This window comes from Microtus oregoni, unplaced genomic scaffold (assembly GCF_018167655.1).
Source record: "Microtus oregoni isolate MIOR12 unplaced genomic scaffold, Mior012 000351F_ref0000020, whole genome shotgun sequence".
NCBI lineage: Eukaryota > Metazoa > Chordata > Mammalia > Rodentia > Cricetidae > Microtus > Microtus oregoni.
This window is the reverse complement of record NW_024544985.1, coordinates 1-55,410: the sequence shown is the minus strand read 5'-3', so window position 1 is coordinate 55,410 and position 55,410 is coordinate 1. Positions and strand designations below refer to the sequence as shown.

Sequence of the window (55,410 nt, the reverse complement as noted above, 5' to 3'; positions counted from 1 at the left end):
GGCCTCACATTCGCAGGGGCAGAACTCCCCCTGCAGCTCTGGCTAAGAGACTTCCTAGTCCTCACTAGGGTCTGATCCTGAGAAGTGAGCCATACCAGGTCTCATGACAGGAGGCTACCCGGGTCGCTCCCGCTCCCACCGGCCCCTCCCACCCAGGCCAGTCGCTCCTGCCACCCCCCCCCATCAGTCACTCTGTTCCCCGCTATTCGCCCCTGCCCACCCACTCCCTCAGGACGTGAGTCCCCATCCCCGCCATCCCGCTCCCCACTCCCGCCACCGCCCCCTCTTCTGGTGTTGCGCCCTTTGGGGGGGGGGCTCCCCCCCCCCCCCCCCCCCCCCCCCGCCCCCGCCAGCCCTGCCCCCCAATACTCCCTCCCCTCGCAGGAAACGCGCCGCCAGCAGCCCCCACCCCTGCTTTGGTGCCTCCAGTCCCCGTGCCTCACCAGCCAGCCCCGCCCCCGCTCACCCCCCCATAGCAGCGATTGGCTTCGGTCTCTCCAGCCCCGCCCCCGTGCCTTACCAGCCAGCCCCGCTCCCGCTCCCCCCTCCCCTTGCAGCAATCCAGCTTCAGTCCCTCCAGCCCCGCCCCCCGCTTGCCCCAGTCTTGCAGAGCTCAGCTCCCTCCAGCCACCCCCCCCCTTGCAGTCCCTGGCGGCCCTTGCAGCCCACGCACTCAACCCTAACTCTAACCCTGCTGCTTTGCCACCAGCCAGTCCAGCCCCCTCCCTCCAATGCCTGTGCCCTTGCCCCCTCATCCGCTGTAGTTGGCCCGCCCTAAGTCGACCACGCCCCGCTCGGTCAGGGTCCCCTCCGCCACTATTGGACCCTGCCCTGTCCCCACTTGGGTCCGCCAACTGATTCCCACCCCATCTCCAGTGCAGTCCCGTTGGTCCCCTCCCATTCCCGCCAGCATCTGCCACTCAATGTCCCCAGGCTTCCGCAGCTTCCTATTGGCTGCAAAGCCAGGGGTTCTTTCAGGCTCCTCCCCCAACCCACCCACGGGCCTGTTTTTTGAAAAAATTAACACAATAGCTTCCCATTGGCTGAGCAGGCAGGGATTCTCTCAGGCTCCTCCCCCCAACCAGCCCGACCGGCCTGCCTAGTATTGGTGGAAAATTCTAGAAATAGCTTCCCATTGGCTGAGCAGCCAGAGGCTCTCTCAGGCTCCTCCCCCCAACCCACCCAATGGCCTGCCTAGTATTAGTGGAAAATTCTAGAAACACAATAGCTTCCCATTGGCTGAGCAGACAGGGGCTCTCTCAGGCTCCTCCCCCCAATCCACCCAATGGCCTGCCCAAGTTTTGTGGAAAATTCTAGAAACAGAATTGGCACTCTTCTAATTCTAGAAACTTCCAATGAGACTTCTTCGACCCCTCCTTCTTTTCCCCACCTGCTAGGCCACTGGTTTACTGTCCATGATCCTCAAACATCTCCCCTCAGCTCACCAACAATCCCATACCCACTTGGACACCTCCAAGTGGGTGTGCGGCCATAACACTATGTGCAGACAGAGCTGCGCCATTTCTTCCACAGCATAAAAACTCTCTATGCCGCTGTTGTCCCACCTGTCCCAGACCCGACCTCCTACCTCCTGAACCGGCCACCATGGCACCTGTTTGGAGCCAGAACTGCCCTCTTCCCACTACTCACTTGTCCCACTTGTCCCTCCATCCTCCCACCCCGAGACCTTCTCAAACCCCCTCAGAGGTTTCAGTCGAGGTCTCCGCACCCCAGCCACACCGCCATGCTGGTAACAGCTTTAAGGGGAGGGGGGACCGGAGGACCTTTCTGGCAGTGCCAGGGATGGTACTCAGCTACATTCCCGCCCACTCGACCCCTCTGCCCTTTTTCTGGGGGAAAAAGGGTCTAAGGGAACTTCAGTTCCATAGTTCCCGTGTTCACACACAGAAGCCGAGGTGAACAGTCGCGGTGGCGCTTTTAACAACATCCACCACACTAAATGAAGCCGCTGCCCCACCTAGGCCGCCTTCTCCGTACCTGCTCCGGCGGTGTCTGGCTCCGGCTCCGGCTCCAGCAGTGTCTGGCTCCGGCTCCAGCGGTGTCTGGCTCCAGCGGTGTCTGGCTCCGACTCCGGCTCCGGCTCCCGGTGTCTGGCGCACCACACAGCAGACCCTCAAAGGAATGGTCCGGTCCTGATGAAATGGCCGCCAGCACTGACACAGCCACCACCAATGGCTCCTGCGCACGTCACAGCCACAACCAATGGCTCCAGCGCACGTCACAGCCACCAATGGCTCCGGAGCACGTCACAGCCCCCACCAACGGCTCCGGAGGCGCTCCCGCGCGCCGGAGTGGGTTTGAAACGGCTGCCAGGCACAGTGCCTCTTATAAGGGACAACCCTCCCCCCACAGGAACTGACGTTTTCCCGCCTTCCTGTGCCCACCTATCACAGCTCATCATAGAGCAAATTTGCATGTTACTATGGAATCGGGCGTACCAGCTTCCAGAATGGAATCCCGTACTGCCGAGATAGCGCCTGTGACCAAGATATAGCACTTGTGACCAAGTAGCACTTGTCCATCCATTTTGATGAGCACCATCCATTTTGGAACAATTCTCACTGCCCCCGTTTTTTTTTTGCCCCTATTTTGTTTTTGCGATTTGATCTATGTAGTACGGGCTAGAGTAATGAAATTACAGATATATAGCTACCATGCCTGGCTTCTAATAGCTTTCTGAGTGCTAAGAAAAACCAAACAATTCTTTAAAAAGTGAGAATTTGAAGGCTAGTTCTACTTACCTTGCTTAAATTGCCAAAAAAAATATTTTTTTTTGGTTGTTTGAGACAAGGTTTCTCTGTATAGTCCCACCTGTACCCGAACTCGCTGCCCTCTAACTCATTGCCTCCGCCTCCCGAATGCTGGGATTAAATGCGCCACCACTACCGGGTTGCCCAAATCTTTTAAACGTTTATCTACCTGGTTGGTCTTCCAACTACTCTGAGCGCTGGCTGGCAGAAAGGACCATCTAGTCCCCTCAATAAAAGTAAGAGGGAGCAACGCAAAACAAAAACATCTAGCAACAGAGATCTGTGGTGCTGGCATCCAGAATTGTCAGACCCTGGAGAAAAAAAAATGGAGTACGGTTACTTTAAGCTTTTCAGTACCCATTCAAAACGCAACAAGAAAAACAAGTGCTCCAAAGCTACACAGAGAAATCCTATCTTGAAAATAAAATAAATAAAGCAAACAACAAACAAAAAAAAATCAAACAAAAAAAATCAAACACGAAGGGGCCAGGTACAGTGGTGCACACCTTTAATCCCAGCCCAAGGGAAGCAGAGGCAGTCAGATCTCTGTTGAGTTCAAAGACAGCCTGGTCTACAGAGTGAGATCCAGAACAGCCATATAGTGATACCATGTCCTGAAAAGGGCTGGAGAGATGGTTGCTTCGGTGGTTAAGAGCACTATTCTTGCAGAGGATCTGGGTTTAATTCCTAGCACCAGTACAGCGGCTCACAACCACCCATTAACTCCAATTCCAGAGAATTTAAGGCTCTCTTCTGACCTCCTCAGGCACCAGTGCACACATAGTGCACTGACATACAGGCAAGCAAAACCTCATACATGTAAAAGAAATTATAAATATAAAAAATTAAAATCTAAAAAAAATGTGTACATAAGCCTCCTAGACACTGGCATGCCACACCCTCGTCGCAGCTACTCAGGAAGTGAGACCGAAGAACACTTTGGGGAACCCATGAGCGTACCTAAACAACAAAAGGAAACTATTGTCTCTAAATAATTAAAAATTCAACGTTAGGGTCCAGGAAGATGGTCCAGTAAGCAAAATGCATGCTGGATCAGCATGAACATAGAGTACAGGTGTCTCTTTAATCTCAGGGCTGGAGATAGGGCCAGGTAAGTAAGGGATGGAAGATGGAAATAGTGAACTAGAAATAAGATGGAGCATCCCAGAGAGAGAAACAACTGACATCCATACAGAAACAAACATATATTACACACCCAAATTTTTAAAAATAAAAATATGGGGCTGGAGAGGTGGCTTAACTGTTAAGAGCACTGGCTGCTCTTCCAGAGGACCCAGGTTCAATTCCCAGCACTGGCATGGCGGCATGCAATCATCTGTAACTCCAATTCCAGGAGATTCAACACCCTCTTCTGGGCTCTGTCACCTCACGAACATACAAGCAAAGTACCCATACAAGACCTAAAAAGAAATATTAAAATGCAATGTTAACACTCTCATTTTAAGAGGCTAAACAACTAGAAAGTGGCATAGCTAGAACGCAATTGTAATAGCTCTAGTTAGTTCCAAAGTGCACGATAGATAGATAGATAGATAGATAGATAGATAGATAGATAGATACTAGGTAGATGAGTAAATGAATACAAACAAGCAGGCTCCTTGAACGGAAAAACAGTAAGAATAATAGTAACTCTCCTCCACAAAAATGAAGATTGCTTAACGATGTGGATTAGAAGTATAGGTCAAGAATCTAAATGGTAGGTATAAGAAACATAAGCCAAGAGTGTCTATATACGCTATACTCCCAGCACTTGAGAAGGGGAGGAGAGGTTCAAGGCCAGCCTGAGAAATGTTGTGAAATTACCTCAACAACAAAAAGCTTCAAATAAAAGTTAGAATTCAAATTAAACCTTCAAACAGTTCAGCCAAAGACAAAGACACATACCTGTAATTCCAGATCAGGAAGCTGAGGCAAAAGGATAAATGTGAAGACAAATTTGAAGCCAGTCAGTACTTAGTGATATCTTGTCAAATACAAAATACCAGTAGGATAAGAAGGCACATGCTTATAATCTCTTTAACATCAGCACCCGGGAAGCAAAAGCAGTAAAACCTGAAGTTCAAGGCTAGCCTTGGCTACAGAAAATCCTCTCTAAAACTGCAAAAGAAGTTAAAATTCAGGCTGTTCAGCAATTACACAAATTTATTTAGTCTGTTCAAGGAATTTAGACTGAATGCAGGAGCCACCGAAGGAGATAAATGAAACAATCTTAACAATGAGGGTGAAAGACAGACTTACGACTAGTTGACTTCATCCCACACTACAGAGTGGTGAGGCCAACCTTTTTCCCATACCATCTTTTTTGTTTGAGACAGGGCTTCACTAGATAGCCTGGGATGCCCTTGAATCTCTAGTGCCTACCAATTCTGTCTCAGCCTACCAGTGCTAGGATTTACAGCTCTGAGTCAGAACACACACTCTAATACTATTAATCATTATGACCCAAAGTATCCAGATTCCAACAAACATAAGTCTCATTAGGGCTTTGGAGGTACAATAAGATTGTTAATTATATGAAAATTTACTTAATATTATTTGAACAGTTAAAGTATCTTATGTGTACGGGTTTTGCCTGCATGTATGTCTATGCACCATGTTAATATATATATATATATATATATATATATATATATATATATATATATATATTTAATTTTTAAGTGTTTTGCCTGTATGTATATCCATCTGTGCACCACATGCATACCTGGTACCCAAGAAGGCCAAAAGAGGATATCGGATCCCCTGGAACAGAGAGTTACAGATTACCAAGTAGGTGTTGGGAATCGAACCTGAAGCCTCTGGAAAGTGCACCCAAAATTCTCAACTACTGAGACATCTCCAACCCCAAACATTTCCCTTTTATCTCTGAAAAAACTGGAAGCCAAACTTGTGACTGAGTTCAACCATTGTCCAGAGAGAAGGGGAAAAAAAACTGTAAGTACCATATTAAAAAATGAGATTATATGGGCTGTACCTGTAGCTCAGTATTTATGTACTTGACATGCATAGGGCACTCTGCTTAGTCCCCAGAATGGAATGTAAACAAAGAATGACCCACACACAAAAGTGTATACAGGTATTTGGGGCTCTGCTGATCCCTTAAAGTATTATTTAGTATCTCCAATCCTCCCATCAGACTTGGCAAAGAAAACAAAGTTATTTTTTTTTAAAAAAAAAAGATTTATTTATTTATTTATTTATTATGTATACAACATTCTACCTCCATATATGCCCGCATGCCAGAAGAGGGCACCAGATCTCATTACAGATGGTTGTGAGCCACCATGTGGTTGCTGGGAATTGAACTCAGGACCTTTGGAAGAGCTGCCAGTGCTCTTAACCACTGAGCTATCTCTCCAGCCCACAAAGTTAATTCTTAACATCACACCTAAAGTAAGGAAACACTTCCTGGTCATGCTGTTTTGAGCTATTCAAGCATAGGTTTCGCCAGTAATACTTAACATAATGAGACAAAATACATCAAGCCACATTAAGGGGAAATCATCCATTTATTGTTTAAAGATTGCAAGACAACATCTGAATTTCTGGAGCACAATTTAAGTGCTTTACTTTTTCAATAAAGCAGAGTATAATAGAAAAAAACAAATTAGTTTCCAGTAATATCTATAACTCTATCAGAATTAAGTCTTCCACAGACATGTTACCTGGAAAGAAAAGCCTGTTACAATATGCAAAGCTTCAACCAGAGCGGCTACTTTTTGTGCCAGGAAAAAGTTCATCCCTATAGGAGGAATGATGTGCTATGTAAAATGGCCACAGATCACAACTTCAGCGGCCCTGGACATCTATCATCCAATCCCACATTTAGCAGTTCAGTGGTTTTTCAAAGTCAGTTTACCTGTAACCATGCTGGCAACCTTTAACTGAGATTTATTCAGTTAAAAAATAAATTAAGAAATCCCTTAACTGTTTTCCTTGATTTACATTACTAAAGGTACACAGTTCATTACAATGTAATTCTGCTTCAGAATTACACGCGAGACTCCTTGCTTAGGTTTTAACTAGCAGTAAAAAAAAATCACAAATTCAAGTTCTTTATTATCAACAACTTGTCAGCTAAGGTACATTCAGGCAACAGCTGCAACTACAGAATAGATGCACTGCCTAGGTGCTTTGGAAAGACGTAATCTAGAGCGCTAACAGACAAAACTGGTCAGTGGCTGGAGTCTGAGTGCTATGTCCTATGGCCGCCTGTTTAAGCCTCAAGCCCTCTACCCTTTTATTGAAATGCAACTGTCCTTCATCACCAAGAACTCGAGCTCCAGGAGGGCAAATGAATGTCTAACTTGTCCTCTAAACCAAGTAGTGACACAAATTCACTACTATCAAGGCTGAATCCACAAACTTAGAGACTAAGTCAAGAAGATACACACTAACACAGTCTGAAAAATAACTGCTTGTATAGAGATGGTCCTTTCAGAGCTTTTACGTCAAAATCTGTCAGTGAACAGTATTTAATATACAGAAATAACTGCAACTTACTAATCAAATATTTGAATACTTATACTTACCTGGAATTTCATTTCTGCTGAAAGAAATAGGAAGAACAGGACTCACTTTAAAAAACAAACAAACTTTAGAAAGGAAAGTAAAAATCTCATCACACACTAACACTTTTGGAAGCAGCATAGGAGGGGCAGTCAAGGGCTTAAACACTGGTGAAATAGCTAAAAATCAGGCAAAAAAAAATCTACATTATTATCAATAACAGTACCACAACTGTGCCCTTCATGATTAATATTCACTCCTTAAGAATTTTCATTTGGCACCAGATGGCGTGCTTAAGAGAAACACTCTGGGATGTTTGAAACAAGACTTAGTTTTGTTAGCACTCACAGGAGAATTTAAAGGAAGTGGGGGAAAAGAAATGGGAAAGAGGCTGAAAAAATCCTAAGTCACTGTCTAAATCAACAAAGCACTGACAGTATCAAGCATTAGGTCAGACACTAACTAAAACGACTGATATAGGCTCAAATGGTTTATAAAACCTATAAAAAGACTACACCAGCACGGTCCCTGTCACCCTGTCAGAGTTCAGACACTAAAACAGGAAGCAACATTTTAGTTTAAAACCTTATCTCAGAAGAATCAAGATCACTTCACGTAAGTAAAAATACCTGAAAGCAAACATTTTTAAAAGCTCCAATACCCAAAATATAAAGGAAAAAAGGATCAGAAGACTCAATCTATCCATGGAATCACGAAATGGCTGGTCAATCTCTATCTCCCTCCACATTAAGCATCCCATGGAAGACCAAGGGAGACCAGACCTTCCAGACCTCTGCACCACCTGCTTACTGCAAAACTCTACAGAGATTCCTTGTGGAGTAGCAGTTTCTTATCTCTTGTATCTCCCTATCATGCAGGAAGCAAGTCTGGCTGTGCTATTCTATTATCGTTATATATCATCCATCTGCAACAAGGTACTGTACAGATAAGTACAAAGCATGTTATCTAGTTCCCTTTCCCCCAGAAGGTTGAGGCTCAGGTATAGGGGTAATTCTCCCGTGCGCAGTCTTTTATTCAGGCTGACTCAGTGACTTCAACAGGCTTAATCATGTGGTCAGGTTTGTTGCCGGCTGCATAATGCTCCCACATCTGCAGATAGAGCCGCTCTAATTCCATTGTGTACTGTTTGGTGTTGAACAGAGGACTAGATATTCTCTGTTTCCAGACTTTGCCACGAATTTTCTTCAGGCTAGGTAATAAAAACAAAGAGAACCTATTTTACAAATCAGAACAAAAACTCAGAACTAGATTCTATAGTCATTTTTGTGGCATAATAATATAAAAAAATTTTTTTCTGCTTGGCCTAGCAACTTGACACACATATCTGGGAAGAGGGAACCTCAAGTATTCATAAGAATGGTCTATGGGCATGTCTGTAGGTCATTTTCTTGATTCTTGATTAATGACCCAGGCCAATATGGCCAGTACCACCTCTAGCAAACTAGGGGGATCAAGCCAACTAGCAGTGTTCCTCCATTTCTGCACTTCAATTCTTGCTTCCAGGTTCTTGTCATGGCATCCATTCATGATGAACTGTGATATGGATATGTAAGGCAAATAAACCCTTTCCTCTCCAAGTTGATTTCTGTCATGGATTTTAACATATCATCAGAAATATACTGAGCTGGGTGGTGGCACACGCCTTTAATCCCCGAACTTGGGAGGCAGAGGCAGGTGGATTTCTGTGAGTTTGAGGCCAGTCTGCTCTACAAGAGCTAGTTCCAGGACAGCTAGAGCTGTCACAAAAAACAAAAAGCAAATAAACAAACAAAAAAAGGAAATATATTGAAAGTGAAAGTTGGCTGTCCATTGATTAGGCTCTACTCAAATGTATTCATAGTACTATCAATGCTTCCTTTCAAAAAAACAAAACAAAAAGACCCTATGGACTATGTGTATTTGGGTATATATGCTTGTGTTTGTGTGTGCATGTAAAGCCCAGAGGACAACAGCTGGCCTTGAACTCAGATCGCCTGTCTCTTCCTCCCAAGTGTTAGGACTAAAGGCATGCACCTATACCACACAGAAAAAAAAATTAATGCTTTAAACAAACACCATAAAACAAAGGGACAAATTAGAAACACTATTTCATTGAATGGGCGAAGCTCCATTTACCTTAGCATGATCCCTCTAATTTCCACTCATTTTCAGTCAACTAAGCTTTTTTTGTGATTTTTGTTGTTGGTGGTGGTTTTTTAAAATACTATGAAGAAATGGATACTAGGCTAAAACATCTGATGCTTTGAAAGTTCTTTATTAAAGTCTAGTGATTACTTGAGAGTTTAGATTATGTCCCCTTCTATCCATAGAGCATACAACTTAATTCATCTATTTTATATCATCCTTAATTTATGACTTTATTTTGTCACATTTTCACATATAGTTTGTTCCTGGCAGTTTACTTACTATTCTAGATCAGTTCCTAGTTTCACAGCTATGTCTTCATATTCTTGTCTGCTTTTAGCAATGAGCTCAAGACATCCTAGGCAAGTGAGCTGAGAAGCCGCAACTCGAGAGGCGAGAGTCTCTCCTAGAAGGTAAAAATACTAATTGCTCATCTTAGAACTATAGGTCACATAGTCATCATTGGTAATTGCATTTAAGTATCTACACAGTACAAGACGAGGAGGATGGTGTCAAGTATTCAGGCTTGAGTAAGTCCCATTTTCTATTATTCTGCCTTAATTACTTCTAATACATATAATTTCACCTTCAAAAAAAAATTTCACCTTCAAGTACCCCTCGACCCAAAAGAAAAATGTTAACGTATAAAGAAGGATTCAGTGATTTGTCAGCCACTTACCTGGCATAGTCACCATGGGTGTTCCTGCCCAGAGAACATCCATTCCTGTGGTGTGTCCATTACATAAGGGAGTGTCCAGACAGACATCAGCCAGCTGACCTCTTCTGACATGCTCCTCTTTCGGAGCCACAGGTGAAAAAATGATACGATTCTGGGGAAGACCCATATTTTGTGCATATTGTTGAATATTGGGTTCTCCTACTGCTGGAAAACGCAACAGCCAAAGCACGCTATTAGGTACACGTTTCAGAATCTAAAAAAAAAAAAGAAAAGGAAAAAGAAAAGATTAATAGCACATCTGCCCTTTCCCAAAACCACTCAGAAAGTGTGACTGACCCCCAACACCACCTAATCTGGGCATTGTGGCACATACCTATGATCCTGGCAGAACTGAAGCAGGAGGTTTCTAAGGTTTCTAAATTCAAGAAGACTCTGCCATAAACAAGTGAAGAAGCCTGTTTGGGACCTAGGTCTTTTCTTTAAAAAGATGAATTAAATCATCTGAGTTACTTCTTTTCTCTTAGCTGTCCCCAGAGAGTTTGAGGACAGAGAAAAGAATTAGAAGACAAAAGTCAAGTTACTAACGGGTACAATCTGAGGCAGGAACTAATATAGGAAGTGGTCTTTGTTAAAGATGGGAATGTGGGTGTCTTTATGTTTGCTTTTTTAACTTACATTTCTTAAAAAAAATCTTTTGACAATTCCATTATATATTTTTGGAAAGAGTCATTTCCACCCTCCACTATTCACCCCTTCCATTTTTACTGAACCCCTCTTACCTTCACCTTTACCGTTGTTATTTTGTGTTTATGATCCACTGAAATTAGTTGGGATTGCTTGCATGAAAATGGGTGAGGTGAGTTACTGGAGGATGGGCAAATGCCCACCACAGAAAAGAACTCTCCCTCTGCAAGTAGCCACCAGGGAGCGCTGAGGCTCTGTAAGCCTCTACTCCTATTTTTGTTTTTAAGGAACAGGGTCTCATTAAGTTTTCCAGGCTGGCCACAAACTCATAGACTCTAGCAACTCTCATATCTCAGCCTCCAGAGTAGCTTGAAGTACCGGCACATTTTACCATACACAGTACTTCAAATTTTAAATCCCCCACCTCACCACATTACAAGAGTAACTTGAAAATTTGCCCAAATTGCCTAATGTCAACCAGAAGGCAGCATAAACTTCTATAAATGACCAGGGAGAAAATAGTACTGGCTTTTTAGTCACTGCCTGTTTTGTAGCTTGAAAGCAGCCATAGATAGTAAGTGTATAAACACATGTATGTGGCCATGTGTCAAAGTTTTATTTATAAAAATAAGCAATGAGCCGGGCGGTGGTGGCGCACGCCTTTAATCCCAGCACTCGGGAGGCAGAGGCAGGCGGATCTCTGTGAGTTCGAGGCCAGCCTGGTCTACAAGAGCTAGTTCCAGGACAGGAACCAAAAGCTACGGAGAAACCCTGTCTCGAAAAATCAAAAAAAAAAAAAAAATAAGCAATGAGAGGCTGGGAATGTACCTCAACGGTAGAGTACTTGCCTAGCATGTGCAAGGACCTGGGTTCCACCCCAGCATCAAAAAGTACCAAGCAACGAGCCAAGCAGTGGATTTGGCCTCCAGACCAGTTTACCTACTCCTGATTCAGAAGTGCATTTATTCAACATATCACAGAACTTCACACTTCCTTCTCTGAAAAATTTGAGAATAGACAAATTTCCAAATTCAGACTATTTCACATTTTTAAACATACAATGTACATACATTTATCTAACACTCTTGGAAGCAACTCCTTGTTTTTTTTAAACACTTTAGTATCTCTATATTGAGATGCAGGAATATTCATAAGCAGAATTTTTTAAAAAGTAAAACTAGCCTACTGTTAGGTAAGTTTTGGCTAAAGCGAGGATTCAGGGAAAATAGAGGCTTACTCATCCACTTCCTCTCTTTCTACATTACCCTTCCCTTTCAAACAAATAGAACAGATATGGGGAGGGGGGGATCAAGCAAGGAATGATTTCTTTCTAACAACATTAAGGTAAAATATAGCATTTCAGTTATACAAACTCAGGGCCAGCTGGCCGCATACACTCAGTATTGCACTTCTACAAACCAGGCTCATGAGCTGATTGCAAAATAGGGCTATTGACCAATTCTTTCCTGGTTAATGTCATAGAATTGCAAGGATGTTAAATATGGATGTCCACACAGCAAGTTTTGCTATCAGTTCAGGCCAGGGGTTAGGAAACTATGGCCTGAAAACCAAGTATGGCATACAGCCAGTGTTTAGAAATAAAATTTGATATGCTAAGCCATGGGTTAATTTATATAATATCTAAGTGTTTTCATTATATATATACTATAAATAAAAAGGAGAGATGACTAGATTACTTATTAAAAAACTGAAAATTTCATTTACTAACTCTTTAAGAAGAAAAAGTTCGATGACATCAGGTTTGGACAAAACACTTTGAATAAACAAATAAATGTTTATTGCATGAAATTTTTAAAAAAAACACAAGACTGAAACCAGGCTTGGTGGTACACAACTTTAAACCTAGAACTCAAGAGGCAGAGCAGGTGATCTAAGTTTGAAGCCAGCCTGGACTACATAGTGAGTTCTAGAACATTCAGGGCTATATAGAGACACTGTCTTCAAAAATGAAAATAAATACACCAAAAGACTGGGGATACAGCTCACTGGTACAGAGCTTGCCTACTGTGTATCACACCCTGACCTTGATCCCCACACACTGGAGGAAAATACAACAACAGTAGGTAAAATCAAAACTGAAGATGACTGTGGACATAGCTCAGCTGGTAGAGTTATTTGTCTAGCATGAAGGCAGCCCTGGATTACTTTCTAGCACCACATAACCAGATGTGGTGGCAAACCTGTGTTATCCCCGTACTTGGGAAGTACAAGAATGAACAGAAGTTCAGTATTATTCTCTGCTATGTAACAAGGCCAGCCTGGGATACATTGAGACCTCATCTCAAAAACAATACAAGTAGCATTATACAGAATGAGTGGATTTCATTTATATATTTAGGAATACACATGAATACACACACCATTAACAATTACTACTACTAAAAAAGAAGCACTGGGCGGTGGTGGTGCACGCCTTTAATCCCAGCACTCAGAAGGCAGAGGCAGGTGGATCTCTTGAGTTCGAGGCCAGTCTGGTCTACAAGAACTAGTTTCAGCAATGAGGACTACTGAGAACTCAAGAACAATGGCAATAGGTTTTTGATCCTACTGCACGTACTGGCTTTGTGGGAGTCTAGGAAGTTGGGATGCTCACCTTACTAGACCTGGATGGAGGTGGGTGGTCCTTGGACTTCCCACAGGTCAGGGAACCCTGATTGCTCTTTGGGCTGACAAGGGAGGGGGACTTGATTGGGGGAGGGGGAGGGAAATGGGAGGCGGTGGCGGGGAGGAGGCAGAAATCTTTAATAAATAAATAAATTTAAAAAAAAACAATAAATAAAAAAAAAGAACTAGTTCCAGGACAGTTAGGGCTGCTACAGAGAAACCTCTCGAAAGAAAGAAAGAAAGAAAGAAAGAGAAACAAACAAGCAAGCAAACAACAACTAAGGAAAAGAAAGCTGTGAATTTGAAAAAGAGAAAAGGGACTGGACCTGGGGAACATGGGAGAGAAGAAAGGGGGGGGGATATTATATTGGTTATATTATAATCTCAAAAAATAAAAATGATTTAAAACAGCTGAAAATGTCACAACTTTTGGAGCTAAGAAATGAGCATAATAGTCCATAAATGAAAGAAGCTTCAGCAAGGTAGCCCAAATACATAATCTTTACTCATCAATACGCATTAATTAATAACAAATCTACACATACTCACATTTGCCCACATCTGCAGGGTAGAAGGGTCAATTTTATATAACTGATTAAAGTTACAGTACACAATGGCATCTTCTGGTAGCCCGTACTGGGAACGGGTGGTTACAATAATGGTACGGGGAACCTCCTCTCCAGTTGCAGCTTTATTATTGATCTAGAATAACAAAAAGAACATGATTAAATTTAGAGTTAGCACTGGCCAAAGGGAATTGCAGATGTGGTTCAGCTGGTCAAGATGTAAGAAGCCCTGGTTTTGATTCAAGTGTTGCATAAACCAAGGCACAGCAGTACCCAATTATAATTCTAGTACTCAGGAGATGGGGGAAGAAGGCTCAGAGATCAAGATTTGAGGCTAGCCTGGGCTATATGAAAGCCCTACCCCAACAAGCCAAGAAATGGGAGTATATCTACATGGCAGAGTGTTTATCTGGAATGCACAAGGTCCTGGGGTTTCATCCAACACACACACACGTCCAGGAAGGCCTCACACTATGTACAGGCTTCAGTCAACAGTAAGACTTCCCAAATGCTAAGATTAGAGTGTTGTGTGTGTCCCTATGCCTGGCCTGTTTTTTTGTTTTTGTTTGCTTGTTTGTTTAAGACAGGGTCTCACTATGTAGCTTTGGCTAACCTGGAACTTGCTATGTAGACCAGGCTGGCATCAAATTTGTAGGCAGACAGATTTCTTATGACTCTGAGGACAGCCTGGTTTAACATAATTCATGGCTAGCCAGGGCAACATAGTAAGAGACAGATGCAGAGAGAGAGAATAAAAAGAGTGCCATGAGTCAGTGAGCTAGCTAGAGATGGCTCAGTTCTGTAAGAACACTAGCTGTTCTTCCAGAAGACCTAGGTTAGAGCTTCAGCACCCATATGGTGGGCAGCTCGCAAGCATCTATAATTCTAGTTCCAGAAGACCTGATGCTGTCTTCTGGCCTCCCTAGGCACAAGGCACGCACATAGTACAGACATATGTTCAGGCAATATCGATACACATAAAATATTTTTTTAGAAAAAGAATCAATTCAAAATATATAAAATGGTATAAAGATTTTAACTTCTGTCCCTGAACTGTAATGAGAAAATATTTTTATATAGTTTACTTTTTTAAAAAAAGATTTATTTATTTATTTATTTACTTACTTATTGTGTATACAGTATTCTGCCTACATGTATGCCTGCAGACCAGAAGGGGGCACCAGATTTCATTACAGATGATTGTAAGCCATTATGTTGTTGCTGGGAATTGAACTTAGGACCTTTAGACAAGTAGGCGGTGCTCTTAACCACTGAGCCATCTCTCCAGCCCTATAGTTTACTTTTAAGACATAAAAAGTTACACCATTACTTTGACTTAAGAGTAACTGCCCTATGAAAAGAGGCCAGGCCGGGCAGTGGTGGAGCACACCTTTAATCCCAGCACTCAGGAAGCAGAGCAGGCAGATCTCTGTGAGTTCGAGGCCAGCCTGGTCTACACAAGCTAGTTCTAGGACAGGCTCCAAAAACTATGCAGAAACCCTGTCTTGAAAAACCAAAAAAAAGGGGGGGGGGCGCTGCCAAGTTTGAGAACAGCCTGGGTTACATAGCCAGATCCTGTTTCATGGCTAGTGGTGGTAGCCTTTAATGCCAGCACTTAGAAGGCAGAGGCAGGTAAATTTCTCAGCCCAGGGTCAGTTTATTCTATAGAGTTCCAGGACAGCCAGGGCTCCAAAGAAAAACTCTTGTCTCATAAAACAACAACAACAACAACAACAAGTACTAAAAACCCCATAACCAACAGTAAAGCTTCTGCTTTTTTTTACTCTGTTCTTCATGGATGAAATAAATGCTCTTCTCCAAATCATATCCTCTCTCCAAGGCAAATTTCAATTACTCCTCCCCAAAGGGTCTCTTCTCCCCAAGACTCAAGACTCCCCCTTACACTGATGGTCAAGTCCTTCAACTACAGTTTTATTTGCAAATCCCATACTTGTCGAAGACTGCCTTATGCTGTTACATGAGTATGGACATCTCAATAATGTTGTCAGCACCTAAGAAGTCTAAGATTCCTGCCCTATGTATTTGCCTCTTCCAGTATGCATCTCTCTCTCTCTCTCTCTCTCTCTCTCTCTCTCTGAATGCATACTATATTATTGGGGCTAAGACATGAGTTCTAAAGTAATTCCATTTGCTGAAGGATACAAATACAAACATTACACTGCACTATGCTGAATGTAACAATATACCCCAAAACAACAGAAGCACAGGAGACAAGTACCAATGAGTATGGAAAGAGAGGCAAAAGATCAGTTCAGTAACTGGTTCCCATAAGAACTATCTGAACTGAAAGGCGAGGCAGGATTTGGCCAGGAAAAGGGTGAGTTTACAGAAGCAAGCAACCATATGGTGCCTAGAGGTAAGAGAATAAAGGCACAGACAGGCAAAAACAAGCATTAGCACAGTAGGCACTCACTAAGGAGCCTGATGGTTGAAGCCGAATGACTTTCAAGACCAGACACAGCTACAAGAGCAAGTTTCCAAGAAGCTTATTTCCTCCTCTGTAGAATAGAGTGGTTATAAGGCTTCAAGGAAATGATGTATGGATGGTGGCACATAGTTAAGGTCTTTCCCACCTGTGTAGTTGCCAGTCCATTGCTAATACTGAATCCATTAATTGTTATCTGAATCTGTCCTCTGTTAATCATTTCAATAACTGCTTCTGCAATTGTATTCATGGGAATGACAGGCATATTAAGAGCTGTGTTACTGCTGTCTACATTGTCACCTCCATCAGGACATTTCATCTGAAAACAAAATCCAAACAGAAATGCATTATAAGAAAAAATTAACAAATTTAGTTCATTTCAGTAACAAATGCCGACTGGGTTCTGACCTTGACAATCTTCACATCTGGTAGACTATCAAGAAATGCTTTGAGATCGATGCCATTCAGAACTATCCGATTGTCGTAAATGTGCCCATTGGATTTAAAATCGATGACTACTTTTTTCTAATGGAAGAAAAGTTGACATGCCTGTCAGGGTGCATATGGACAATCCAAGGGGAAAAATGAATTAACCCCATAGCATTATTTTCTGCCTACCTTCAGGTGAGGGAACATATTAGCATGATCACCAATAAAAAAAGTATGAGGCATGTAAGCCAGTTTCTCAGAATACTGTTCTGCAACTTCAGCTGGGGAAGTTTCCTGATCAGTGATGATATAATCCATAAACAGTGCACCACTAGTCCCAGGGTATCCCAGCCACATTGCCTAAAAAACAATCAGACCGAAAACTAAGAACTTTTATCCATCTGTAAACCTACCAAATTATTCCAGTTTTTCAAAAGAGGATCTTCATCTAAAGGCTCCCAAATCACTTATGTACATATATAAAGGAGGCTGACTTCTTTGGCCAAGAGCAATCCAGCAGCTTTTCAGACTAACCCTGTAAGTGGTAAGGTGTTCTTCAAATATATTAGACAAAGGAGCTATTTATTATAAAACCATGAAATGCTAGTCTCCATTGACATTTTACCTGTGGGCACTGGGTCTACACCCAAAAAACTATCCTAGTACATACAAGAACACTCAAGAATGTCTATCCTGTTGTTTTCAAGGGTAGTTAGCCAGATGGAAGAAAACCAAAAACCACTGTCTTTTTAGTACAATAAACATTGTGAATGATTATTCTCTTACCTGAATAGGAGCTGGCCTGAGAGCAAAGAGCTCATTTCGAGCCCCCTTGGTATACCCATTCATATTTACAAGGATGTGAATTCCATCTTGGTGAATGCGGTCAGCTGCTTTTCCATTGCATGGAATCTACAGGATAAACAGTAAGAACTATGTAGAATCTCAAGATTAATTCGATTGGTTTTAATAGGATTAAACAGAATTCAGACCTAGATGCAAAAGAGGTGAATAAACTGGGTATAGTGGCTCACTCTCATAATCCCAGCACTTGGGAGGTAGAAGTAGAAAGATCAGTTAAACAACAACATCAGCTACATGAGACCCTGTCTCAACAATAAAGGAAGCAGACTTTCCTTCTAAATTGGATGGATTAGTAACAGGGTTACAGAAGGGAGCGAGTATTTTAAATGGGCCTTCAAAGATGAACAAGAGGCTAAGCATATTTGTTACAAGACTTGAAGGCAAGGATTCAGGAAACCTGAGACAAAATCATGAGTTTCCACTAGCCAGAGCTAAACAGATTCTGTCTCAAATCAATCACAACAATTACTAGATGTTTGATACTCTATAATCTCAATGAGAAACAGTATAAATAAGATGAGAGATGACTCAGTGAGTAAGAGGACCTAAGTCTGGATTCCAGCACCCACATAAAAAGCCACATATGACCACACATGTGCACCTGGAACCTCAGCTCAGGTCTGTGGGGGTTGGAGACAGGAAGATGAGTCAGTTTCAGTCTTGAGAAAATAAGGCCAAGAGTGGAGGAGCAAGATCTCCACAGTTGGCTGGGTAGGAAGGCACACACCTTTAATCCCACAATCTGGGAGGCAGAGAGAGCTTACTTGGAGGCCAATCTACACAGTGAGTTTAGCTGACCTTCAGAACAGCCAGCCAGGGCTATGAAGATACCCTGTCTCAGAAAAAAAGAAGAAGAAGAAGATGAGGAGGAGGAGGAGGAGGAGGAGGAGGAGGAGGAGGAGGAGGAGGAAAGAAAGAAAGAAAGAAAGAAAGAAAGAAAGAAAGAAAGAGAAAAGAAGCCAAAGATATCCAACATCCTACTCTGAGCAACATATGAACCTGCAAGTACACCTACATGTACACTAATCACAATACACATACACACATGCCAAAAATGGAAAAAAATACAGCGACAGGTGCCTATAATCCTAGCATCTGAAGACTAGATTGACTACCTAGTGAGACCCTATAGCAAAAAAGGGGTACAGGGCTAGAGAGATGGCTTAGTGCTCAAGAGCACTGAAGGACTGACTACATGTAGAACTCAGCACCTACATGGTTAACAACCATTTGTAACTCCAGGGCATCCAACTCCTTTTGACCTCCAAAAGCACCAGGCACAAACATAATGTACATATATGGTGCACATATAAACAAACATAACACACATAAAGATAAATCTATCAAAAACATTCAAAGCCAGGTCGTGGTGGCTCACTCCTTTAATCCCAAGGATCTCTGTAAATTCCAGGACAGTTTCAGAGGTCTACACAGATAGTCCCAAACGAACCAGGAACACATAGTGAGCCTGCCAAATCAATCAATAGATGGCTAGATAGATAGATAGATAGATAGGCAGGCAGATAGATGAGGGAAGAGTCGTTCAAGATATCTCTCATTTGCAATTCTAGCACTAAGAAGGCTGAGTTCAAGGCTAGCCTAGGCTACACTGGGAGTTTACAGGCAGTTCTGATCACATAGTTAAAGTTTTGCCTCAGAAAAATAAAAATCAAAGCTGGAAATGCAGCTCACTGGGTAGAATACTGCCCTAGTTAGTATGTACCAGAAGTGTATGAGACTGCTCACAGTAAGAAGGCCAGCCTGGGGTACCGTGAGACTCTGTCTCAAAAATCAAAAGCAGACCAGACATATTTTTGAAGTAGTAACCATGCTACAAAAGATACTGGTATGCAAACTTTATTAAATGAGATAACTCTCCCAACCCATCTAAGAAAATGTCTATTATTTACTCATTCAGTTAGTTATTTATTGGTTATTTGAAACAGGGTCTCCCTATGTAGCTCTGCCTGGCCCGGAACTGCTAAGTATATCAGGCTGGCCTCAAACTCAGATCTACCTGCTAGGAGCTACACCATCCCTAGCCTTGTTTTTGAAACAGGGTCTCTAGCCCAGGCAGACCTTGAACTCTACGTAGCCAAGGATGACCTTTAACCCTGATCCTTCTGTCTCTGTCTCCACCTCCAAAATGGTGAGATTATAGGTATGAGTCACAACACCCAGTTTATACAGTACTAAGAATCAAACCCAGAGTTTTGTGTATAATAGACAAGCCCTGTACCAACTGAGCTATGTCCCCAATCCCATTATTTACATTTAGATGTGTGTCTACATGCAAACACACTTATTCATATTCATGTCTAAATATGTGACTAACAGAACCCATAGCAAATTTAATTCTCCCATAGGTTTCAACTTTGACTCATCATAAAATTTACAGAGGAAAAAAAATAGAAACAAAGACAAACAACCAGTAGGGTATGGTGGCTGAAGCAGGAGGATTAACAAAAGTTCAAGGCCCACTTTGTGAATTACAAAAGAATAAAACAAAAAGACCATACACACACACAAATGCAAAAACTCAAAAATAGATGGGCTTTTTGCTGCAGCCCCCTCCTTTAAAAAAATGAGATGGGGGCGGTCTCACATAGCCTAGTCTGTCCTTAAACTAGCTATTTAGCCATTTACCCTTCTTGATTTTGTTCAGTATGTATTAAAAGTATCTAGAAAAGTTATATATCAAACAGAGTTATATCACATTTCTATTTTATGTACAACTTAAAAGTCATGCCAAATAAAAATGTAAATGACCAAGGAAACAAGGGCAAATTGCCCAAATACAGTAGTTACTCCTTTTAATACCCATCATCAAAAACTACAAACATGAGACCCTCCATTCAACTCCTAATACAAAAAAAACCCACTTTGTACCAAAAGGGTTTTTCTTTTTCAAATTTACTCAAAATTTAAAACATAAAGGCACTTGCTGTGCTTGCAGAGGACCTGCATTTGCTCCAGCACCCATGTGACACCCTGTAACTCCATGTCTGGGCGATCTGACACCCTCTCTTCTGGCCTCCTTGGGCACCTGTCTTCATACAGGCACATCCCCACATACCATACCAAACACATATACTTAATTATGAAATCTTAAAATCTGAAGAAAAGGATCTGTGTTTTGCCTACCTGAGAAAGATCAATGAAATGATTGGCTTCTGCCATGACCTTCACTCGGAAGTTTGTACCGTCATCTGGGCTCAGGGCATAACAGAACACCTAAAAGACAGAGGAGGGCATACTTAATAACCTTGGCTCCAAGCCTCTCAAAACACTGGGCTTAACATCAAAGATGACAGAAGAAAGTCACCAGAACCTACTCTTACCTCAAATTTATCAGGATTGTGCATGCCTGGAATAGACTGCATAAGGTGAGAAGTAGGGTGATTCCCAAAGTCAGAACTCACATACCCTACACGCAACCGGCCATCACTGAGCTTCAAGTCTTTTGGATGCTCATATGGTGGTTTATGAAGGACATTAATCTACCAACAGAATACAATGGTCGTTAACAAAGTCAAGTCATGTGCAAATTTTTATCTAAAAGAAAAAAACCGATAACAGGGACTTGTGATTAGTAGTGTGTTTTGACTAGCGTGTATAATGCCCTAAGGGTTCTGTCCCCAGAACTACATAAAGAACAGGCATGATAGTACCATCATTGATCCCAATCATTAGGAGGTGAGGCATAGTTTGAAGGCTGAGTTTGAAGTCAGCCTGGTCTATGCACTGAGTTACAGGAAAGCCAGTCTGACATAGTGATCAAAACAGAACAAACAACAAAAAATAAATGGACATGTTGGTGCACTCTTGTGACCCCTGCAATTGGGAGGTGGAAGCAAAAGGGATCAGAAGTTCAAGGTAATCCCCAGCTACATAGAGAGTTTTAAGGCCAACCTGATATACATAAGACCTGCCTCAAAAAAAAAAAATTTAAGTGAAATAAATGAAAGTAGAATCTAAAATCATATAGACCCATAATTATGAAAAAACTTTAGTGGCCGGGCAGTGGTGGCACACACCTTTAGTCCCAGCACTCGGGGGGCAGAGGCAGGCGGATCTCTGTGAGTTCAAGGCCAGCCTGGTCTACAAGAGCTAGTTCCAGGATAGGCTCCAAAGCTACAGAGAAACCCTGTCTCGAAAAACCAAAAACTTTAGACAGCAAACTTCACTTATGTGGCCAGTTTAATGGCGCCTTCGAAGGTAAACAGCTGTGTATGGTGGCTGCATAGTGCTCATGCTTCATATCTGACCTGAAGTGTAGAAAATATGCCTGAACAGACTCCAACATGAAATATGGATAGAGTATGATTATTTTAGGAAATTCGACAAAGAAGCATTTTTGTATTTAAAAAGGAGGAGGAGGAGGAGGAGGAGGAGGAGGAGGAGGAGGAGGAGGAGGAAGAGGAGGGCTGGCGAGATGGCTCAGCGGTTAAGAGCATTGCATGCTCTTCCAAAGGTCCCGAGTTTAATTCCCAGCAACCACATGGTGGCTCACAACCATCTGTAATGAGGTCTGGTGCCCTCTTCTGGCATGTGGGCATACACGCAGACAGAATACTGTATACATAATAAATAAATAAATATTTACAAAAAGAAATCTTAATTTACCACTGTTTCCTAAAACAGACCCCAAACTCTATCAATTCATATTCTAATTCTGAAAGTTGAGTATATAATACCATACACTCTGTATTTAAACCCTATTGGGGCTTTTGTTGTTGTTGCGTTTAGTTTGGTTTTTAGATGTTCGTATTAGGTGGAGGTTTTTGTTGAGATTATAGATTTATAATCTCAACTGGAATTATAGGTTTGCATCATCATGTGTAGCTGTGAGTTTCACCTTAAGAAAAATACCACTATTAAACTTGTTCAGAGTTTGAAATGAAAAGTCTCTCCAGGCAGTGGTGATACATGCCTTTAATCCCAGCGCTTGGGAAGCAGAGGCAGGCGGATCTCTGTGAGTTCAAGACCAACCTGGTCTACAGAGATAGTTCCAGGACAAGCTTCAAAGCTACAGAGAAACCCTATTTCAGGGGGAAAAAGAAGAAATAAAAGTCCCCATCCTTTGGATTGAAGGGAGTTCAGTTGAAGACAGGACACATTAGAAAGTGACTTCTGGAATAGCTAAGAAAGCTTTATTTCTTAACTTGGGTGATGTTGACCACATGCTGATTGGCAAAACCATACTGTACGTTTGATTTGTACAATGTTTTTATTTATTTGCATTTGAGTTTATAACAGAAAAAAATGAAAGGACAAGTCACCTTATCCAAGCAGAGATTCCCATGCCTCTCTGCAATAGCCTTCCTGAAGCCATGAGAAAGAGGGTACAGCATGCTGTGATGAGGATGCACAGAAGGCAGCCTATTCTTCTCTAGCTGCTCAGCTACAATACTAACCAATTTCTTCATTCGCTCATCATAGTCTGTCCAATCACAGACAATCTAGAGGAAGCAAAAAGAAATGATCACCCAGAAAACCTACCAAAGGATTTATTTTGCAAATATTTGACTTCCTAAAAGTGTTAGATTACCTACTAAAAATATGATCTTGGGGCTGGCTCAGTGAATAAAGGACAAGAATAAAAGGCAAGCCAGACAATTGGAGTTAATGCCTGGGACCCACGTGTTATGAGAAATGACTCCTGAAAACTGCCCTCTGACCTCCACTTGCTAAAAAACAACAATCTCCAGCCAGGCTTGCATTATTATGGCACATAAAAATTAAAAAGTGGTAACAATACAGAAAGAAAAACACTAGACTATTGTTCCTTACCTGTAGGCAATGAGCCAAATTACAATAGGCATCAGGAAAATCAGGCTTAAGTTTCAGAGCTGTGCGGTAAGAAGCTATTGCTTCTGGGATATTCCCTGAATCCTGGAAAGAAAGCAAGCTTGTAAGGAGTTTCCTATAATGAAACTTCAGTGCTAAGGTGCCCATGTCACAATAAGCAGCATTACCTTGTGAATGGAAGCCAGATTGCTGTGTGCATCTGCAAAGGCAGGATTAATCTGGATGGCACGAGTATAACACTGCAAGGCTCCCTGAACATCCTGCATCTCCTTTAGAGTGTTTCCCATATTAGAGTAAGCATCAGCAAATGTAGGACTGATTCTGAAGGAAAAGACAAGGGTTTGATTATCTCGTGTAAAATCCTTGTTGTTGTTAAAGCATTGGAGGAGGGAGGGGGTTTAATGTGGTTTGGTGGCACAGTACTTGCCTACCAAGCATGAGGCCTAGCTTGAATCCCAAAGGCAGGGAATCATTTCAGCAGCTGCCAAATGCCAACCTTTAATTATTAATTAATAAGAATAAATTATTAAATAACAATACATTATTTAATAGTTGAGACTCAGCAGTTAAGAGCTCTTAATATTCTTTTAGAACTGAGTTCTCTTCCCAACAACAATGTCCAGCTACAGAGAATCTAACACCTTCTGAATTCTGAAGGGATTTTATATACATACTTAAAAGTAAGATAAGCCTAATCTCAGCACTCAGAAAGCAGAGACAGGCAGATCTCTGAGTTCAAGGTGAGCCTACTTTACAGAGTAAGTTCTTTTTTAAAAAAATATTTATTTATTTTGTATATAATTTTCTGTCTACATATATGCCTGCAGGCCAGTAGAGGGGACCAGACCTCATTACAGATGGTTGTGAGCCACCATGGGGTTGCTGGGAATTGAACTCAGGACCTTTGGAAGAGCAGGCAATGCTCTTAACTGCTGAGCCAACTCTCCAGCCCACAGAGTAAGTTCTAGGACAGCCAGGGCTACACAGAAGGAAACCCCGTCTTGAAAAACAAAAGAAAAAAAAGTAAAACAAATCTTTTTCAAAGATGACAATAAAATTTTAAACCACAAAAGAGATGGCTCAGCAGGTAAAGATACCTGCAATCAAGCCTGACATGAGTTCAAACTTCAGAACCTATAACAAAGGATAGAAACAATGCCAGTAAATTGTTCTCTGACCTTCACATGGGTACCACAGTATATGCCCACATTGCTTCCATGAACACAAAATAAATAAAATATATTAAATAATGTAAACCAGGAGCCAGGCGGTGGTGGCGCACTTTTAATCCCAGCACCTGGAAAGCAGAGGCAGGCAAATCTCTGTGAGTTTGAGAACAGCCTGGTCTACAAGAGCTAGTTCCAGGACAGCCAGGGCTGTTACATAGACAAACCCTGTCTCAAAAATAAATAAATAAATAAATAAATAAATAAATAAATAAATAGACAGACAGACAGACAGATAGATAGGAAGGAATCAATGGGTAGATGAATGGATATGGATGCATGAATGAATAGGGACATTAAATTATACACACCTTTAATCCCAGTACTTGGGAGGTAGAGGTAGAAGGATTTCTGTGAGTTCTAGGCCAACCTGGTCTACAGAACGAGTGAGTTCTAGGACAGTCAGGGCTATGTAGAGACCCTGTCTCAAAAAAATTTAAAATAACTAAGTGAATAAATAAATAACAAAGGGCTAGAGGTAGCTCAACACTTAAGAGCACTGACTGATCTTCCAGGGGACCTGAGTTTTTTTTTTTCCAGAACCTACATAGTGCAGCTCACAACTACCTTTACTCCAGCTCCAAGGTTTGCTAATGCCCTCTTCTAGCCTCTGTAGCAGGTATCTACATGTACTACAGAAACCAGGCATTGAGGGCTGGAGAGATGGCTCAGGAGTTAAGAGCACTGGCTGCTCTTCCAGAGGTCCTGAGTTTAATTCCCAGCAACCACATGATGGTGCACAACCATCTATAGTAGAATCTGATGCCCTCTTCTGGCATAAGGCCAGATATGCAAACAGAGCACTCACATACACAAAATAAATCTTTTGTCAAGTGGTGGTGGCAGCGCACGCCTTTAATCCCAGCACTTGGGAGGCAGAGGCAGGCAGATCTGAGTTCATGGCCAGCCTGGTCTACAGAGTGAGTTCCAGGACAGCTAGGGCTGTTACACAGAGAAACCCTGTCTCAAAAAACAAGAGGAAAGGGGGGATGGGAGGAAAGAAGAGAGGAGAGAAAGAAGAGAGCAGAGGGGAGGGGAGTGGAGGGAAGGGAAGGGGAGGGGGTAGAAGAGGGGAGGAAGAAGAGAAGAGGGGAGGGGATAGGATGCTGAAGTGGATTAGGGCAAGCCTCAGTCCAACACAAAGAACTACAGGGCATCTAAGGAATGCTGAGAGCAGAAGAAATATTCTTCCCCAGGGAAGAGTACACCAATTGGTTATCCAATCCCAAATGGTCAGACCTGAAAATATACATCTGAGTAACATTATACATAACAAATTATGTTTAGAAACATATCTGCATATAAATAAATAAATATATATATATATACATCTCGCAAGAATTAATGGAAGAGGAAGTCATGAATTTGAGAGCAAGGAGAAGTATATGGGAAGGTTTTGCAGGGAAGGGAAGGGGAAATGATGTAATTATACTATAATCTCAAAACTGAAAATAGAAAAAAGAAGCTATAAACTTCTTACCGTATGGCTTCCTTATAATGCATCAGTGCTTCCTGCAGCTTCCCCTGTTGTTGCAGTACACTTGCTAAGTTGGAATGTGCAGCAGCAAACTCTGGGAAGACCTAGAGAGTCACGATCACGGCTGACATTAAATAGCAGAATCTCCCAATTATCTCCCACAACTCTTTTTCCAAGTTTACTCATTCTTCGGGTCTAGTAGCTTAAATTCTACTGCTTCCTCCATTTTATACCTATGTTCATTTGAAATGTGAAGTAGGCCTCTCTTCCTGTTACTCACACTGAGTAATGCAGCCTCTTTTCTAAACTCCTACCACACCTACCAATCACTAGACACTGACCTGAGCTCTTCATTTTAATAGCTTTACTCAGTTTACTAGTCATTGGCTTTGTCCAGATCTCATCTATGCACAAAGTAATGAACTCAATGTAGGGACGTCTGGCATTGTCATAGGACCTTACATAGGAAATGAAGAGGTGAACAGCAGGCAAACTTAATTGCTTTCCCTCTACCGTCAAACAGGCTAGACACCCAGTCACAGTACTCAACATACTTCTAATGCTTTGCGATATAGGCGGACCGCCTCTTCAATATTGCCCTGTTCCCGTTTGATATTGGCGAGGTTATTCAAAGAGTCTGCATGGGTAGGACATAGACGAAGAGCTGTGTTATAACAATCTTCTGCTTCAGCAACCTGGAAAATAAAACAAATCATTCAGATACTACAGAGAAGAATCAGAGAAACCACTTATGTTCTAGTAATTTAAGTAACTGCATCATTTTGAGCCTAATGGCTGGTAAATACACCACAAAATGGATACTTTTCAGTATTCTCCTTCCCATCAACCAAAACTCCAAAGAAAACCAATATTACTTAATATGTACAATGAAGACTTTTCTACCATGTAACAAAGAAATAAAAATAGACTGAAAATCCTTACGCTGCCCTTCTCTTTGAGTGCATTTGCTAGGTTGCAGTAAGCATCTGGGAAATGTGGCTGCAGTTCTATAGCTCGTCTGTAGGTATCGATGGCCAAGTCTATTAGGCCTTGCTCGTAGTACACACAAGCCAGATTGCCATGCACCACCGCATGATTTGGGCTCAAACTTAAGGCACGAAGATAAGCTGCTACAGCTCTGTGAAAAGCAAAAACATACAAACTCATATACACAAATGCCACTAATATTAAATATATTATTATTATAAGTTTGTCTATGACATGAACAGATTGGTAAATGGCAAAAACCACGGTACACATGTGGAAGCCAGAAAACAACTTTCTGAAGTTGGTTCTCTCCTTCCACTACGGGTTCCAGGGATCAAATTCAGGTCAATATGATTGCATGCCAGGCACTTTTACACACTGAACCATCTCACCTGCCCAAATCCAACTAACTTGAATGTGTATTTTGTTACAATTAATTCCAGATATACTATACCAAAAATGCCATTAACTAATAACAATTAACTTATGATATATTTTACTGCATAACAAAAATATCACCTTTATAAAATATATTTTTTGGGGTGCCAAGAACTGAACCTAGGGCCTCGTGCATGCTAAACAAGGGCGCTACCACTGAGCAAATTTCTCGGCCCTCCACTTTTGAGTGTGTGGTTCAGTTTGTTTTTGTTGTTGTTTGGTTTTTCGAGACAGGGTTTCTCTGTATAGCTTTGGAACCTGTTCTGGAACAAGCTATAGACTAGGCTGGCCTTGAACTCAGATACCTACCTGCCTCTGGGATTAAAGGCGTGTACCACCAAGAGCCACTTTTTTTTTTTTGTTTTTTTGTTTTTTGTTTTTTTGTTTTTTCGAGACAGGGTTTCTCTGTAGCTTTAGAGGTTGTCCTGGAACTAGCTCTTGTAGACCAGGCTGGCCTCGAACTCACAGAGATTCACCTACCTCTGCCTCCCGAGTACAGGGATTAAAGACGTGCGCCACCACCACCCGGCTGAGCCACTTGTTTTTTAAGACAAGGTTTTACCCTATAGCTTAGGCTGGCTTGAAAGTCTGAGCAAGCCCTTCTTCCCTTGGCCTCTCAAGAGCTGGTATTACAGGAGAAAGCAACTACAGCCAGGCAGGCCCCTGTTAAGTTTTTTAAGAGAAAGTATTGCTCTATACCCCAGTTAGGCCTTGAACACACAGCAGTCCTTCTGCTTCAGACTCCCAAGTGCCAGGCTATAAAACATTTTCACAGGAAAACAGTTGTCTATTCCCACTCAAGATGTACATTTTCCTTTGACAAAAAAAGTCAAAAGTCGGGGCTGGAGAGATGGCTCAGAGGTTAAGAGCACTGGCTGTTCTTCCAGAGGTCCTGAGTTCAATTCCCAGCAACCACATGGTGGCTCACAACTACCTGTAAGATGTGGTGTCCTCTTCTGTCATGCAGGCAGAACATTGTATACACAACAAATAAAATCTTTAAAAAAAAAAAAGTTAAAAGTCAAGTGCTAGAAAAAATGGCTCAGAGGACAAGAGCATTGGCAGCTCTTCCAGAAGACTGTGATTTGAATCCTAGAACCCAAATGGTAGCTAACAGCCATCTGCAACTCCAATTCTAGAGGATTTGATACCTCTTCCAACTTCTGCACATAGTTCACAGACATACATGCAGGCAAAACACCCATATACATAAAATTTTAAAATCACAGGGCTGGGAAGCTGATCGGTGATCAAAGTGCTTGGTGTGTAATTATGAGGACCTGAGTTTGGATTCCTGCCCCCATCTACCAAGCTTAATGGTCATGTACATATATGCAACTTCAACACTGGGTGGAGGGGCTGTGGCAGGAGGACCACTGAGGCTTACACTGCAAACCTAGCCCAGATGTGAGCCCCAGGCTCCAGGAGAAACTGCCTCAAAGGCAGAAGGTGGCAAAATAACAGGATTGAGAAGGACACCCAATGTCTTCTTCTGGATAGACTCCAATGTGCATATAGCCCCTCTCACAAACACACACAATTAGAAAAGCAGTTTCTTCAACAAAACAGTTAAAGTCAAGTTTTACTTAGCTTTCTGAATCAAAAACAAAAAAAAACAAAAAACAAAAAAACAAACTTAGCCCAAAAGGTAATCATCATTTCTAACAGTTTACAATAAAGGAAATTTCAACAGAACTAAGTGGAAGGATAAAAGCATTCAGGAAAACCAACAAGGAAAAGTCAGCCAACAACATCTATAAGTAAAACAGAAGAAAACAGCTATCAGGAGGGAAAAACTATACTCTAGGAAAATGTACTTCAAGAAGCTGTTGTCACATTTTAGTTCAAACTCTGAAAAGACAAGAAAATTCATCAAACAGAACATTCTCACCTGTCAAAAATGCGTGCCTCTTTCAAGACATTTCCTAAATTGATATAAGCATCCAGAAAATTTGGGTCAAGGGTGACAGCCTAAAAATTACAAGACAGTTACTTAGAAAAAGAAAGGCTTTTGTCAGATTAACTTCTCATTAAGCTTTTATTCTAAAGTCATTTTAGATATCCAATTACATTTTCTAGAAAACTCATTTTGTTTTTAAAAACAGTCCTCATTTAGTTCCCTTTCATCGATAAGCCTCATTAATATCAAAATAACTGGAGAAAGGGGCTAGGCATGTAGCCCAGTGACAAAGCACTTCCTACTAGACTCCATTCCCTGAATCACAAGAAAGGAAAACCTCATGAGCAAAATAAACTCAACTTAACTAAGCACAGTACTTCCTTCCTTTTATCTGTTTGTTTGTTTGGTTGGTTGGTTGGTTTTTTGAGACAGGCCTTCTCTGTGTAACAGTCCTAGCTATCCTGGAACTAGCTCTTGTAGACCAGGCTGGCCTCGAACTCACAAGGGATTCACCTGCCTCTGCCTCTGCCTCTGCCTCTGCCTCTGCCTCTGCCTCTGCCTCTGCCTCTGCCTCTGCCTCTGCCTCCTGAGTGAGCGCGCCACCACGGCCTGGCCCCCTTTTATCTGTTCTTTGAAACAGGGTTTCACTATGTAGCTCTGGCCAGGCTGCCTCAAACTCAAAGATCCACCTGCCTCTGCCTCCCAAACGCTGGAATTAAAGGAATGAAGCAGCATACAAGCAGACTATTTCTAATGATTGGCCCAATTTTATTCAGTCAGTCAGGCTAACATTTCTAAAAGATGGGGGCAGAAACAAGCAATGAGCTCTTAAGTATGTAACTCTGTTACATAAACACACGACCCAGCAAGTCCTTACTAAGATATGTAATTAGAACTGTAACATTAAGCCAAGCAAGGCACAGCCTCTAATCCAAGCAGTTGGGAGGTGGAAGTAGGAAGATGTGGCGTTCACGTCATCTTCAACTACAAAGTGAGTCTGAAGGCAGCCTGGGGATATATGAGACACTTTCTCCAAATAAGCAAATGATAGTCTGGTGCTCATTGGTAGAATGCTAGCCTAGTATACCTATACCAAGAGCTCTAGAAAAATATCCCTCTAGAATGGTAAGTATAAATTTAACCAAAACACTGAAAAGATAAATGTAATAATTTTAAATATTTTAAAAATTCCTAGAAACACTTCTTTATATAGATAATAAACAAGTCTCTATCAGATAAAGGCATGACACACTTAGCTTAGATTATCTATAGTCATAGATATCTAGCCTGAAAACTTTAACTTTTGCTTTGAGGAAAGGTCTAACTCTATTACTATCCTAGAATTTACTTTGTAGCCCAGTGTGGCCCAGAACTCACAACAATCCTCCTGCCTCAGCCTCCCAAGTGCTAAGATTAATAGGCATAAATCACACCTGGCCCTCTTAAAAATTTCTTGTAGGCAACAAACACATGTCATGGCTCATCATCTTTATAAATTCAACAATCATGCTGGCTTTCATTTATTATGTATCTACTCCCCTTTCCGCCAGATAATTTTGAAGCAAATCTCAAACATCTCATCCCATTTAAAATTATAAATTCTAGCCGGGCAGTGGTGGCACACACCTTTAATCCCAGCACTCAGGAGGCAGAGGCAGGTGGATCTCTGGGAGTTCGAGGCCAGCCTGGTTTACAAGAGCTAGTTCTGGGACAGGCACCAAAGCTACAGAGAAACCCTGTCTCGAAAAAAAACAAAAAAAATTATAAATTCTAGGGAGGTGACAAGAATGTTTTCTCACTCAAACATACCACACTATCATTATCTTAAAAAATGAACTGGACTTGGTGGCAAGTGCCTTTAATACCAGCACGAAGGAGGCAGAGACAGGCATGTAAGTGGGGTGAAGAGACAGCTCAGAAGTTAAGAGGACCAGAGTTCAATTCTTAAATTTCTAGCAGGAGGCTCAACAATCACTTATAACTTCAGGAAACCCAACACTTTTTTCTGGCCTCCAATGGCACCTGCACATTCGAACACACAACCACACACAAACACATAATTAAAAAGTAAATCCAAGCAGTGGTGGTGCACGCCTTTAATGCCAGTACTCAGAGGCCAGCCTGGTCGACAGAACTTAGTTCTAGGATAGCCAAGACTACTCAAAGAAACCCTGTCTGCAGCATGATTAATTTAAAAGAGAGAGAGAGAGTGCTAATAGGGTTCACCCTGAAGATTAGAAAAGCAAAACAGAGCCAGGTGGTGGTGGCACACGCCTTTAATCCCAGCATTTGGGAGGCAGAGGCAGGCATATTTCTGTGAGTTCAAGGCTAGCCTGGCCTACAAGAGCTAGTTCCAAGGCAGGCTCTAAAACTACAGCAAAACCCTGTCTCCAAAACCATTAAAAAAAAAAAAAGCTAAACAGCCAGCCACTGGCATTCATCTCTACCTCAGTCTGAAAATGGCAATCCTGCCTCCAGGAATCTCAGAATGAGATTGTGTGTGAGAGCTGTCTCCTCCCATTTTAAATTCCTCTCTGGAGCTGGGATTAAAGACAGGACTATACATATACCTTAACTCACAGAGATGATTCCCTCTGCCTTCTGAATGCTTGGACTAAAGTCATGTGGCACCTGGATATTTTTTTAAATGCTTACAAAAAAGAAAACATAGGGAGATAGGTCAATGGTTAAGGATGCTTGTTGGTCTTTCAGAGAACTGAGTTTGGTTCCCATGACCCATGTCAGGTGGCACACAAGAGCTTATTAACTCCAGCCAGGGGATCCCACACCCTCGTCTAGCCTCCATGAGTTATCTGCACACATGTGCAGGCAAGTACACAAATACATCGCCAAATGAATCTTTTTGTAGGCCGGACAGTGGGGGGGGGCGCACGCCTTTAATCCCAGCACTCAGGAGGCAGAGGCAGGCGGATCTCTGTGAGTTCAAGACCAGCCTGGTCTACAAGAGCTAGTTCCAGGACAGGCTCCAAAACCACAGAGAAACCCTGCCTCGGGGGAAAAAAAAAAAAAACACCAAAATTTTGTCGGGCAGTGGTGGCGCACACCTCTAATCCCAATACTAGGGAGGCAGAGGCAGGCGGATCTCTGTGAGTTCAAGGCCAGCCTGATCTACAAGAGCTAGTTCCAGGACAGGCTCCAAAAGCTGCAGAAAAACCCTGTCTCGAAAAAAAAAATTGTAAAAACAAAAAAGCAGCCAGCTGCGTGGTGGTAGCACAGGTCTTTGATCCCAGTACTTGGGAGGCTGAGACAGGTGGATCTCTGTGAGTTCAAGGCCAGCCTGGTCTACAAAGCAAGTTCCAGGACAGGCTGCAAAGCTACAGAGAAACCCTGTCTCAAAAGAAACAAAAAAAGAATAAAAGCAACTTTATTTAGAATAATGTAACAAGAGCAGTAGGCAATGTACTAAAAGAAGTACCTATCTCTTTCAATCATCCAGATTTAATTTACATCTTTTAGTCCTGCACCTTGCTGAAAAGAAAACTCAGATCAGTGTCCTATCAGCTCATAGTTGACATTTTTGCTGATGAAACCCCTCAGCTATCTTTTAACATGTCTATCTGCTCCATACATATCCTAGAAACTTTTTTTGGTTAGTTGGTTCGTTTCTTGTTTTTGTTTTATAGAGACAGGGTCTCACTATGTGACTCTGGTTGTCCTGGAACTCACTATGTAGACTAGGGTAGATTCGAACTCATAGAAATCTGCCTGCCTCTGCAGGATTAAAGGCATGTGCCACTAAGACCAGCTCAACTTTTTTTTTTTTAATATGTATGGGTGTTTTGTCTGCATGTATCTCTTCTACTTACATGTGTGCTTGGTACCCTCAGAAGACAGAGAGGGCTTCAGATCCCCTGAAACTGGAGTTACAAGAGGTCATATACTACCATGTGGGTGTTGATAATCGAACCTGGACCCTCTGGAACAACAGCTAATGCTCTTAAACCCCTTAGCTATTAAGTTAGCTTCTCAAAGACTATAGTTCCAAGGGCAGGTTCCAAAGCTACAGAGAAATCCTGTCTCGAAACACCCCCCCCAAAAAAAAACCAACCCTGTTTCAGCTCACAGCACCCACATGGTGGATCACAATCTGTAACTCCAGCTCTAGTGCCTCTGCAGTGCACACACACATGGTGACAGACATACTTCCACTCACACACATAAAAGTAAATGAGTCTTTAAAGAGTTAAACTGAAAGCCTTACTTAGCTATTGGGCCCTTTTTAAAAAAAAAATAAATAAATAAAGATAGCCAGGTAGTGGTGGCACACATCTTTAATCCCAGCACTTGGGAAGCAGAGATAGGTAGATCTCTGTGAGTTGGAGGCCAGCTTGGTCTACAGAGCGAGTTCTAGGACAGGCTCCAAAGCTACATGGAGAAACCCTGTCTCGGAAAAAAAGAGAAAGTCAAGTGTATGAATAAGTGAATAGATACTTCCTTGCCTTCTGGTATGACAAGTTATTCCAGACAATGCTGCAGTGTGTCCTATTCTAGACTTGGAAACAGCTTTTTCAGCAGGATACTCTGAACCCTCCAGTATTCTCCCTCATGTGGCAAACATCCCTCTATAAGCCGTACTATCGCTTCACTCTGAGGAAAAACAGAGTCATTTTAAAGCCAGATGTGGTAGTTCACTTGTGCACTCAGGAGGCTTAAGGACTGCCACTAGGTTGAAGGCCAACCTGAGACACAAAGTAAATTCCAAGCCATTCTATACAGAGTGAAACCCACTCTCAAAAGAAAAAAAATTATAATAAATAAAAAAGCATTTTCAATATAAATCTCAAAAACCTGTCATATTATATGCCACCTGCAAATGCTGCAATACTATCAAGGAAACAATATTACACAGCTGCTTAAGCAAATGCCTACTGTTTTATTCTAGTAAGAACATTCTGTACACATAAACATTTTATAAATATCAATTATTAATGACTAACCTTTTCAAAGTGATGAATTGCTAGCCAAATCTCCCCTTGTGCATTGAAAACACAGCCGAGATTACTCCAAGCTACTGCAAAGTTTGGTTGCGTCTCAATTGCTTTCAAATAACATGCCTTAGGAGGGTTTAATGAAAGAAGACGAGAAGGGAAGGAGATAAGGGGAAAGGGGGAAATTTGTAAAGGGGAAAAAAAAAGATTGGGGAGGGGGAAGAAGGTGATATCATTATTTCTTCCCTGACCAGCCAAAAGTGACCCTGCAGCATAGGCTCGCTTGCGCCAAAACTAATGCGCTGCCACAGCTGGCTGCTCCTGCGCCTGCGCCACCAGAACCCAAGTGCAAACCACCATGTTCAGTTCTGCCAACCAAAGAGTAATCCTCATAATAGGACTCATCTGGGAGGTTGGGTGCTGCTAAACACTAACGCTATACTCCTCTTATCTGAACACCTATGGGCTCTAGAGACTGATGATACTTGACAGGGCACCATGAAATCTAGGCTTCCCCAACCCACATTTCCCAAAATGTGTTCTGTGAAATGCTAAGACATATCACAGAAAAAAGCAACACCAAAAAAGGCACCCAATTTTATAATCAAATAACAGGAAAATAGAAAACAGGTTTCTTAAACTGGATATGGGGGGCACAGGCCTGTAATCTGAGCACTCGGAAGATGGAGGCAGGAGATCATAAACTTGAGATCATCCTCAGCTACAAAGTGAGTTGGAGGGTGGGGGAGGAGACAAAGCAAACAACAAAAAGTTTCCTAGATAACTTCCCAAAGCCTTCAACCTCTAATCAAGCATTAGGAAACCAAAAGAGTTGACGGAAATGCTTCTCACAACATAATGTTCTCCTTCCTTAAGATTAAAATTAAGCTACTGAGCCATACAAAAATGTTTCTGCCAAGTCAGTCATCATTCAGACTTCAAGTTTCAGAATCTGCAGACTCACAGCACATGCCTCTCTTCTGAGGAGGAAGAAAATAAAACCTCACATGACAGGAATGCACCTAGGTTGAGGTCCCTGTAATGCAAGCGCAAACATCGCTGGCGCCACCTAACAGCATCGCACTGCGCAAACGCTGCGAACTGCTGCGCTCCATGGAACACCCCTAGACGCAGCAAACGGCCAACCAGATCCATTAATCTACTAGACAGGCCCGTAGAGAATATTTGCTTAATGAGATTAGTTGGACTCGAGGTATGTTAAAACCCAATTTTATCCAAAAAGGCTACAGAATAGGACTGAGAGAGCCAGTCAATCAGATTACTCATCTAGTCAACCGTTCACAGGGGCTCATTCGCACGCAATGCGCATTAACGCTGCGCAGCCTTTGCGCTACTGCAGGGTCACAGCGCATCATCAGAAGAGCAGAATGCTGCAATCCAAACAAAGAAGAAAAAGGAAAAAAAATGAACAACAAGAAGAGTTAGAAGCTTTTACTAGTAAATTATCTAATAATTTTATTATCTTAATTAAGTTTTACTTATTTTTGACAGAATTGTGGCTATAGTATAAAACATTCTTTTACATAACTTGTAAATAAAATTATTTTAAGCTGTTTCTGAAGCCACAAGACAGAAGATTCAGGCATGGAGGCAAATTGTTTTGCTGTGGCAGTTACAAACCCGTTACCATATTTCTCATCATGTGACTTTTCGGTGCGTTCCTTGCTGGAAGAGGAGGAGGAGGAGGTTGTGTGTCTGCCCTAGATCCAGGCCTCGAGCTCCCTTCAGCGAGGCACCTTACGCATGGAATAGGAGGTTTCACCCACCTGAAACCTTCTAAATACAATATCAATGGTGAAAAACCAAAAACAAGAGAGAAAATAAAAACAAGATCATTAGTAAAAGTTCAACAAAGCAATTGAAATTCTTTGGATGTCTATTACATATGGGAATGAGGACAGTCTCAAGTCTGTAACATGGGAAACATGCAGAAGGGAGAGGGTTAATCAGGGCTATTGCATACAGCAGGGATTTTTGCTGGAAGAAAGGCTCTTCATTTTCTACAAAGACAACTTAATTTTGCTGCCATCTACTAGGAATGTATGCTGGCTTGAATTTTCAAATGCACTGATTACAAAAGAAACACATTGCATTTCACTCAAGAGTATTTTCTGGTTTACTAAGTTCTCACAAAAAAAAAAAAAACAAAAAACAAAAACAAAAATAAAAACCAAAAAAAAAAAAAAACCAGAATGACATTTTTCAAACTAGGTGTCTCCAGAGCTCTGAAATAAAGAAGTCAGCAACCTAAGGCAGGCGCAACGTCTCAGCCTAAATCGATGTCTAAAGCTGCAGTGAAGTGCAATTCATGTTAGCTGTCCGCTTGGTGGAGTGACAATTGATAGGAGCATATCAGATATTTGTTCTAGAAATTACCAATTGCTTTATCAGCTAAGATTGAAATCAACATAGTTAATCAGCTGGAAACCTACATAAGGTTAATCCATAGTGTTGGTAGAATTTTTGCACTTAAAACTAGTGCTTTTAACATTAAGTGGTGCTGCAAAGCCTTCTCCCTCCCTGGATGAACAAACAGACAGCTACGCTGCGCATACACTCCACGCATTAGCATGCGCGTGGGGCTCAGAGCAACAGGTGGGAGTTTCAGAAGCATTCTGGTTTCTCCCCACTCCTCACCCCTGCAGCGCGATTGCGTAAGGTGGCTTGTAACAAGACAACTGCATTTATAAATTTAATTGTAAATTATACCAAAAGCTTTAATTAACCCAACCTAGAGTTCAAATTCATTATTTGGAAACACAGAATGCTAAAAGCCACCTTTCCACTTTGGCAAGTTTTCTTTCGATCAGTCCATTTCCAAACAAACCAGCTTTGTCCTCATTTTTTTTTAAGGAGGTGGGTGGGGAGGGATAAAAGAAGGAAGTGAGGAAGAAAAAGAAGGTAGACAACTAGGATTGGGGAAAAAGGAGGAATTTGGGGAGGAAGTGGAGACAAGAGGAGCAGGAGTTCCAATTATTAATTTGCAATATTTTAACAGCCTTTCTTCCACTGTAAAAAGGGTGAGGAAGATGAAGGGAGGAAGGTTAAATAAGAATTTTAAATGCCAGTATTACAGGGTAACATTGGATGAAATTCTTCTCCACTTACAAGCCACAAAGGACTTAGAAGAGCAGCGTTTTCAATGGCACCTGCATTATATAGGCGTCTTGAGCCAAAAATCACTAGCAGGCAAGCCTCAGATTTGAAGGAATGTTATTGATTCCCACATAGGTCATGATGGAGCCCATTGTTATAAAGATGATCTAGCTCAGCAGAAGGCTCCACAATGCTCATGTTCTTGCTTTACCCCCAGATTTAGAACAGATATGCCAAAGCCTGGTCCTGCTCTAGTCTGAGGCAAGTCATGCTGACGTTTTCCTCAGTTTCATAGGACTATTTTATGAAGATAGCTTAATGAAGAGTTGAAGACTTGGCAAAAGGTACAGGTTTTCAAAACTAATGCTTAAGTATGTTCTAGCAAACACCTACCTTGGCTTCTTCCAAGCGACCCAGGGCTTTGAGCAGGTTCCCCAGGTCACTACGAACACAGTACAAATCCTATAAACCCAGAGATAGTAGTATTAATTATATTGTTTTCTCAAAAAAAAAAAACAAAATCCCAACATCACTTCTACACATCTAGCGCTGCCATTTTCTTGTCAGTTTAATGCAGCACTTAAACTTAAGCACAGGCTCCCAACTCCTCCTATTCTAATTCCCAGAAAATACAAAAGGAGCCCGAGGGGGACAAATCCGACCAGAACTTATAAGATATTTACATAATTTATTGCTCTTCCTAAGTCTGAATACTATCTTTGACTGCAAAAATATGTGTTTTGCTATCAGCTGCTGCTCCAGTTCTGGCTGGGAGATCTGTGACACTATTGTCTAACATTCTTTCAAATGCATTTGGCCTCATCAGTTTCAAACACAAGACTACAAGACCTTTCTAGAGCCTCTCTCCTCTCCAAATGTCACCCGTAGGAAAAAATGATTGAATATTTATTCAACTGTTTTATTCAAGGTTATGATGAATCATTCCTGTATCAAGGACCAGAAATTTTCCACAGCAGGAAAAACAGCACTGCACTTAGCAAGTGATTACATGTCAACAAACCTACCCTTTGGCTCTCAGGCTTATTTAGAAACCTTGATTTCATTTCATGCCTAGGCAGAAGGATTACCATCCAACCATAGCCTCAGTCCTGCACCTGCCACTACATTACTCATTAGTATTAAGTACCATCAGAGCTGAGTGGGCGAGTAATGAAAAGCGGCTGACTCTGCGTTTTATTAGCAGCTCAACTGTGCTGCTAGTCCGACTCACCAGTCCATTCAGCAGGAGGACATGCTCAACAGACAGTAAGAATCTATCAGTCGCCGGGCAGTGGTGGCGCACGCCTTTAATCCCAGCACTTGGGAGGCAGAGGCAGGCGGATCTTTGTGAGTTCGAGACCAGCCTGGTCTACAAGAGCTAGTTCCAGGACAGGCTCCAAAACCACAGAGAAACCCTGTCTCGAAAAAAAAAACTTAAAAAAAAAATCTATCAGTCCTCTTTTCCATCTTCCTCTCGGAGAGGCAGCTTTGCTTCTGCCTCTCTCCCCACTTCTCTGCTTCTCCCCTTCTGTCTCTTTCTCCTCTTCTCTCTCTCTCTCTCTCTCTCCCTCTCTCCCTCCCTCTCCCTTTCTGTCCCCCCCCTTCACCCTTCCTCCTCCATAACCCCCTGAATAAACATTCAACCTCACCCTGCAAAAAAAAAAAAGAATCTATCAGTCAATAACAAGCAGAGATAATGGCAATATGAGTCACGTTTATCATCCCAAACTGTTATGTGGGTGAAAGAACCTTAAATTAAATCCTACAAAGTAAAATTTTATTAAATATTCCAAAGAATTACCATGTATATTGGTTTCCAGAATTAGTAGTTAGTTTTACTGATAAACTGACTCTGTATTGTTTACTGGCATTCACTGGATGAACTGAAAGGTCTGCCAATAAGGTAATGACTGGCTAAACTGGGACAATTCCACGATCTACTTGAGTTAGTGCTGTCCCTCAATCAGTGACTGATGCTTTGGAAAAGTATGGTTATCTTCTAGTGGCCTTAAGCACAGGCTGATAGTAATCCTCAAAGCCTCTCATGTAGCAGGAACAGTAACATACACCTGTAATCCTAGCACCTGGGAAACTGAGGCAGGAAGATGGTCCTAAATTCAGGTGCCCAACCCCACCCCAGTTATATCATAGGGAGTTCTAGACCAACCTTTACTACAGAATCAAGACTCTGATGATGAATGAATGAATGAATGAATGAATGGATAAATAGTGCATGAATAAATAAAAAAGCAAAACAGAAAAACAATTCACAGGTACCAATAATCTTATTACCGACTAATCGCCTTCTGTAATTAGTCTAAGTACTTTGGAATACTATTTGTATTTTGAGAAATAATGAATTCTATAATCTTGCTATCTACTTTGTATAGGTTTCCTCCTCTGAACCTTAACAAGGTAGCCCTCTGTCTGATGGGCTATGTCTGAAAAACCTAATCTGCTTACCCAAGCTCCCTCTACCATTTTTTAGTGGGTGGTATGTATCTTTAGACCTTCACCAATTTCAATGGCTGTTCTAAGCCACAAATCAGAAACACAATAACTGACTAAAAGCTGCATTTTTAAAGATATGTTTTTATTATTTTTAATTTCAAATATGGGGTGTGCACATCAGTGCAGGTACCTTCAGAGCCTAGAGGCTTATTGCATTCTCCTGGAGCTGGAGTTACAGGTGGCTGTGAACTGCCTGACATTGGTACTGGAATTTGAAATTGGGTCCTCTGGAAGACCTGAGCCATCTCTCCTGCCCCACCTATATATTTTTACCCACCATTACATAATTTTACCAGCTAGTTTCCATGAACTCTTAGATGCATGACTATATTTAGTTATATCATCTAGATTCATCATTATCTTATAGACTGGCAATGTAGGTCAGTTGGTAGAAAAAAATTAGCCAGTATGTCAAAAGCCCTAGGTTTGATCTCCAGAAAATGATAATATAAATACCTTCAAGATTACAGTGAAATAATTAGTCCACTTTAGCAAAAGGCAAAACATATCCTATTAAGTGGACTAGTAGAGTGGCTGAAAGTAGAGCTCCACTTGCCCGGGATACAACAAGGCCTTGCGTACCTAGTACCACAAACACAAACGCAACAACTTTCAGCTGGCATGGTGGCACATGTCAAGTGGCATGGTGGCAAGTGCTCCCACTTGGGAGGTGGGAGCAAGATAATCAAGAATTCAAGGTCATTCTCAGCTACTCAGTCAGTTCAAGGTCAGCCTAGACTAAGTGAGACTCAGTCTCAAAAATGCCAAAATAGGGCTGGAGAAATGGTTAAGAGCTACTTAACCATTAACATGCTACTCTTCTAGAGGACTTGAGTTCAATTCCTAGTACTGTAAGCTGTCTATAACTTCAGCTCCAGGGGATCTGACACCTCCTCCGGGCCTCCATGTGCACAGATACAACAACACAGATACATAACAACAACATTTAAAACACCAAAATAATAAAATAAACAAAATCATGAGATCCAAATCTACACACACATGAATACACATAAGATTACTTAAATGTCGCCGGGCGATGGTGGCGCACGCCTTTAATCCCAGCACTCGGGAGGCAGAGGCAGGTGGATCTCTGTGAGTTCGAGACCAGCCTGGTCTACAAGAGCTAGTTCCAGGACAGGCTCCAAAGCCACAGAGAAACCCTGTCTTGAAAAACCAAAAAAAAAAAAAATTACTTAAATGTCTACAAAGTATAAGAACACTACAATTCTACAAAAGTCCATTCAAAACCTTGTGTCAAATTCTGCTTCATGTCAAATCAAAATGGTATCTAAGAGAATTACTTTGTTTAAACCTTACTCCTCTGTTCATCCCTAATTAATACTTATGGAAACATTAACTTAATAATAGACCTAAAACCAAGAAAAATAAATTAGACATACACACTCAAAGGACAGATTTTAAGCTGGGCCTTCATAGATGAATAGAGACTTAATAAAGGAATAGGGCATCAAAAACAAGGAAAACACAGTACGATTAAAGGAACAAAAAGGTGTTCCTATGTAACCATCCCTCCTCTCCTAGTCTAACAACTGCTTCCTGACTTTCCTCTTAATGTTCCACCTCTGGACCCCCTTGACATCACTCTACATATGCACACATTGAGGAAAATCAGGCCAAGAAAAACCTACAGTGGTTCTCAACTGCCTCTCAAACTAACTTCAAACTCCACAGCCTCTATTCTTCTGAAATCTTCCAATTGACTCTGCCCTGCTCCACTCACTCCTCACTACTACTTGACTCACCACTTCAGTCTGGGAAGTCTACTTGCTGTTTACCTTCCTACAGAATGCTGAGGACCTAAGCACCCTCTCAAGAGAGTCTTCTGATTAATACTCTCCAACAATAATCACCCGAGGAGCTTACATCTTTTTCCTTTATGGATCAGGTCTGTCTCATGATAACCCCTCCAGAACACATTCCCCATCTCCTCACCCAGCACTGGACACAACAATAAGCACTTGAATATTTAAATGTGACCCTTGCCAGACAACCTTAACAAAAAGCAGAGTGGAGAGAAGTAGATAGAAACGGAAGGTTTTCTCATACTTCAGCTATCTGGGACTCTCAAAACAACAAAATCAACATGACAGTAACACATGATGGGATGTCAGCCACTCTCAGCACTGTGTTATCATCTACCATTCAAGCAGAAAACAACTTCTCAACAATTTCGCACTCAGGCTCACAGCTATCACACAAAGGAGTACTGTATGCATAATTTGTAAAGGGATTGCCAAGTATGGGTAATTCTAACAAGCAACATGAGAAAGAACACCAGAAGAAATAGCACCTTAAAATATGACAAGCTAAGCCGGGCGGTGGTGGCGCACGCCTTTAATCCCAGCACTCGGGAGGCAGAGGCAGGCGGATCTCTGTGAGTTCGAGACCAGCCTGGTCTACAAGAGCTAGTTCCAGGACAGGCTCCAAAACCACAGAGAAACCCTGTCTCGAAAAACCAAAAAAAAAAAAAAATGACAAGCTAAAGTTTCAGCAAATGTATTAAGCCATATAACATTACAGAAGGCAGCTCCAAATAGAAAAATATAAAGCAGCTCTATCTCAAAGCTCCTGGCAGGGCAGTGGTGATGCACGCCTTTTATCCCAGCACTCAGGAGGTAGAGGCAGGTGGATCTCTGAGTTTGAAGCCAGCCTGGTCTACAAGAGCGAGTTCCAGGACAGAGAAACCCTATCTTGAAAAACCAAAAGAAGAAAAAGAGAAAGTAGCACCTCCTCCTACAAAAAAGAGAGCCAGGTGGGAACACACCAATGTCATTAAGAAGTAAATTCATTGTTTTAGTGCTATCTTGCTTTGAAAGTACATGATGCTAAGTTTCCTGTTAATAGGTTAGACATTTAACAATACAAACTATGCACAGTATATATTTAGATAGTAGCACAGCTTTGTCTATCATTTTAATTTTCCTTTCACAATATAATGCTGTGATATACTGTCTGCAGAGGTAACGCCCTACTACACATACAAACAACTAAAAACCTGAGCCAGGGCTGGGGATCTAGCTTAGGTGAAGAGTGCTTATCTACCATGCACAATGTCTGGTTTCTATCTACAGTACTACATAAACTGGGCATAGTGGGACATCCTATAATATAATCTCAGCACTGGGAAAGTGGGGCAGGAAAATCAGAAGTTGAAGGTCATCCTCAGCTACTTAATGAGTTAGAGGCCAGCCTAGGCTACACAAGACCCAATGTCAAAATAAATTAACAAAATTAACCAAGATTACAAGTATGCTAGAGAGACAAACTAAATTTACAAGTCAGCAAGTAAAGGATAAACCTAGCCCTAATTACTGAAGGAAAAGAATGTACTATCCTGGCCCTTAGAAGAATCAAGTTCAAGCCTTGCAGGTAGACCTTTCAAGGTTAGCCGCCTAAAACTGTTAGTAACTAGATAGGACTGCAATAAAAATTACAAATGCACTCTAATTTCTTTTTTTCTTCTTTTTTTTTTTTGGTTTTTTAGACAGGGTTTCTCTGTGTAACAGCCCTAGCGTGGAACTCACTCTGCAGACCAGGCTGGCCTCGAATTTGAACTCACAAAGATCCACCTGCCTCTACCTCCTGAGTGCAGAGATTAAAGCCATGCACTACCACCGCCTGGCTTCACTTTAATTTCAAATATGCATTGAGTACCTCTGAAAGAATATGTAAGAAATTACTTTCATGGGGCTAGAGAGATGGCTCAGTGGTTAAGAGCAATGACTGCTCTTCCAGAGGACCCGGGTTCAATCCCCAGCACCCACATGGCAGGTCACAACTATCTAAAGATCCAGTTGCAGGGGATCTGACACCTTCACACCAATGCACATAAAATAAAAGTTAAATAAACCCTAAGAAATTACTTTCATTATCTGCAAGCCTATGTAATTTCTCGCTAGATTAAAAATAGAATGAATAAAAATCATTTATTATAATGAACTCACAAATTAAAAGCAACATGTAGCTAAGCTAAGGTAGTCATTCCAATGAGCAACTGGCCCAGATCCAAACTCTATACATCGAAATGAACAGTTAAAACAGCCATTACATATAGTGGGTTTTTTAATCTTTTTTAAAAACTAAAAGAAAAATTTAAACTTTCAAAATTAACTTTAAAATTGTTTAAACCGGGGGCTGGAGAGATGGCTCAGCGGTTAAGAGCATTGCATGCTCTTCCAAAGGACCCGAGTTCGATTCCCAGCAACCACATGGTGGCTCACAACCATCTGTAATGAGGTCTGGTGTCCTCTTCTAGCAGGCATATATGCAAACAGAATATTGTATCCATAATAAATAAATAAATATAAAAAAAAATTGTTTAAACCGGGTGGTGTTAGCACACGCCTTTAATCCGAGCACAGAGGCTATGGATCTCTGTGAGTTCAAGGCCAGCCTGGTCCACAGGAATTCCAGGACAGCCAGGACTGTTACATAGAAAAACCCTGTCTCTGGGGGGAAAAAACTGTTTAAAAGATATTATGATGGAAAATAGTTAGAAAGCTTTGGCAAACTACTAAAATAAGCTTCAATTTGCTTATTTTATAAAACTGGAGTTAAGAGCCAGGCAGATAATGCAAAATGATTTCCAGGCTGTGCACAAGGGCAGCCTTTGGCCACAGAAGGTCCTTTTCAGATTTCATTTCTTGTTCATGTCAACATTTGCTTCAATAATTCAACTTTAAGCCGGGCGGTGGTGGCACACGTCTTGAATCCCAGCACTTAGGAGGCAGAGGCAGGCGGATCTCTGTGAGTTCGAGGCCAGCCTGGTCTACAAGAGCTAGTTCCAGGACAGGCTCCAAAGCTACAGAGAAACCCTGTCTCGAAAAAAAAAAAAAATTCAACTTTAAGTTTCAACATCCAGTTCGCCATTGCTAGCTACGTGATCTCAAGAAAATTACATAACCCTGAGTCTGTTGGGGTTTTTATATTGGTAAAACTGGAAACACTGTCCTCTTCGTGAAAAGGATCATGGTAAAGATTCAGAAAGACTTATCTGAAGCAGCAGTGTCTGAGCCTATAGAAGACTTTCGATAATGGCAACAGTAGGAGTTAATCATTAAGCGCTTCCCCAGGGTGGTTGCAAAGTCAATGTTGATGGAGCTCAAGTATATGCTGATGCTGCCAAGACCCACCCCATCCCTAACACTTATCTCTTAAAAGTTTATAGCCACTTTCCCTTAATTACATTAACAGTTTCCAGGGCATGTGTTACATCCCTGTATTTTACTTAAAATTTTTTTGTTCTGCATTTTGAAAGTTCCCAGACTGTAATACAGTATAAACTTAATGTCTGTCAACCAGGATACACTTGCTCCCTGAAAACATATGCAACTCAAATCAACAAAGAATTAAAGAACTAATGCAAAGTCTAGTCTGAACATGCAATTGCCTTAATTCTACTACTTCTAACTTGATCGAGGGAGGGGCTATATTGAGATCATTCTGTACTCTAGTTTTCATGTCACTAATATACTAGCAACAACTTTTAAAAACCATTTTATACTACAAATTAAGATCTTTAACCCATCATTCCTTGAAAATCAAGAATTGTTATAAATACCCATCAGAATTTTCCCAAAGTTCACTAAAATAGCACAAAAAAAAACATGTGTCTTGTGCTTTATTAGTATTACCAAAAGAATTGATGGGAGTTTTTTGGTAAGGATAATTTTATGCTATTTAAATAACTTTTTAAATAGGGCAGACCTTTATGCAGACCAAGTAAAACCAATTTCATCATTTCAAGTGCATAAACATATTAAACATCTCAACTATTGATTTTCTTTCATAAAAAAAACCTATTGTCTAAAGTATCAAACGATGTTTGCTTGTTTGCTGGATTGCTGTAAAAGGAAAACAACTGATAAACTTTTACTTACAGGATTGTACTGAAGAGCAGAGACGTAAGCTTGTACTGCTCCTTCCATGTCACCTGCTGCTAACTGCTGTGCCCTCTGCTGGACCCCCTGTTGTCTTAGTATAAAGCTGCTAGACACCCTCATGGGCTTGGGTGATGGCAGTGAATAAGTCTAGGGACACTTTGGGGCTACTAGACATCAATAAGCCATAACTCCTGAGTCCCAGCAGCTCCGGCCAGCAGGGAAAGTGCAGTAAAAATGAACAAATGCCAATAAATCTATGCTACAAAGCAAAGGGGTGGCACACGCTGAGTCCATGACTGAGCTTAGTGGCAAGAGCTGTCTGGGGTGGCTTCCTGGAGGTTCAAGGGGCAAGTGGCATCTCCAGGGGTAAGAAACTGAAGGAGTGTTTTATTTCTAGGCAGAAGAGAGGGCAGCAGCAGAGGCAGAGAGGCTGAAAACAGCAATGCTTTGGGGAGTTGATAAGTGGTTTAGCTTCGCCAGATGTGGTGGTACAGAACAGTGTTTGGGAGTCAGAAGCAGGTGGATCTCCATAAATTCAAGGCCAGCCTGGTCTATAGAGAAAGTTCCAGGCAAGCCAGAGCTACACAGGACTGATGGTGATGAGGCTGTAGGATAGCCTGGGATAAGGCAATGGGATCATAGGCCAGTCAGAGAACCTTGTATTGCTTATTTGGGTAATACCGGATCTTACTGGGGAGAAATAGGCTTGGGAAAAAGGTGGGGAAAATGGCGCTGAGGAGATGGTTCTGTTGGGAAGAATGCTTGCCGAGCAAACACGAAGACCCAAGTTCAGACCACCAACACCTTTGAAAAAGCTGGGCATGACCAAGTGTGCCTGTAACCTCAACACTGTGGGGTAGGTTGGCTGCCTGCCAGCTTGGAGTTGGGGGAAGATATGAGCTCCGGGTTCATGAAGAAATACGGTGGAGAGCAATAGAGCACACCCAATATGCTCCTCTGACCTTCACATACGTGTACACATGTACACACACACACACACACACACACCAGCAACAGAGCCTGATGGTTTGCGAGCAGTAGTTAGCACATAGCCACCGAGAAGAAATGGTCAACAGGAGCATTTTCCATGTCTAAAGCGAAGTGGAAAAAATAACCAGAGCAATGGATAAGGAAAATGTGGTACATTTACACAGTGGAGTACTACACAACAGAAAAAAATAATGACAGCTTGAAATTTGCAGGCAAATGGATGTATCTAGAAACATCATATTGATGGGTGGGGGTGGTGCATGCCTTTAATCTCAGCACTTGGGAGGCAGAGGCAGGCGGATCTCTGTGAGTTCGAGACCAGCCTGGTCTACAAGAGCTAGTTCCAGGACAGGAACCAAAAAAGCTACAGAGAAACCCTGTCTCGAAAATCAAAAAAAAAAAAAAAGAAAGAAAGAAAGAAAGAAAGAAACATCATATTGAACGAGGTAACCCAGACCCAGAAAGACAAATATCATATTACTCATAGGTGGTTTTTAAACATAAAGCAAAGAAAACCAGCCCACAAACCACAATCCCAGAGAACCTAGACAACAATGAGGACCCCAAGAAAGACTTACATAGATCTAATCTACATGGGAAGTAGAAAAAGACAAGCTCTCCTGAGTAAATTGGGAGCATGGGGACCATGGGAGAGGGTTGAGGGGGAGGTGAGAAGAGGGAGGGAGGGGAGCAGAGAAAAATGTATAGCTCAATAAAAACAATTGAAAAAAATAACCAGAGCTTTCCAGAATGGCAGGTGACAGGGCTACCCACTGCACATCAGTCCTCCCAGGCAAGTCACAGATGTGCCATGACCCTCTGTGACAGGCTGGACTTTGTTTGAAGCTGCAGATATGCTAGAGCCCAGGAGAAAAGGAATGGAAGCAGTTAGCTGGGGAAGTTTGCCCTACGCTATATATGCCTACAGTCACATCTAGTCTCGGTGCTCCAAAGACTACTCCATCCTTCTACAAAATGAAAAGCAAGAGGAAAATGTTAAAATAATATATCCTGCTTATTAAAGTATCAGTAATGGTACACTGATAAAGATAAGCATTATTTGTAGCAGGCCTCAAAAACTGGACCCCTCAAGACATCCATGCTCTAATCCCCAGAACATGCGATCAGGTCACTTTACATGGTAAAAGGGACTAGCTGTGCACGGTGGTACATGTCTGTAATCCAAGTACTTGGGGCAGGAAGAGCAACAATACAAAGCTAGCCTGGGAGACATAGTGGGTTTGAGACTAGCCTGGGGTGACATAAGGAAAGTCCTGTCTCAACAACCAAACAGGAGGGTGTGGTAGTATATACCTGCAATCTCAGATTTGAGAGGCAGAAGCGAGAGGATGTCTGTGAGTCTGAAGTCAGCCTGATCTACCTAGTAATTTCCAGGCCAGTCAGGGCTACACAGTGGAACACGGTCTCAAAAAAAAAAAAAAAAGCCAACAAACATGGCAAAGGGGAACTGAGGTCGCTAATCTGTGACCCAACTGATTTTAAAATTAGATTTTGGCAGGTCATAGTGGTGCATGCTATAATCCCCAGTATTTGGAAGGCAGGCAGAGACAGAACTGGGAGTTAATGACCTACCTAGGCTACATAGCGTCCAAGGTCGGAGCTGAGCCAGGTGGGTAAGCAGATAAAGTTACTTGTCACCAAGTCTGACAAGCTGAGTTCAATCCCTGGAATCCACAAGATAGAAGAGAACTGACTTCCAAAATTTGTCCTCTGACTTTATATGTGTGCTATGACACAAACATGGCCCCTCCCCCACAATAAATGTAATAAAAAATTTTTTAAAGAATTCAAGGGCAGCCTAGGCTATATGAGACCTATCAAAGATAGTAATAAATAATAAAAATAATAATGATAATAATGGGCTTGGGAGAGGGCTCAATTTGTGAAGTACTAATCATGTATGTACAAGGAGCTGAATTTGGTCTTAGCAACCACATAAAAAGTTAAGCATGGCCAGGCGGTGGTGGCGCACGCCTTTAATCCCAGCACTCGGGAGGCAGAGGCAGGCGGATCTCTGTGAGTTCGAGACCAGCCTGGTCTACAAGAGCTAGTTCCAGGACAGGCTCCAAAACCACAGAGAAACCCTGTCTCGAAAAACCAAAAAGAAAAAAAAAAGTTAAGCATGGTGGTGTGCACTTATCACCCCAGTCCTGGGTGGGTGGTGACAGGAAGAACACAGTAGCTTGCTGGTCAGCCAGCCTAGCCGAATTGGAAAGCACTACAACCACATGAGACACTGTCTCAAAAAACAAGGTGGACAGCTCTTGGAAATGAAACCAAAGGTTTGTCACTGGCTTCCACATGCATATACACATGTACATATGTGTTCCAAGACAAGCGCGCGCGCACACACACACACACACACACACACAGACAAGAATTCTCTAAGTGGACCCCAAGTCTCTAGAAGTGAACAGAAAGTAAAAAAGATGTTTTGTCTCAAAGAAACTGTAAGTCCCAAGTCCCGGTCTCTGGCCTCCATCTTTGGAGGCCCTGTCCTTGTGCCTGCCAAGCCTTGACCCCTCCCTGGAGGAGTGTCAAGACAGCCTGCCAAAATCTTGACCACTCTTCCAGGCTACTTAAACTGCTTCCCCAGAAGGTCCCCTGGTGGTCTCTCCCCCCCCACACCGTGGTCATGTTCACGGTCTCCCGGTCGACCCCCCCCCCCCGTGGCCACCTGCGAGTGCAGGAATCCCATTAAACCTGGATATTTTTAATTTGGCTTGTTGTGATTTGGCTTGATTGGGATTTTTGCATTGGCAGAGAGCTCGCACTAGGAAAAATTCCTAACAGAAACCAAGAAACGGGCTGTGGAAGGCCTCTAGGTACTGGAAAAGAAATGGATTTCCAGAAGTTCCCGTCAACACTTTAATCATAATCTAGGTGACTCATCCTAGACTCTTGACCTTCCAAACTCTAAAATATTATAATATAATAGAATATCCGTGCTGCTCTAAGCCACAAGTTGGTGGGCATTTTCTGTGGCATTCACAGGAGTACATACACTAAAACAATGTTGGGTCCTATCCACACCCTCAATAGCTCCCAGAGATAGGCAGTCTGCTCGAGCACTTGAATAGGAGAGCTGGAATGTGAGATGGAAACATTTATTTTCTGAATGATTGCATGCTTCACTCAAATCCATGAGCAGCTGGAATTCATGAAGCAGGCTGGCTCCTCACACCCGAGGAGGCATAACAAGCTGGCAGAGTACTCACTACGAGCCACTTACTCTGTTGTGACAATATTCTCCTGTTCTCACTGCTCTCCCTCCCAAGAAACATCCTTTTCTTCTGACTCATTCCAAGTTAAAACCCAATGTGGATCCAAAGGGCTTCAAGTATTGTCAAGAGCTGTATGGTTAGCAAAAGAACTCTTTATTAAGAAAAATCATCAATAATAACAAATCAGAAAACACATTTAAATCCCAATACTTAAAACCTTACAGAAATAGTTTTCTAGAACTTCTTGCCAGTAAAGGATTTGGCTCACATAACTATATTCCAGGCAAACCTTAAGGATTTGCCTTTTGTTTACTGGCAAAATAATCCTTGCTGAGTCTTTTCATCACATTCCCATGGCTGATTCCTGCCGTGCCGTTAAACACGGCTCTATAATTCTCCTGCACATATTTGGCAAATGGTCTCACATAGGGCACAATGGGGGTTCCATCCTTGCGAAACAATGGCAGCAAGACCAGATGCCCTTTGCATCTGGCACAGATGAAGCGTTCAGTGTTCAGCGATCTGGTGTAGCGGCCAATCCTGGGGAGAAAGGAGATACCACAGCACAATAACAAATTAATCACGACCCCTCAACAGCAGCTCCAACTCCTCAGCTTTATGCTCAAAGCAATTTTCTGTGAGTTCTGAGGAGCCCCAGGCAGCAGCAGAGTCAGGCCAGCTCAAATTCAGGAAGATAATGGAGAAAGAGAACGAAGAAATAGTGAGCTTGACTCCTTAAATTGGTCCATAGACTTACTAAAGATCGATTTGGTCCTGCCATAGTTCAAGGCTACAAAGCTAGCTCAAGACTAGCATATAGGCCAGGCGGTGATGGTGCATGCCTTTAATCCCAGCACTCGGGAGGCAGAAGCAGGCGGATCTCTGTGAGTTTGAGACCAGCCTGGTCTACAAGAGCTAGTTCCAGGACAGGCTCCAAAACCACAGAGAAACCCTGTCTCGAAAAACCAAAAAAAAAAAAAAAAAGAAAGAAAGGAAGGAAGGAAGGAAGGAAAGAAGGAAGAAAAGAGGGCTGGCTGATGATATGGCTCAGGCAGGGGAGCCATGTAGTGTTTGCCTGGCAGCCATGAGTCCCTTAGCTCAATTCCCAGTACCAGAAAAAGAAAACAAACAGCTATTGGAGGCTGGAATAACAAAAGAATTGGGAAAAATCTGAAAAGGCCTTACCTGTATTTGCACAGCATGCATTCATAATAGATCTTGTAGTGAATTGTGTAGTTATGGCAACGGGTGACCTTGGGCAGTTCTGGGTGTACTGAATTGCATTTTTTAGCATAATATTGCCATGAGATACCATGAGAATCCCGGATGCCATCAAGCAGCCAGGAGGCTGCATGGCATAGTTCATGGATCAAGGTGTCCCGGATTTGATCTTGAGAGAGAAATGAAAAGAAACTGTCAGCACTAAAATGAATTTTCTTCTGATCTACTATCCCATAAGCCCTTGACTTTCACCCCTACCAAACACAAGGCTGTCTCACAGAAGCACAGTCGGCTGCAATTGTTGCCTTCCCAGGATCCGGAGAGTCAAATTTCTACCCACATACAAGCTAGTTTTGGTTTTGACTGCTTCTTAAGTGGTCAGGTCTTTGGGGAGCAGCTCCAGCATGTTCATCCTTTTGTGGGACATTGCTCGAAATGTACCTGGACGAGGCTTGCTTTCTTCACGCTTGGGACAAAGGTGGGCTCAGGAGGTATGTATGGCCATGAGATTTGGTGAGCAGAAGTTTGGGGTAAGAGAGAGATCTGAGCTGGGTTCTATTATGAAAAAATTAATTACATTTATTTATTGTGTGTGTGTGTGTGTGTGCATGCACATACATGCACATGCATGTGGAGACCAGAGGATAACTTGTGGAAGTCAGCTCTTCCCTTTGACTATGTAAGTCCTGGAGAAGAAACTCAGATCAGCAGGCTGGATGGCCCTGAGCCTTCTCACCCCCCTCCCCACACCCGTGAGCTAGACTCTTAACAACTGACTAAATTTAGAATTAGAAAGGCTATTTAAGTCCATACATGACCTTTAACCCTAGCACTTGAGAGGATGAAACAGGTGGATGACCCTGGGTTAGAGATCAGTTAGCATTATATGACAAGATCCTATCTCAAAACAACTTTGCTTTGTTTAAGTATTTTTTCTTACTGATTTTTTTTGTTTCTTTGTTTTGATTTTAGTTTTTTGTTTTCTTGTTTTTTTTTTTTTTGAGAGAGAGAGAGAGAACACAGGCAAACATACATAAAGGTAGGTGGGAAGAGTTGGGGGAGGGGAAAGAACATGATCAAAATACATTGTATAAAAAATATTTTTTAATTAAAAACAAAAAACCGGCAGCCCACTTCTGTAATCCCAGCACTGAAAGGCTGAGGCAAGAGAACTATACAAGTTCAGGGTCATAGTATGAGGCCAGCCAAGGCTACACTAACCTGTACCCTCACCCTCCCTACCAAAAGGCGGCCATTCAAAGCTGAGTTGGGGGGCAGACACCTGTATGTAGTTCCAGTTACTCAAAAAGCTGAGACAAGAGGTCTGCTTGAGTCCAGGGGTTCAAGACTAGCCTGGACAACATAGCAAGACACCATATCAGAAACAAGACAAAACACTTGATTCTAAAAATCTGTTGTCGCTGCTATTTGATGGCATACTACTTACACGGCATGTGTGAGGCTATAGTCTCCAATATGGTGGGAGCATTCGGGAGAAGTCAAACAAAATGTAAGTAATGATTGGATCTACAAAACCACGAGCTGCATTTTGAGAGCCAATGGGCAAAGAATGGATAAACCATGGGCTAGCAGCGAGCAGTGAGAAGCCAGATAAAACCCGTGAAGCAGGAGAAGACTACCATGGCCTTGAAAACCAGGCTCTGAGCAGGAAAGCAACATAGTAGCACACACACACAAACTGAGGGAACAGAAGGAGGGGATAAGTCACCAGACTTTGACAAATGAAAAACTGTCTGGCTAGAGCGGGCATCTTGACCCTTGGCAATTGAGAGAATGGAGACCTGGCTTTGGCAAAGGAAATGTGCAGATGGGCCTGGAAACTACACTGAATTCCTAGGAAAGGTGAGACATCTAATAATGATGTCCTCTCAGCAACATACAGAAGGCCTACCCACATGGAAATGACAGTTCAAAGCTGTGACACAGGTTGCCGGGGATGAGTAATTTAACAGATCAGAAGGACAGGGTGCTAGGGTAAATCCACCATAGTCCTGGAATCACCTGCAGAGTCGCAGACTTTTGGAGAAATTGAAATCTTAGCATAGCGCTGCCTCTTGGGTTGTTGTATCTCATGGGTAGTGCATAAACCAGCAGTCCGTAGCATCTTTTTATTCCAAATGATTTCTATTTTCTCTGGCAACTGAAAATGAAAAGCAAACAAAAGTATCAGAAAGCAGTTCTAAAGGTTTACTTTTTTTTAAAAATGTATGTGTATGTGTATAAGCCTGAGTTTATATGTACCACATGTGTACCAGAAGAGAGTGTCAGGTCCCCTGGATCTGGAGTTATAGAGCAGTTGCGAGCTTCCAAGTGCATGCTGGGAACCAAACCTGGGTCTGTTGCCAGAGCATTAAGTGCTCTTAACTGCTAAGCTATCTCCCTAGAAACAACTCATATCAGAAAATAAGAACAAGAGTTTTTCTCCCTCTGAGAAAAAGTAAGAGGACATGCCAATGTGGACGAGGGAAATTTCACAAGGCACCACCCCTAGATGAAACGCCACAGGTAATAACTGCCCTGCAGAAATAATCAGTTTTCCAGTGATGAACTCTTATCGGCTATACAATCCCAAGAGCTCTGCTCTAAACACATAGGAGCAACACTAAATGGACTCAGTAGGTTTTACACATAGCCGGGCAGTGGTGGCGCACGCCTTTAATCCCAGCACTTGGGAGGCAGAGGCAGGCGGATCTCTGTGAGTTCGAGACCAGCCTGGTCTACAAGAGCTAGTTCCAGGACAGGCTCCAAAACCACAGAGAAACCCTGTCTCGAAAAACCAAAAAGAAAAAGAAAAAAAAAGGTTTTACACATACTACACACACACAAAGAGGTCATTAATTTGAGAGGTGGAGATATAGGAAGAACAGGGGTGGTAGAAATGACACAAAGATAGTAGTCACATATGAAATTCTCAAAAAATAAAAACAAAGTAAGAGGAACTGTCTCCTACATTCTTGAGTTGCTGAAGAGAAATTTATGCAAATAAAAAACAAATCTAAACATTGAAGTCCTGGGAATGACAATTAATAGGTTAATCAGGACACAAGGAAGGAGATTTTTAAGGCTACAGGACCTTCAGGATATAAGAATTCCCTCCACAAAGCCTCTTCAGCAGAAGACTGTAACACTGGATTAAACAACAACAAACGATCTACCGGTGATGGTACAGCTCAGGGGTAGGGTGCTTTCCTCACATGCAGGAAGCATGGTAAGAAATAAAAGAGCCCAAAACAAACAAGCAAAACAAGTGGCCAGAAGGTCCCTACCTCTGCATTTTCTAATCCAGTCCATACCACCAAGCTATTGGCAGATGGATTCAGCAGTAGCTTCCCGTCACACATTCCTGTGCACTGGTTCCTACCAATTTAAATTTAACTTTTCCTAACCTACTTGCCAAGGCCATCGAAGACAAGACAACAAGAGCTTGCTGTACCTAGGCCCTGTTCTAAGCACTTTATGATTATGGAAATATTGCAGTCTAATAGTAACTCTGAGGTAGTAAGTAGAATGGGCCTGAGTTCTGTACCATGGATTCAACAAACTGCAGATCAAAAATGACTACAATTTATTACATAAATGTACAAAACTGTCAGATAATAAAAAATGACAAAAACATGCATCTGCTAGAAATATACACAGAGGATGAGCAGAGGACATTTTATATAAGAGATTTGAGCACCTGTAGATTTTGCCATTTGTTGAGGGGTACCAGAACCCGTTCCCTGCAGGCACAGAAAGATGACTGCACTATTATTGGCCTCATTTTACAAGAGACATGGGTAAAAGGAGGCTAAGCAACTCATCCAGCTCCTTCTCATCATCTTCTTTACCTTATCACATGTCCTTTCCCTGCTGCCGTTCTCAGTACAAAC

At 42.1% G+C, this 55,410-nt stretch overlaps 2 protein-coding genes and 1 long non-coding RNA gene across 3 annotated transcripts; all 3 read right to left on the bottom strand.

The window, feature by feature from the left end:
• Positions 1-8,029: 8,029 nt before the first annotated feature.
• LOC121445709 (UDP-N-acetylglucosamine--peptide N-acetylglucosaminyltransferase 110 kDa subunit-like) lies at positions 8,030-34,944 on the bottom strand. The gene is given in 19 exon segments (XM_041647858.1): positions 8,030-8,511; positions 9,729-9,852; positions 10,126-10,378; positions 13,984-14,136; positions 16,595-16,765; positions 16,855-16,971; positions 17,065-17,235; positions 17,662-17,787; positions 20,884-20,973; positions 21,081-21,239; positions 23,022-23,201; positions 23,533-23,634; positions 23,718-23,871; positions 26,257-26,357; positions 26,808-26,948; positions 27,196-27,391; positions 29,570-29,649; positions 34,537-34,742; positions 34,745-34,944. Coding segments are annotated over 19 exon segments (2,757 nt in total). The 5' UTR covers positions 34,803-34,944; the 3' UTR covers positions 8,030-8,336.
• Positions 34,945-35,424: 480 nt separating this feature from the next.
• Positions 35,425-46,119, bottom strand: LOC121445710. The gene is made up of 3 exons (XR_005973992.1): positions 46,059-46,119; positions 38,038-38,106; positions 35,425-36,324 (listed from the first exon to the last, which is right to left on the bottom strand). It is a non-coding gene; the product is annotated as an uncharacterized LOC121445710 (long non-coding RNA).
• A 4,403-nt stretch (positions 46,120-50,522) lies between these two features.
• On the bottom strand, positions 50,523-53,678 carry LOC121445708 (acidic repeat-containing protein-like; the record flags this gene model as incomplete). Its single annotated transcript, XM_041647855.1, has 3 exons — positions 50,523-50,836; positions 51,482-51,686; positions 53,540-53,678. Coding segments are annotated over 3 exons (594 nt in total), but the record flags the coding sequence as incomplete, so codon positions are not given.
• Positions 53,679-55,410: the final 1,732 nt, after the last annotated feature.